This window comes from Benincasa hispida, chromosome 6, assembly GCF_027475165.1.
Source record: "Benincasa hispida cultivar pf3 chromosome 6, pf3_genome.v1.1, whole genome shotgun sequence".
NCBI classification, from domain to species: Eukaryota; Viridiplantae; Streptophyta; class Magnoliopsida; order Cucurbitales; family Cucurbitaceae; genus Benincasa; species Benincasa hispida.
In genome coordinates, this window is record NC_143483.1 from 38,994,666 (window position 1) to 39,066,754 (window position 72,089).

The window sequence follows — 72,089 nt, forward strand, 5'->3', positions numbered from 1 at the left end:
ATGCGAATCCTAATAAAAAATTAAGAGGAAATAAGCTTAATTTTTAAAAAATAAAAATAAAAAAAAATAATTACCCAACGAGGCATAAATGGTTATTAAACGGCCTGAGATTTCTTTTCGTGGGCTCTCAAGAAAATAGAGGAAGAGCCCATATTGATATGATGAATTGTCTAAAACATTAAAAAAAAAAAAAGTGATTTAATTTGGTAGAATTTGTTTTTACTTGAAAATCTGGAAGAAGAGACTCCCGAAATTCATCAACTCATGCCACCAAAGAGATGCAAGTTTGAGGACTAAAATGGTTCTTTTCAAATTTCAAATTTTTACCCTTTTTTAGGACCTTTTAAATTTATTATAAAACATTTGAGAACTAAATTGGTTATTTTCAAATTTTAGGGACCAAAAATATCTATTTTAGAGATTATAATTTTTCAGTTGAAGGTATAATGATTTAAAAAAATTGAGCTATGTTTGGGTTGATTAATAATAATTTGATTTTTTTAGTTAGTAAATTGCAAAGAATTATGTTAATATTTTTTACTTTTTTAATTATTCAATTTGCATGATCTAACAGAAACACATTATCGTTTGTCTTCTTTATAAGATAAATAAAAAAAAAATGGTTTTCAGGCACTGTGTAGTACAATTAGGCGTGTTTGGTTTAAAAACAGATTTGAATTATTATTGTTAATTTGATTAATTGAAAATAAAAGTTAATGAAAACAAATTAAATAATTTCTCTTTTAATCAAAATATTAGTTTATTTGAAACATTTGAAAAGAAAACATCAAAGGTGAGAAATTATAATAAATAATTAAGAAAATATATGGACCCAAGATAGGGTTTAAATTACCTATTTTAGGTTGTTTTCCTAGTCTAAAATGTATTGAAAAAAGAAGTTTTCTGGCCCATATGATTTTAAGTACTTTGAAAATATTTAGGATGAAAGATTTGGGGCCATAAGCTTGGTATTATTTATTTACTTTATATCATTTGTGAGGTGGAGGATTAAAATTGAATGTATCTTGATTAATGAACCATGCTCTAATTGACATTCCTATATAGATGAGTCATTGTAATAACTACATGTGTTTTGTAATAAAAACAAAAGCCTTAAAGTAGTGTTCTTTTTTAAAATTAAAATTTAATATTTTAATAATATTTAGCTTAAATTATACATAATACTCTCCAAATTTGAAGTTTGTTTCAATTTGTGCATGTGAAGAAATTGGTTCCAAAAAATATCATTCAATTTTAATATTGTTAAAATTTGTTTTATTCAAATAAATAATGAAAATTGACATGGCATTTACTTTGATATGTAAAAATTAGAAGGCAAACATGATAAATAATATCACCATATGTTTTTCAATTTTTTTTACATTACTTGTGACATCAATTTTCAAAGGTCTTTGTTATGAAACAATTCTTTAAAAAAAAAAAAAAAAAAAAAAAAAAATTAAATCCCCAAAAGTTTTTTTCTCATAAAGAAAAACATTCAGTCTATTAAATTAAACCGATTTTTCCTAGAAACCATCCTTTCAAAAAGAGAAAATCTTACTTCTTTTTAGTCTAAAAAAATCTTACTTGGCATAAGAAAAGTTACAGAAAAAAAAAAAATTGTCAACTAGAAAGACAAATATAGCTGTAGACTATCTTTTGAATCAACAGCTTCATTTCCTGATAAAAAAATTGTATTGTTTTACGCATAGGTCACATTATCAATCCGTAACTAAAGTTGTGTAGTTACATTAAAATTTTATTGATTAATCAATTATAATGAGCCACAATTGTAAATGTAATTGGATTTCTTTGATCATGTTTATTTAAACATTTTATAAACATATAATCTGATTCAATTGAGTGGTAAAGATAACAGTAACATAGACAGATTCATAATTCTTCTACTATAACAATAACAGTATATGTAATAAATGCTAGCGTAATAGTAATAGTAAAGATAGTGGATCCCACGTAATTTTCAAACACAATAAAATTGAGCACTCTCTATTCCTTTCCGTGTTATGTTTACAAATTTGGAGGCGGTCTCCACAATTCATAAGGATTACAAAATATAGGTAAACAACAACAAACATAATTAAATGGGACCTACTTTATAGATTAACATTGATCGATTATGTCACCTATGATAAAGTGGTCATAGAATTAAATTTTTTTTGGCATATTGGTATTTTTACGTTTTTACTACTCAGAATTCTTAGCAAAATACCTCAAACAGTTCATTTACTAAAGGAACTTTCATCAACAAAGTCAGCTTTATTAACACGAGATCCTCCTCATGAGCGAGATTAGTGAGATCCTCATGAGCGAGATCAAACTTTTCCTGGCAAACTGTCATTCTAGGGATACTAACCTTACCAGCGAGATTCAGCCCAATTTCTAGCGAGATTCAGCCTAATTTCTAGCGAGATTCAGCCCAATTTCTAGCGAGATTCCGTTCTAGAGTGAGATCCTCATCACAAAATTAGCAAAATTTTTTTCATTAGCGAGATCCTCAGCATAAAATTAGCGAGATTTCCTTTATTAGCGAGATCCTCTTTTCCATATAAGTTGTTTGCTTGTTCTTCCCAAACAGTTGTCTGCTTATACACAGCTTCTCTGTTACAACTTCAAAAATTCATAACTCAAAATCCAGCCATCTTTTGAAGAAACTTCCTTCTAAAAACATGTTTAGAATTGAGTTAGCAACATCACCTTAAAATTTCAGCTCAAAATTTCTCGTCGTTTAATCTGGAGATTCAAAACTTCATTATTGGACCCAATTCAAACAGTTGCCTGCTTGTTCAACAATTTTCAGTTCAAACTTCAAAATTATATAACTCGATTTCCAGACCTCATCTTAAAAAGTTTCATTCTACAAGGTTGAGTTAACAATATTTTCTCAAATTTTTAGCTCAAAACGCTTCGTAGCGTCCTGGAGCTTCAATTCTTCACTGATGGTCTAGATTCACCCGAGAAACGAACTCTTCGTCTTTATTTTGCCCCTCCGGCCTTATTCCGGCGAGTTTTCCTTCCAAGATTGATCCAATGAACTTGACCTTCATACTTATATTACCGCTCAAAATCCAGCGTGAACTCTCGTTGTGCCACCTGGCCCACTATTGGTGATGAAGGGCTAGGATTTAGCAAATTTCCTTTTGCTAACTTCTCTCACATTATTACTTCAGCACCATACCTCATTAGATGACATGGTCTCATTCATATGTTTATTATGCATTCCATCATCAAGCATGACCTTCCCTAGCCTAGCTGAATTTTGTCCTACCCTTACACTTAGCTACCTAATAGCCTATTCCTTCTTGCTTACATTTTCTACCCTTCCTAAGACATGGCTTCATTTAGCTCATTAGAAAACATCACATTACTTACTCTTACTTAAAGTAATTAGGGTCCGGGTTTTACAGCGAGTGCTTACGTGATCATGCAACGAACGCAACACGATCATGTAAAAAACTATACACGACCGCATAGCATTAGCTATACAATCGTTTAGCAAATGCTACACGATCGTGTAGTAAGCTCTACATGATCACATAATAAAAGCTATCCGATCGTTTAATTTTGTAAAATTTAAAGAAAGCCTTAAAACGAGAATTCTATCCCGAAACATCTATTAACAATTCATCCACAAATATTTATCACATAAACGCAATGTAGATAAAAAAAAACCACTAGTACTATAAACTAATTCAATGAAGAAACGTACACTTACAAACACAAAAAATAGAAGAAAAAAATCGTACCGTGGTCGAGGAAGAATTTCAATGAAGAAGATCAGCGAGGAAGAAGATCACGATGTCAAGAAGGAGAATGGGCGAGGAAGAAGATCACGACGTTCAATGAGGAAGAAGGAAAAACAGCGTTCAGCGAGGAAGAAGATCAATGCGTTCGATGAGAAAGAAAGAAGAACAGATTTCAGCGAGAGCAACAAATCAAATTTGAAGAAAAGAAAAATCGGCGAGGAAGAAAATCATGGTGTTGAGAAGGAGAATAAGCAAGGAAGAACATCAATACGGTATTTGTAATTTGAGAATGGTGAGCAGGAAAATCACAACATCGACGAGGAAGCAGAGTTCAGCGAGCGAGCGCGAATGAAATTTCAAGAAAAGAAAAATCGGCAAGGAAGAAAGGTATTTTTGGTAATTTTAAAAAAGGAAAACTGGAATTGTTTTTACTATAAATTGAAAATATTTCTGTTTTTTTTCTTATTTTTATGAATTCCCCATAGTTTTAAACTTTTATAATATACATATATGGGACAGTTGCAAATATAGATATTAGACCCGAAGTATTAGCAGATATAACATAATATAAAAAAATTACGAATATGGCTAAATTTAAATAATTTATCAGTAATAGACCATATTATTGATGAGTTTGATAGACCATATGACTGGTAGGAGTCTATCAAGGATAAAAATATATCGCTAATAGACTTGAGAGTCCATCCGATAGAAGTCTATCGCTGATACACTTGGTTACATTTGTAATTTTTCTGAAATGATGTTATACACTTGGTTATTATTCCTAAAAATGCTACCAATTGCAATTATCCATATAATCAATATTTTTTAAGTATAATAAAGGATTGTACATTTTGATTAGTTTCAACAATTTATTATTAAGATCTTCAATTTTATCCTGGCATGTCAGCATTTTATAAGCTATAATAATAAAAAGGAATTGGAGTCTTACTTTTAAATAACTTTGAAGTTTCACTTAAAATAATAATAATAATAATTTTGAAGTTAATGTGGCGTTACTTTTTGATGTTTATATCAAGAATTATATTTCTCAACTCATTATTACAATTATTTTAAAGACAAACTCATTTCAAATTAAACTTAGAAAAAAATCGATCAACAAACTGAATTGGTTTAGGTATATATTTTCTCAACTAAAAACGTGGAATTCATGGTTTCTCATTATTTTATTAACTATGTTTCTTTTTTTAATCTTCATTGCATTAATCATTAAGTTTTTTTCATATATAATTGCATTACTTACTTATAAAATATACTTTTTTTATTAAACAAAATAATGAAAGCATTTAAAATATATATTTTTAAATTCTTATAGAACCGTTAGATAGCACCTAAAATGTACTGTCTTACTCAGCCTTATTCAAGTTTGTTATGCGAATGTGTTTAAGCTATAGTTTGGTAGGTATCGAACATCGGAAAGGTACATTAGAGATTAGTTTGGATGAAAATGCTCAAATGGAACACTTAGAACCCAGAGGAAGCGTCAAAGCGGATATGAAATTAATGCCCATGAAGACCTAACCTCGTGGCACTACGTAACGTCCAAGGGCAATATGGCCTACGCATGAGACGCTGCAGAGTTTGCGTGTGCTGCATGCAACGTTGTTCACAGAAGTGATACAACACAACACCACCGCAGTGCCAGTCAGTTTTGGAAAGAAGTCTTTGCGGCAAGTATGGCCATCAAACCATGATGTCATTCTAAATGCCGCAACGCCGTGAAAAACATGGAAAGCATCGAATTTAGAAAGTGGACAACGTCCCAATGCCATGCAGAGCATTGCAGGTTCTCGATTGCCTAAAAATACGTCCTTTTGCATTTAGGTTTGTGTGTGTGGAGAGTTGGTGTATGACTTTTATAATTTTAGGGTCGGTTTTGTCCTCTCTTGACCAAAAACGATGAGGTTTTCTTTGTATTTTGATTTGTAATGAAAATTTTGGAATTCGGATTCAAAACTCGATGACCGACTAGGTCCCAATCGTCAGTTTAGAAGTTTGTTGGAAAATTATATTTATGGACTATATGAGATTTTGATGGAATGTTCATGGTTTCTTACTTTACATTGTCTTTTACTTCTCGCTCGAATTTCTAAGATGAACATACTAAAGTAGATTAAATTAACAACTTAAATAACATATACTTGTATGTTTGTTTGCTCACTGAATTTATAAGATGAACATACTAATGTAGATTAAATTAAAACTTAATTAACATATACTTATATGTTTGCTTGTTCATAAAATGCAATATGGAGTTATTTGTAATCGTGACACTAACATGCTTAATTTGAGTAGTAAATAGGTTGAGTTATAGTTATAGTTTGATCAGTGGCATTACCTAGATCATCAATAACGAATAGATAACAAAACCTAAGAAATAGAAAAATGTTTCGACCAAAAAGTATATTAGTATTAACACGGGTCGAATTTAGGGAACTGTGTGAGTTTCTTCGTTAAACTATTTACAATCTAGAGGTAGTTGAGGGAGGGGGTTGAGATCGATTCGTTTGCAAGAAAAGTAAATAACATAAAAGTGAGGAAAGCAAAAGAAGGTTGTGATAATCTATTAAAAAGACTTAGCTTGGGTTATTGCGAAATTTCTCTATTTATTATACTCGATAATCAAATTCTTATAATCTGATTTAAGTGTTTGTTTATATTTAATTGAATTAATTAAAAAACTAATTAATCTTCCTAATTAACTAATTAGTTCAAAATGAATTGATGAAAAGCATGTAAATTCAAACTGACTTCATTGCATCAAGATCTAGGACAAAGTTAAATTGAATATTTAATTTTCAACGCCTAATTAAATATTCAATGGATTTCGTTCTAGGTTGATTACAACAATGTTTATTGTTATTTTTTATTACAAGCTAACCTAACTTAATGAACAATTACATGTCAGTTATTATATGTCAATCTAAAGCGATAACCATACAATCGATAATCATCAGAGAATATGATCATAATCTATTGAATCAAAATTGAAATCAACAAATACAAATAAACCAAATTCAAACACACACAAGTACTATAAATAGGGAGAAAATCCTAAAATCCAAGCTAGAATTTGATATCTTAGTCCTTAATCTTCATGATGGACATCAAGGAATCATTTAAGTACATCCAAGAATAAAAATAAAAAAGAAAATAGAGAAAAAAGCTATGGAAACTCGGTTGGTGGTGGAATGATAAAAACCCTAAGCGGCTAACGATGTAAAAATTGAGTTGACGCAGCGGCACTATGGGAACCACCATGTTGTAGTGTCGGAGTGGTGCTGCGGCGATAAAGGGCAGACTCACGTGTTGATGTTCTAGACTGCCACGACGCCAAATGCTTTTAACGGGAAGCTTGCTCTTTTCCTGTCAACGCCGAGAAATTTGCCTAGCAGAGCTGCTAGGCCATGCATCGATGCGCCAAAACTATGGTTAACCCAAGCATGCCTTATCAAGTTATAGTAAAGTAAAACGATCAAGAGATCGAGTATTGTCCTTAAGGAATCTAATTGTTAGATTATTTTGACTATTCAAAAATCATATTAGTTTTATCTAAAGATTGAATTTGGGATGATATTTTAAATTTCTAAATAAAATAAAGCGTAAAAATAAAGTCGAAACTCAAGAGACAAAAATGTTTCAGGGTATTAAATTTCCTAATTATTTCCTTAAGTCATGCAAAAGATTCCTATGAATTATTATGTCAATGATATGCTTAAGTCTAGAAACTACTTTCAAGATTATTACCTTTCAATAATAATCTATTCTCGTGCAAGCATAATTGATAACTAATTACTTGAAACCAAATTAAGAAACATGACATTAAGAATAATTATGATCAACTTTCGTTAACAACCTAATTATTTGCACGAAAGGTTTAGCTAAGATTCAATATTATAGATCTGGTTAAACATGCAATCGTTCTTATTGACATTCAACCTAGCATACATCTATGATCAATCGATGTATAAATTAAATCCATATTTGATATTTCAAAACCCAAATTCTCTAAAAGCTATTTCATATCATAGCCTGATTTTAGTGTGAGATTGTTGTAGATTTAAAAATAACTATTGATAATTGTATTTAAAAAAAAAAAAAGTTGTAAACAAGTTAAATAAATTACGTTGGGTAAAGTTCGATCTTAAACAAGAAAAAGACAGGATATAATGTTTGGTTAATTAATAATAAAATTTTGTTATTTAGTTAGAATGGTTAAAGTAAGTTTAAATTATTTTGAATTTAGATATTTGATTTAAATTGAAAGTAATTTTATTTAATCAAAATTATTTCATAAAAGTTTAAGGAAAGCAATTTATAAAGAATTGAAATGATAAAAATTCTCTATATACGAGAGAATAGACAGGAAAAAAGAAAAAAAAAAAGGCATATATAGAAGGATCGAATTTTAAATTTGAAACCAAGAGAAGTTGACAAATCTTTAGTACAACTAAATTCAAAACTAGTATTTATCATGATTTTTCACCTAAATTAAAAAATGATTTTGGATCTCAACGAAAGCAACTCCAAACAAAGTATTACCCTATCGGGCTGCCAAAAAATTTAGAGAAATTGTATTGAGCTTGAGTTTAGAGATTTATAAGCATGTCTTCAACTTTTCAAATGTTACAAATATGTCAAAATTTTCAACTTTTTAATTTTTCCAAAAATAGAGAAATAAAATACATTTTAAATCTTTCGATATTTTTAATTTATGTTGGAATAACTATTTTGGGAAACCCTAAAAAATAACAAAAGCGATTTTTTTTCTAGCCAAAATTATTATCCTCCAAATAAGTTTAACTACCATAAGTAGTTATCTTTTAATGTAAGAAGTAGATAAAAATTTTTTGATTAAAAAAACTTCTAAACAACTTTTCAACAACAAAAAAAAAAAGTATTGTTTCTCTTCTAAACTCCAAAAAACTGAACTTAGAGCAGTTAATTAAAATTTAATATGTCTTATAAAAAAAAGATTTAATATGCCCCACCAAATTAAAATCTAGTAACAAATAAATGGTAATCTAAAAAATACAACGTATTTTCTTTATGATTTACAGAGTTTGTTCGGTGCTCATGGATTGAAAACATCCATATTTGTACTTTTCTAATGTCCATACTCAACTTTTCAAACGATCTATTGAGTTGCCCGCCTTCGACATAACATTGATTGCTATCCACGTCGTTCATCAATTGTCGGTTGCCGTTGCCGGTAAGTTTCTATGCGATTTTCTCTCTCTCCTCTCTATGTGACAACCCTTCCATTTACAATATAAAGTAGTCCTAATTAAAGAAAATGTATTTAATTACAAAATTATCACAAGTCTTTATTTACATAAATGTCATTCCATTTACAACATTTAGAATAACTAGTCATTTTTACTCGTGTATCATAGGTACATCAAGTATATTAAGTGTCTATTAATAGTCTATCAAGCGTGTATCAAAAGTGTATCAAGTGTACCAGGTGTATACTAGTAGTTTAAGTGTATCAAGGATATCAAGTGTATATCAATGATATATCAAGTATGTAATACGTGTATCAGTTAGCGTGTATTCGTACTTTTTTTCTTTTTTTTTTTACATTTAGTGGATTGGATTTGTTTTTTTTGTCATTTTTATAAAAGTAATAAATTTGAGTCATGAGTCTAATCTTTAAAACTTAATTAGCCTAATCTACAAGAAGCCTATGAATTTATCTATTTAGCATAAATTTTAAGAAAATAAAATATCCTTTGCAATTGAGAACAATATATTCATTTAATCTCATTCTTGTCTCTCTCACTAATTCTTATTTGCTTCTCACTTATTTTTTTACCCTAATTGATAATATATACATTAACCATTGAAACTATACTCATGTTAAACGAATATATATATTTGTTCTTTTTTTATTATACAATTATGGGGTAATAGATTTGAACATCAGATCACCGCAAAGAAAAAAGTACATGAGCTCTCCATGAAACAACATTTGTCATCTAACCCATTAAGGAGGTATTTGTTTCCAGGGTTGAATTTGGGATGGATTAGGCATCTTAAACCCAACTCTTATTTGGGATAAGGGTTTAGGAAGTCAAGACTTCCTACACTTTTTCCATGGGTTTGATTAAACATTATTTAAATTCATGGGTTACACTTTTTTTTCCTAATTTAATCTTGGAAGTTTGTCAACCAACTTCCGGACACCACTTCCGGCAACCTTCATCGGCCAACTTCAACGACCTTTCCAGAAAACTTCCGACCACTGACTCTAGCCAAACTTTGATCATCATAGGCCAACTTCGACCGCCACTTTTGACAACCACCACCAGCCACCTCTGGCAACCTTACCGGCGAACTTCTGACCACCAACTCTGGCCAAACTTCAGCCAACTATGCAAAACATTAATAAAAATACTTTTAGTATATAAAAAACCAAACAAACTTGTATATAAAAATACTTCTAAGAAAGAGTTGCCTAACACATGTGATTTTTTAAGGAATTTTTTTTGGGAGATTTTCGAAAATAGGAAAAGAAAGGGAGCTATTTACACAACATAGAAAAATTTTAATCTTCTTTGTTGTTCAGGTCTAGATACTCTCCAATCTGATCTAATTGAAGTGTCTTAATCGTTTTACCTAACAAGTTCTTAACTTTAGTCTTGTACACTTTTAACTTTTCAAGTACTTCGGATTTATGATGAATTAGGTAAACATAACCATACCTTGAATTATCCCATCTATGAAACTGATGAAATATTCATACACACCTTGTGCTTTATTATTCATTGGTCCATAAGGCCCGAATGCACAAGTTCTAAGGGTTATTTAGCTCTAAAACCTTTTCCAGAAAAAAGATACTTTATTCATTTTACCCTCGAGACAAGAATCACATGGAGGTAAAGAGTTTCTTCTAATTGATTTAGATGACCACTTTTAACCAATCTCTCAATCTTATTGAGATTAATGTGGCAAAGTCTTAAGTGCCCAAGATATGTACTTGAAGAATTTTTTGCCTTTATTCTTTGTTTCGACCATTTTAAACATCTTGGTATTTAAAATAGCTTTAGCTTTTGTTGTTTTAACATATATAGGTTATTTTCTAGTTTTGCAGAACAAATAGGAATACCTCTTTGCTAATGAACACTTCATTGAATTTAAAAGATACTTTGTACAATTGTTCTAACAAACAAGAGATAGATATGATATTTCGTTTCATTCTTAGAAAAAAAATACATTATCTAATATAATGAATCTATCTCCAAAAAGAAACTTTAAATCTCCTATTATTTTTTTTTTTGAGACAGCTTCTCTGATTCCAATCCTAAGAGTTATCTCACCTTCTGCAAGCATTTTCCAGGAACTAGTTTCCTCATAAGAAGAACAAATATGGTTAGTGGCCCTTGAATCTATTATCCAAGTGGAGTTATCATTTTCCACTAAACATATTTCAACAACCAGTAAATCGTATTTACCTTGTTTTTCCTTTTCAGTTTCTTTTTCGACTTTTTTCTCTACCAGGTATTTCAAGTAGTTTCTTTTCTAATGTTCATCTTTATTGCAGTGGAAGTATTTTCCTTTTCTGCAACTTGAACCTTACCTTTGCAGCCATTATTCCCTTTCCCCTTACCCTTCTTTTTCATTGGAATATTCTAATTCTTAAAAGAGGAAGAAGGGCCAGACTTCGTTTTAGAGGACGATCCTCTATAGAACTTTTTAGTGGTGGCAATATTTACCCCTACTTTATGTCCCTTATGTTTTAGGAGAGACTGATAAGTCTATAGCTCATTAAGAAGAGTAGTTAAGTTATATTCTATTTTGTTCATCATAGTATTTGTGTGGAACTGTAAAAAGCTCTCTGTAAGAGACTTTAGAATAAAATTGACTTGGCTCTTCTCATCAATGAAAACTTCATTTATGTCTAGCACGTTGAAATGGACAATCATGTCCGAGACATGTTCTCAAATAGAGGTCCCTTCTTTCATTCGGCAGTTATAAACTTATTTGATGGTATCATGTCTAAGAGAGAAGAACAGCTGTCTAAATATCCCTTGCAGGGATTCCATAATCTCTTTAGCAGTACCCTTACCATCATATTCTTAGCCAGTACTCAGATATGTTGGCCAAAATGTAGACTCGGGCTTTGTCATTTGCCTTTATCAATCTATCATATGCATCCCAAACATTTTGGTTTGTATTTGAGTCGGGGTTTGGAGGACATTCCTCAGTTAAAACAAACCTTAAATCATCAATAAGTAGTATTGTATTTATGTTTGATTTCTACGTTGCGTAATTGTCCCCATTAAGTTTTTCGGAAGCAAGTAATTGTACTATTGAGCTAGTCATGTTGGAAAAAATATATAAAAAAAAACTTATTTGTGAATTTCCATTAATCCATTCTTGTTTAGCTAAAGTAATAATGTACCCATCATTATTCTTATTGCAATGATACTTCAAAAGTTTAGAGTAACATCCACCTAGAGGTAGTTTGGACTGGTTGAGCCAACGACAGCAGAGCACGCATAGGCAGACAGGTCAAGAAGCCGAATCGTGCGGGTCAACTGGAGAAGGTGCGGGTGGAGCCATTGATGCGGGTGCAAGCATAGGCTGATGTGGAGTCAGGTTGGGTCGTGAGTCGCGGACTGGGTCTAGAACCTCCAATCACGTCTAAAGCAAAATTTCACCAAAAAACCAGTTATCCTCTTTCCGAAACCGTTCAATTACAACCTAAAATCAACTCTAACGACTCTAGCAAAAATACAAATTCTTTACCATACTTAAAGCCCATAAAGCACTGAGCAATTACAAAAAAATATTAAAAATTTGAAGGAAATAAAATATGCCAAAGACCAAAATTCATTTTGGCACACATGCATCCATCACATGAATAAATACCCACCAATTCAAAATTAACCAAAAATGACTACTTTAAACATGCTCTGATACCGATTGAAGGAGTTAACTATTAACAAATGAAAACAATTTAGATCTTAATTACTCTAATTTCGTTAATTAGAAAGAAATAAGAAAGAATTCTCATAAAACCAAATTAGGGTAAGAAGATACTACCTTTGTAGCCCAAAATCCACCTTGGTTATGATCAATTCTTTATCATGATATATGTTCGTAGACCACCATTCTAATTATTCTCCGGCATTAGAAAGGGAGGGTGGCATCTGATGAGCGATAAAAATTGGAGACAAAATGTATAAAGGTTTGAGAAAGAAATAGGGTTAGGGTTTTCAAATCTCAAGAAATTCCACTTTTGCTAATAGGATTAAACTTCATAGAACTATTCAATTTATAGGAAAATTAATGCAAATCATGCAAGGTTAATGAAAATTTGACACTCAAAATTCTATTAACCCTAAGTGGGATTAGTGTCTTCGAGTGGGATGAACACCTTGCAATAATATTTTAACTAAAAATCACAAATATTATATTTTTCCACTAAATCAGTCTTAGATTTTTTCACTAAATTTGTCAAATGGTCAAACTTTGACCCTCAAAGTCAATAATCAACATTTTGATTTTATCTCAATTTTGACCTAGTCAACAATTTTTACTTTTATCAAATCTTGACCTCTTTAATTTAAAAATTAATTTAAGGAATGAATTTTAATTTAAACAATTAATTAATTAATTAAATTAAATTAATATTAAAATACACTAATCTTGATCAATCCTAATTGACCATTTTTTAATCTATATTTAAAAATTCTGATATTCAAATCTTATTTAAATATCTTTTTATCTCTCTATATGTTTATTTCATAATTAAACATTAAGTTAAATATATCAGATATATTTAACACTCTAAAAATCGAATCTGAAAACTTCAAACTCGTTTGTAACACTATTATAAGGTTTAGTCCGATATGAGCGAGTAGGAGACCTTATGAACCTACAGATCATGAGCTCTAACGATTCGAGATTAACCAACTAAACTCTTTAACCTAGTTAACTAACATTCTTTAACTACCAGGACACTTCACTATAGCCCGGTAGTTGCATTCTCCTCACTGTACATATATTTCTGTCCATTCAATATAACCATCATTAGTAAGTCGACCCTTCATTGGTCATTCGTAATTATGGTTGGGTCAACTATCCATTTTGTCCTCGTAATTACCTCTTGTTCCTTAAGTCCTACCGATTCTCTAATAAACATTTGGTTTTTTACCCAACCACCAAACCAAGTCCTTCTTAGGTCAATGAGAGGGTGGAGCCCCTTGTTCAAGACCTGAAGTTAGCACTTAAGGGAACAACCTCTCTACTATCCATAGAAGTGGGTAGGAGTAAATTCCGTCTTGCCCCTTCTGTCCCCGCTATCTACCTGATTTTACCCCTGAAATAGGAGGCATATTGAGTCGCCACTGATGAGCCACCCTCACCCATGCAGATCTAAGGATAATCCTGAATAAACATGAGTTCATAGTTAGCTCAAGGTTAAGGTCAAGTTACCTAGGTCATCGTATTTGAAATAGTCAATCTTAAACATTAAACGGTGTTATAAAGTAAAAGTGACTTGTTTCTTGGTTCGGTCTTATAAAAAATATTTGTATAGGATGCCCCCACTCGCCCATATGCACGATTCAGGATCACATCGTTTGTACTAAATACAAAGTGGGCACCATCCAATAGTGTCTCCAGAATAAGGTACCCAGTCTTATTCGTATACCATAGACCGTTTAGGTTATTTACTTGAACTTGATCCACTTTATGTCTCTATATAAAGTCCAAGTATTCATGTTATAGCTATGGATCTTAGTTTATTGGATCTAGGATTTCCTAAAACAAAATATGCAATTCACATATTCAATAATAGTTTTATTGAATAAACCGTAGTAACATCTTGATAAGTAATAGAATATGTTTAAATTTACAAATCATGAGTTTTAGGACATAAAACCCAACAGTTTCGTACTTTTTTATGGATATCGTTATCGACCAAAAACATCGACAACGTGGTCTTACCGATAAAATTTAGCGATAACCCAAAAAACGATACTTGAGTCCAAATCTGAAAATCGTTCAAAAATATTTTAAACATACGGTGGGTCCCACCTAATTTCCAAAAGTAATCTGATAGATCCTCTTTTAGTCCTTAATCAAATTACAAGATTTGGTTACAGATTACATGGTAGGACCCATATTTTATCAAAATTATAAATTACTGATAAACATCAACAAACATAATCAAATGAGACCCACTTTATAAGTTACGATTAATGAATTATGTTACCAATGCGATAAACGTGGCCTTAATAACAATGACTACGTTTTTATTTGGTCAAATTTGAGGTGGGGATATGCTACTTAATTTATTGGAAAAAGTTTTAAAAGGTTGTTATTAAGGAAGTCATAAAAAGAGGTTAGGTAGTTAAATTTGTGACGACTAATTGATTGAAAGCTAGGTGTACTCACGAATTAGGGAAAAAATGAGTTTGCTTATATTTCCTCGGAAAAAAAAAAAAAGTTTACTTATAGCTCCAAATTGAGGTTCACCCTACATTTTTGGTCCATAATGTGTGTTTCCATGAAGGGCTTTGATTGACTAGTATTTTTTTAAAGTCATTACCATTTAAATACTCTTGACAAAAAAAAAAAAAAAAAAAACGGTTTAATATGTTAGACGTATTTAAATAATAATATGTATATTTAAAGTATGGACTGTGTATGTAAATTAATATTTTATCACATTGGTTTATTTGATTAGATTGGGCCAAATTATGTGATCTACTTAATTAAGGTCTTGGAGTCCTAATTGAGTATGAACTTAATAGGTTTGTCTATTCCTAGTTAATTAGGGTTTAATAGGAACATTAATTGAACTAGTATAAAGATTTTAGGATTATGGTCTCCAATATACCAAAACAATAAGCACTCGGTCTTTATTGGATCTCATCTAGAGAGAGATCCCACTAAAGGCATTCGAAATTTTTATTGACGAAGATAATAGTGATCATCTTAAAGTTATTGTCATCTTGAAGCTATCATCAATCTCAATGGAATCTGGAATGTTACTTATTCTTGGCAACTTAGCATGAATGATCCTAAGGTAAATCTATTTAATATAGATCTAAAGTATTTATGCTAACTTTAAAAAACATACAATCATGTGTTTAGTTACAATTTCTCCAAAGCGATTTTATATAAAAGTTCGTTCGGTTTTCTATATACTAAAAGTATGTTTCTATTAATGTCAAATTACTCTAAGGACGAAAATTAAACACTATGAACTAATAATTTTAAAACACTTTCATTGACCAAGTTTTTTTTAAGCATATGATTAATAATCAATTTTTTTTGTTTTATCTTTTTAAGCATATGATCGATCTAATTAGTCTTTAGAACCAATTGTAAGGAGTTGATCGTGGGAGATAATCGATGCAGTTGATCGCTAGAGTTGGTCGGCGAAGGTGGTCATTGCTGGAATTAGTTATTGGAGGACGTTGTCAAAGTTGGCCGTTGGGGTTGATCGACGGAGGTGGTTGCCATATTTGGTCAACTACGGTGGTTGTTGGAGCAGGTTGTAGGTGGTGGTCGCTCGAGTTGGTCATCAAAGGTGGTCGCAAGAGTTGTTCTCTAAAGGTGGTTAATGAGTGTAAGTGCACGCATCAAATATAATATAGTAAAACGCCATTGAGAGACCTAGTATTGTCCTTCGGGAGAAAATTAACAGATTTATTTAGTTATTCTAGAATTGTGTGTCAATTTTATCTAATGATTGGAAACTAGATGAATGGTGTGATTTTTTAGATTAAAAGAAAACTAGAAATCAAAGATTAAAGTTTTGGATAATAAAATTGTCTTAGGATGTTGATTTATTTACTTCCTTAAGTCATGCAAAGGTTCTATAAAATATAGCATTATTGATTTTTATGTCTATAAACTAAACTCCAGATTATTATCTTTCAACAATAATTTTTTCTCATAAAAACTTAAGTGATTATCAATCTCTTGAAAAAAAATTAAGAAACATGACATTAAGCTGAGCAAAGTCATAAACAACTTTCATTATTAACTTAACTATTTTCATGAGAGATTAACGATGATTTGATGTTATAAGTCACATTAAATATGTAATCTACCAAATTGAACACTCAATCTAACATGTATTGATGGCCAATCATATAAACAATAATACAGTAACATTGAAAAACATACAACTCCACAATATCCATAAAAATACTAATAACTTCATTAATATTAATTCAAATTCATAAATAAGATCATCAACATCCTAAAATAAACGAGTCTACTCATGCATAGTTATCAAACACATTTTGTTGTACAATTTGGCAAACATAAAAAGTAAAGAAAGTGAGAAGAATAATGAAAGACTATTGTTGAATAATGAAAGACTATTGTTGAAGTGGCTCTCTGTTGTCATTGAAGACCTCCGAACAATTTTCCGCACTCTCTCAACTCTTTTCTCCAACAAAACTCGCTCTAGGGCTCCAAAATTTCATGATTAAGGCTACAGCAAAATCCTAGGTCTTACAGAGAAAACTTGCCAAAAATACAAAATCTGCTAATTTAGAAAAACTGGTGCAGTGGCATCGTGCAACGTTGCATCACTCGCGCATATCTTCACGCCATTACAATGTTGTCTTCAACGCTGCAACACCATCGTCTAACGTTGCAGCACTCTCACATTGTGTACTCTCGAGTTAAAGCGCGCCTCACACAACGCCCTCTTTTAGGGTAAAATGACCTTCTTTTCCTCCCTACTTTGGAGATTTAGCAACTTCTCGACTTTATTAGAAAAAATTGGTCCGGTTTTACTCTTTTGACATCTAAATCTCGTTCTCCTACTCAAATCTTGAAACTTTACTAGCAAACAACATCAAATCTAACAAATTAGAATAAAAAGAACTCTAAATAAAAGACAAAGAAAACACTTTTCAAGTCAATTTTACCATTCCAAACTTAGATTTTTTCTAGTTTCCAACAAAAATAGAGCAAGTGGTAAGGAAATTCTAAATAAGCTTGATAAATATTGAAGCATCGATATTAAGAATAAGAGATCCATAAGTAGAAATATTTTAGTACATAAGACACTTCAAGGCCAAATCTTTTTATCCCCACATGTGTATATGCAAGTCATATTTGATTCAAAACTTAGAAGCTTTAATTAGACTTCAAAGAGCTTTTTTAGTTTTTCCCCTACTTAGGCTCATACACGAATCAATAACCATTTATATATTCAAGAAAGTAATATATCAATTAAGGTGTCTTAAAATAAAAATAAAAACTTTATGAATCTCTAAATTGCATTATTCTCTTACTTAAGGGCATTAGTGCGCCTTTAGGGGCATTTTCGTTACTTTTGCTCCTTTTGAAGCCCGAATTGATCTATTATACTTCCAAATAAGCTTGTTTTATTCTGGAATTGTCGCTAAGGGTCAAATCTACCTAAATTGTGCTCAATGCCTCTACCTAAATTGTGCTTTTGGTCATCAAACTATATCGATTGGGCTTTTAGTTTTGCCATTTCTTTTAATTTTCAGCAGGTAAAATATTCTTTTTTTTTTTTTTATTTCTCTCTTCAATATCTGGTTCTTCCAATATCCCCAAAATAAAGGGTAAATGCTCTCTATTTATAGAGTTTCAAGGGCTCTAGGTAGGCTTATGTCTAATGGAACTTGAACTTTGGGTCAAAGTTGGGTCTGGCCTAATCTTTTATTTTGGCCCATTTTCTACCATGGACTTGAACTAGATTGAAGTTGGGAGCCAACCAATTTACCTGGGCTCAATCCAATTTACAATCTATGCTAAATTGGACTAATGACGAATGATCGATCTTGTGCTTAGTCATTGACGAATTTGATTAAGTCCATTGTGATTAAATAAGAAGACACATGACATTTTTAACTTTCCATTTGTTTGTCTCTAAATTTTAATTTAGGGACATATATTAAATTTTCAATTTTATTAAGATGAGAGTTTTGCTGAGATGACGTGATGAAATTTGATTGACCAAAATTTCTCTTCTATCAATGTGAAAAATTAAAATAAAGAAAATGTAAATAAAAATTTGTAAATTAAGGAATTTAAGAATATATGCAAAATGAGGAAAGAGAAGAGAGAAGAGGAAGGGAAATAGGAGTGATGTGAGATAGGGTGTTCAAATGATTCGAGAGAATTTGAACAATCCCGACTACCCAACCCAATATTAGACAATTGGGTTGGATTTTTCAAATAACCAAAAAATTTGTCCAATTCTCGAGTTAGGTTTTTTTTTTTTTCAACCTAAACCAAACTGAATTTCTATTAAATTTATATACATATAACTTCAGATGGGGTGAAGGTGATATCATACTTTTGATGGATTAGAAAACATTTTTTTGCCTTTAAATATCTAAGAATTGGTCTTGAAAATTTTAGAAAAACACTTCACAATACTTTCAAGAATGTTCTCTCTTTAAAACTTAAATATTTTTTAGTACAATTAAAAGATAGGGATATTTCAACTACAAACTTCGTGATTCTAACACATTCGTATGTCAATTGACTGGTGTTTGGTTTAATTAGAATTTAAATACTTAGATACTCAACCAAACATTATAAAAAGCAATTAGGAATTTAGGATTATAAATAGGAAAGAAAAGTATTTTTTACTTCAAAAGTAATAATCTCAAATCCACTTAAGTTAGATGTGGATCTACCAAACACCAAATCAATTGTTTTTTTTTTTTTAAGGAAAAAAAAAATCAAAGACCAAATCTTTGTCAAAAGACTAGTTGCAATATTGGAATTATTTGACAGAGGTGGGGGAAAATGGATAAAGATTAGCCGAATGTTTTGAATTTGGTGGCTCACGTTCTGCAAATTGTTATTTGTTCTCAATTTCTAGTGCAGCTTTCAACATAGTCAACTCATCATTCACAATGACGCCCATTTGCATAATCATAAAAGTAAAAACAAAATATCAAAATAACGATAATTAGGATAAATTACACTTTCAAATTTGAAATTTGTATGAAATTAGTCCTAGGTTTGAAATTTGAAAAATGAAGTTTCCACCATTTGAAAAATGCTCGATCCTCTTTTAAAGGTCGTTTAGTAGTAGTAGAATTGATAAAGATTTTTGATACCCTTATTTGGTGTAAGGTTTGATTGGACACGAGAGTAATGCATTTCCAGATATTTTCGTCTCTAATGGATAAAGCGTATTTTATGCCATTACAAAAGAGTGGATTTCTCTTTTCCCACTCATTCAATTACCTTTTATTTTGAATATAATTAATTAATTCAAAATAATTGATATTAATTTACCATAAATTATGACCGTTGGAAAAGAAATTTCGTCCAATCATAAAATGCCACGTGTCATTTATTTGGTCATTTGATCACAATAATGGGCTCATCACCTTCAAAAATGATAAAGCATAGACAAGTTAAATTTGGCTAACGATGACGCATTGGGTTTGAAATCATAAATTGGATTGGATCGAGTATTTAAAATTGCATGGGTCCAAAATTCGACTCAATTCAAGCCTACGGTGGAGAATTTGGGCCAAAGAAAAGTTATTGGATCCAAACCCAACTTTGGCTCAGATCTATATAGTAGTTGATCTCAGGCCCAAAAGTCCAAAGGCAAATGAGACCCAAGCTCACCTAAAACCCATAAAAGTCCTTTATAAATAGAGGCATTGCCCTTTCATTTAGAGGAGGGGGGATGAAGATTGAAAAGTCTGAAGAACAAAAGCTCTGAAGATTGAAGTTTTGTAGAACTTCAAAAGAACTGAAGCTCCAAAGTTCTCAAACCTGAAAGACCAAAGCTCCAAGCACTCAAGTTTTGAAGACTAAAGCTCCTAAGCCCTAAAGATCTAAAGACCGAACGCTGGAAAGACTAAGGCTCCAAGTTTCTAAAGACTTCAGAACTAAACTTGCAAGAAGATTTAGAAGATTTAAACTTATTGTAAAGTTTGAGATAAAGAATCAAAGGAATATACTAGAGATTGTACCTTTATATACCACAAATCAATACAAATACAAAGTTCGAATTTAGTGAACTAAATTTCTCTGGAAAACCTGTTGAACAATGAAAAATTATGATAGATAACAAAATTAATTAGGTAGTTTACAAACATGTATTTGAAATTTGTGATTTTGCAGATATAGTAGAATACTCTAACTCAGATGATTATTATTATTATTTTGATTTTATCCTTTTTAACACGTCTCTCACTTTTGCTTGATTGCGAGCATCTCTTTCATCTCAAGGGTTGGCTTAGATTTCACTTGATCTGTTCGGCATGTCGAAACTCATCGATTCTAATACCGTTTTTTACTCCTCTAGTGGAGCAAGTTCCATAGGTGAGTCAATGTGATTGAAGAAGAAAATGATCCGGATTAATCGAGTCGACGTCGTTTTTGCCAATTTTTTTTCTTTTACTGAATTATTCCATCACAATCGATGGCTACAATTGGAAACTCTCTCTCAACCTCTTTCAAGGTTGACATATTTCTTGTACCTTTTTTTTCCATTTTTGATGAAGATCTCGATTCTGATTGATTGATGATGTCGAATTAAATACTCCTTCTGTTATAATCTCATATCTTTCATATGAAAAGTGACATTTAATCGATAACTTGTGTCTTAAATCATAACAACCAACTAATTTTACTGCAACCAATAAGATGCCTTTAATCATGCATTTATTGCATTCTTTTTTTCTTTTCTCTTTCTGCCAACCCCTTTCTCTCATTTTGACACCACCTCCCATGACGTGATCATTCACAATAGGAACATTTTGGTCATCAAACTATTTCGATTCTACTGTTAATTTTGCCATTTCTACCAACATTAAATTCTTGGGTTATAGGTTTAATTTCCATTTTATATTTTGCCATTACTGCAAGTGATCATTGTCACTTTTAAGGTTGTAATAGGAACCTTTATGAATCACATTTGAAATAGAACTTTGCTCTAGAGAGCTCCTTTCAATTGTAAGAGAAAAATGAAAAATTGATAAAATCAAAGTGAAAGAGACAAAAAAAAAAAAAAAAAAAAAGAAAAGAAAAAGAAAAAAAATCAGAACTATGAATGTTACCGTATGATCATGACCAAAAAGATGGGTACAATTTGATACATCCAAGTATTTTCCTATTTTAAAAGATAATCACAAAATACTTGGAATCAAACAAACAATCACAAACTAATTACTATCACAAAGCAATTTGAAAGTATTTTGTATTAAAGAACTAAAAGATGGCAATCATATATAAATCACAAACTACTTAGTATCGAATAGTAACGTGAGTTATAACTAATTTTATGTTGATTTTATTATGCTTTTTGAATAATATATTAGTGGTATGATATATTTATATTTAATATATCATAAATTGATATACATACATATCGATGTGAGTTATAACTAATTTTAGTATCATATACTAATTAGACAACAATCGGCATCAGATAACAATCAATATGAAATAATAATTAGACAACAACCAAAAAGTAAAAAAAAAAAATTATCATTATCAATCAGATAAAACTTAGTATTAAATAACAATCAGATAACAATCATTATCAAATGGCAATCGATATCATTAATAATCATCATCAAATAGTAACTAGACAACAATCAAATAACAATCGATTTTTATTGATAATGTATCATATAGAAATCAGGCAACAATCATACAAAAATTGTATCATTGACAACTAAGTATCAAACAATAATCAAATAACAATTAGATAGCAATCAATATCATTAGCAATCAGTATCAGATAGTAATAAAAAAAATCAATATCAATTAGTATAATTGACAACTAGTATCAGATAGCAATCAGTATTAATATTGACAATCAGATAACAATCAATATCAAATCGCAATCAAACAACCATCAGTATCATTAACAGTCAGTATCATATATTAATCAAATAATAATCCGTTTGAAATAGCAATCGATAAAATTGACAATTAGATGATAATTAGATAACAATCATATGCAATAAAATATTAAATTATGAGGATATTTTGGTCATCCGACTATTTCAATTGGATAAAGACCCTTTTTTTAGACAAATTATTTAATCCCTTCTCCCAATTGTTTTATGAAAAGCTCCTAAAAGTGTCAATGGAGTTCATCTACATTTTTAATAAAAAAAATATAGTTTTTTCTTTCCATTGTACATGATATAATTTTACAAATATAGTGTTGCGGCTCATGGTTTCTCAATCTTCTAAAGAAATCATGGTTTTGGATTGGAAGGAAGTTTATTGGGTTTGTGATTTCTTCAACAAAGATATATCATACGTCTTGTTTTAATTCTATTGTCTCATATTATTTCCTTTCTTCTCCTTTTTTTTTTTTTATGGTTGTTTATGATTAAATCTTAACGTTTATCTATGCTTATGATTAATTTATGTTTTTGTTTTTTAACTTCTCACCTAAAGCAATATAAATACAATGTAAATATTTTAATTTTCGCATAGCTTATCACACTAACTTTTAACTTTCATTTCCAACATATAGGTTGATTTTTAGTATAGGATGCTTGTTTGGTTTAGTTGACGATTTTTTAATACATATAATTTGCATTATTTAAATGATTCAATCTGAGTAAAATGTATCTGTGGGGCTTAATATGGGTAGAAGGTATTTGATAGCTATTTTGAATATAAGATATTTGCTTATTTCGTGCATAAATTTTGAGTTATTAATTATAATTAAATATTCTTGATGATTAATGTTAATTTTTGACTGAAAATCAAAATCCATTTTTCTACTTTTCAATCATTAATTTCTAATATTTGGTTATTTGTGTCCATTATTAAAATTTAAATAATATCAAAATCAACCATTCGACCATTTTCACAAAGAAAATATGTTCGGCCATTTTTCAGAAATATCATTTTATTTTGGCCATTTGTCCAAATATCCCAACTTTAAATTATTGGATTATGGCTTAATTTTCATTTTATGTTTTGTTATTAGTGCAAGTGGCCCATAAATTATTTAACTTGAATTACTCAATAATAATCCATTAAAATATATAATTCAATTTTACAAATTAAGTCAAAACTCATTAAATGAATGCAATTATTTATTTTACTGAATTTGTTAATTAATTAGTAATCAATATTTTAAATATATTTAATTAGTTAAATCAATTTAGTACAAGAATTCGTTTTTCAATTATCATAATTAATTACTTATGGATTATTTATAGGGGCAATTGTAATTTTAATTAAAAAAATTGAAAATTGGACGCGTGTCTTATAAGGTGTTGCTTTTTTGCAAACATGTCAGAAAACTTCGATTTGAAAAATTTATTGCCATCTGATTTCTATGTGATTGTTACGTGATTACTATATGATTTCTATGTGATTGCTATGTGATTGTTATGTGATTATTACACCTGCAATTACAAAAAAGTTGAAGTCATGACTTTGGTTTCTTGAAATGTATTTGTCATACAATGCAATTTTCCTTATTTATAAGAAAAATTATTTCAAGTGGTAAAATTGTTGAAAATATTTACAAGATAGAGCAAAATTTTAGAACTATCAATGATAGACACTGATTGACTTTTATCAGTGTCTATCAATGTCACCGATAGACACTGATAGAGTCTATCAGTCTCTATCATTGATAGTTCTAAAATTTTGCTATATTTGTAAATATTTTGATTTATTTTTCTATATTTGAAAACAATCCTATTTATAATCAGTTAATTAGTTATTGTGATTAATTTTCATGACTTCATCCATTATTAACAAATCATATTTATAAAACTTTTTTATATTCTTTATTAATATTATTTATTAACACTTCTATATAATATATTGTTTATTAAAATATATTTTCTATATTATTTAACTAAAATTAAAATTACCAACATTGAACTTAATTAATTAAAAATGATTAAGTATAAACTATCATTAATGTGGTTTTTATTGAATATATTGATTGGTTAATTTTAATTATAAATTCCTCAATTTCAAATATTTATAATTAAAGTTATTGTTTATTTTTAATGAATTATTTTTTATGAATACATTGAAAAGATATCCACTATTTAATCAATTGATCTATTAAAATTATTTAGGATTGTCATGCTTAATTTTATAAATTGTATAGAAAACATATTTTTTGTTCATAAAATTTTGATTGCATTTTTCGTGTACAATCAAAATATTCATCTTTGATTTTCAGATATCTTATTTTCAAGCATGTATAAAACGTTAAACCAAATAACTCTTTTAAGTATCGGAGTAGGAGGGTGAAGGGAAATGGATATTTTTTAATTGTTATTATTATCGATTTTCTGTTTTAAAAACTATATGTTAACTATGTAATAGATTTCGTTAGCAAATATGGTCAATTTGAGCATGTCCTAGACATTGGAGAATTGGTTAATTGATTTTGAAATCTAGAAGCTAATTTGAAATGTAATATACCTTGTAAAAATAATTAAAAAATGTTAAAATGAGCATAAATCAACTAGTATCAAGTATGTATAATAACTTTGAGGTTCGAGATTTGATTCTCCTCTCCTTATGTTGCAAAAAAAAAAAAAAAATAATAATAATAATAAATAATCAACCTGTTGAAACCTAGCCATTAGAGTCACATTTCTGGGCTAATATTCCATTTAATAGCGTAGAGAGACTCATCGAATTGCAAATCCCATCGTTAGCTAAACCAACCTCTTCAAACCAAGCTAATTTGAAGTTGAGTTTGTGCCCACACCCACCTTTTTCTAAAATATCAATGTGGTCTCGAGGAGGTTTGGAACCCTCATCACAAATTTCATGTGAGATATCCACCGAAGGATACCAAGAATGGTCGTGGATCCCCCTGTAGTCGTTAGCTCGTTGTTGATAGATCCAATCGGGTGTTCATAATCTACCTATTCTTGAATTAAGTTTGTATATGTTAGTTTCTTCCTCACCCTCAAAATTTACCTTATGATATACATCCAAATAATAAATTTTAACAAAAAGAAGAAAAAAAAGGAATGTAATATGTGTGTAGTGTTGAGGATCTCACATCGAAAAATTTAATGGATCTTACACTCTTTATAAAATAAATGGATTACTTCTCTCATTTCTAATTGATTTTAAGATAAAATCTCATGTAATGTAATATTTAGAACTAACTAATCTAATGCATAATTAATTAATTATTTATTTATTTTACAAAGTTAATGGATTGCAATATATAAAAAAGAAGACTTCACAACTTGAAATTAAGACACAAATAAACCACAACTTAACAAGCTAAATGACAAGCCAACAAAACAACTGACCACACAATGTAGGAAAAAAAGTCTTTACAAGGAAAGCTACCAAATCAGAAATCTTCTCAGTAGAAGCCCCATGCCAATTTGAATAATAGAAGAAAATATTAGACCATAATCTAATTGACTATCTGGTGAGGATATTAGGTAGTCTCATGGACATAAAAATTATGCTCTTTCTAAATATGATAAATAATTGCACACCATACAACTGTCAGTATCTTATGCCCATTCGATTGTCTACATTAAAACGAAAAATCAAATCAAGTTCAATATTGAAAAATTGATCATTCCAAAGGAATAGCCTACAAGTCAAATACAATCTCACTGACAGAATATGAGATAGAAAGCCAAATATAAAAAGACAAAACAAGGAACACACAAAAATTGGTAACCGAGTTCGGTGTAACAATACCTACGTTTAGGAAGTAGAAAGTGATATGGTGAAAAGAACTTTACTAATAGAGTTAAGCGATTACAAAAGAATACTTATCTGATAGTGCACACTACCTAGACTCACAAAAAGCTTACTCTTAATGAAGAGTTTAGGCTCCTCCTAAACTTGAGACTCCTTCTCATGAAGTTTCGCAATTCTTTTCGTCTCATGTTTGAGACAACTTTTAAACATATTTGCTTAAGTTCCCTTAAGAAATATTTTTTCTCACTGATTACTGTATAATTCAACAACAAGAATAAATGTTTAGTAAACAACTGTAGTAGCATACACTTGCAGAAGATTATATACAAACTCGAGCAACTTTTCTACAACGAGCACACACAAAAACTCTCGTTTTCTTTTCACTCTTTTACAAGTTTTCCTAAAAAATGAGTCAAGCATAGACGCATATAAAGATGAATATATATAAGTGAAACAATCCTACAAGATCGAAAATCCTTGCGACAACCAACAACAAAAAGCGTCTACTGGAAAACTACACCATAAAAAAAGGGGGGGAAAATTCTCCAGAAAAACAACAACTTGGATGAGTAAACGACCATTGACAAGAGTAAAGATAAAGGGTGTTAAGAAAATGAAGCCCAACCAAGGCCCATTTGCTTTGTACAAACATGGAACAACGTTTGATTTTGAAATAGATAAAAAGTAAAGTAGAAAAGACTCAGTTTATAAGTCTTTTTGGGATTGAGATCAGATCGATAGAAAGTGAAGATCAAAGTACAGTTACTCTTGAAGAATAAGTACAAGAGTCTGAGGAACCAGTTCCAGAACCTAAGGAACCAGTTGTTGTACCTAAAGAACCAGTTGTTGAGCCTGATGAAGCTTAGGGAACACCACCTATAGTAGTTAAAAGGTCTAGTAGGACTATCAGACCACCACATAGGTATCTTCTTCTTTAAATTATATATTATTGAATGGCAGAAGTGAACCCGAATGCTATGATAAAGCAGTTCAACTGGAAGATTCTGTCAAGTAGGAGTTGGCCATGAATGACGAGATAGATTCACTTATGACGAATCAGACATGGCAAATGATTGAGTTACCAAGAGGTAAGAAAGTTTTGCAAAATAAATCGATTTATTGAATGAAGCAAGAACTCGATGGTAGCAAAAGATACAAAGTAAGTCTTGTAGTCAAAAGCTTTCAATAGAAAGAAAGTATTTACTTTAATGAGATATTTTCTCCTGTAGTTAAACTAATTAATATTAGAACTATGTTATCGATAGTGGCAGAAGAGAAGAACAAATTGATGTATAGACAACATTTCTTTGTGGTGATTTGGAGGTAGAATTTTACATGGTACGACAATTGGGATTCATAAAACAAAGACAGAAAAAATGGTCTGTAAACTTCAAAGAAGCCTGTATGGTCTCAAATAGGCTCCCAGACAGTGGTATAAAAAGTTTGATAGCTTAATGAACAACAATGGATTTCAAAGGTATCAAACATATCATTGTTGCTACAAAAGATCTCAGGATAACTCTTACATTATTTTACTGATATATGTTGATGACATGTTGATAGCAGGTGCAAACAAACAGGAAATTCTGAAGATAAAAGTTGAGTTATCTAAAGAATTTGATATGAAAGATTTGGGAGCTGCTAAAAAAATCTTGGGGATGAAGATCTAGAGCAAAGATAGTACGTTGACAACATCACAAGAAGAATATGTGAAAAAGTTGTTGAATCGATTTCACATGGAAAATGCAAAACCTGTGAGTACTCTTTTAGTTTGTGATTTTAAATTATCTAAGGAGCACTCACCCACTATTGAGCAAGAAAGATATCACATGGCTAGAGTATCTGCTTCAACTATAGGTAGCCTGATCTATGCTATGGTTTGCATAAGACTAGACATTTGCACATGCAGTGGGAGTTGTTAGTAGATACATGAGCAATCCAAGGAAGCAACATTGAGAAGCTGTAAAGTGGATTTTTCGATATTTGAGAGGGACATGCAACTGATTATGCTCTACACTTTAAGAAGTTAGATTTTAAACTGCAGGGTTATATTGATGTAGATATGACAGGTGACACAAATAGTAGAAAAAGTATTACCGGTATGTTTTTAGTTTGGGTAATATTGCTATTAGTTGGATTTCTAGATTGAAGAAGATAGTAGCTCTTTCTACCATAGAAGCTGAGTATGTTGCAATCACTGAGGCAAATAAGGAGATGATATAGCTTCAGCCCTTTTTAGAAGAACTTGGCTTGAAATTAGGAAAGGGGACATTACATTGTGACAATCAAAATGCTATTCATTTAGCAAAGAATCCAGTGTTTCATTCGAGAACAAAACACATACAAGTGAAGTACCATTTTATTTGATCGGTTTTGGAAGATGAAGCATTGGTACTTGAAAAGATTTCAGGAAGTAAGAATCCACTAAATATGTTTACCAAATCTGTTTCTGTTAATAAACTGAAGTTGTGTGCAACTTCAGTTGGACTTCTCCACGAGTAAAAAGGGAAGTTGTTGCTTGTTTGGTCTCCAAAGGGGAGATTGTTAAGAAAAATGAAGTCCAACCAAAGTCCATTTGCTTGTTTTATACTTAACTCTTAAGTAAGTCTCTCATGGGCTAATTTGGAGGTTAGTAATAATGAAGAATAAAATTTGGGCGGTGGAAAATTTCTTTAAAAAGGCATGATTAGAACAAACAAACATAGTGAGTACCGAGAGCTTCATTTGTTTGTCTAATTCAAGGTCGAAAAAAATAAAAATTGCCACGAGTGATTTTTCTTTGGTTCTTTACTGTGAGCATTTTTCTTTCATTGAAGAGTTTTGTGAGCATTTATAAAGAGTGATTTGTGAGCATTTTTTTCTTGAGAAAAAGTTAGAAAAATCATTTTTCATCGTAGTAAACTTTTGTACCATTCTTTCTGATTATTTTAGTGAAACCTACATCGATAGTAGAGAACTGGACGTCATCCATACTGGGTGAACCAGTATAAATCGGGTGTCATCTCTCTTCTCTTAAACTTGATTTATTATTGTTCTTGTTGCTTGAAAGCTTAGGTTGGTTTATCTATTATTTTAAGCTATCGAGTTACAAATTATTTATTTCGCATAATCTGGAACTCGAATTTCATCTGGGATTGTTGAATAATTTATATTGTCTGAATTTGGTTGATTAATTTAGATTGATTTATTATTATCTCCTATCAAAGGGCACAACAAAATACATGACTAAAGACAAAATGACTAGCCAATACAACTATAGTAACATTAAAAAATCCTACAAGATCAGCCTCTCCACAAGAGCACATCCCTCATATAATTTGGTAAAGAGGTAATAAAAAAATAAATAATCTCGAGACTCAACCCCACTACACATAACAAATATAGAGATGTTCATTTTTCGTACGACCCACCCCTCCCCTAAGACTGAAAACTTCTTTGGTTTGACTTGTCGATTTTGAACATATAAACAATGAGATACTCATGAGAGAATTTTAGTTCCTATATAAACTCTTCCAAACGATTATTGTATCTTTAGAGTGAAATATGAATTAACTCAATCCAATAGAAACACGTCTTCTCTATGGATAACACTATTAGCTTGTCTCAATCTAGAATTTAGATGTTCTAATGTGTTTTGTTAGAATTTAGATGTTCTAAGGTAGAAAAAGTTTATTGATTTACTTCCCTCCCACTTGACTATTGAATGGAAGACTACAGCACATAAATTTTCGTGGAGTTGGTTCATAGTTGACCAAGAAAAGAAGGTTCTATCTCACCAAATACACGTATATTTTCCTCAAAATCATGTTTGGACTCAATTAAGGTCTTGGTAAAATTGGTAACATAAATGATGGGTTTATTTTACTTAGTGAAAAAAATCAAGGCCTAACATGCACGTTAGGTTAATTGTTAAAGGATCTATTTGGTTGAATTCTGTTTTATATTTTCAGATTTAGGGAGTTCAACGAATAATGTTTGGCAAGCGATCTGAATTTTGTATCTGAAAACTATTATCAAATTCTATAGTCCAAATAATGCAAATTCTGACAACAACATTTTTATGTTTTCATTGTATCTAGATTTTAAATTTTATATTTTAAAATGCGTAATTATATTAAACAAAATAAAAACATTTGAAAATGCAGTATGTCATATTGTAAATTCATTTTTTTTTTTAAAAAAAAGATATGTATAATTTAATGTATTATAAATTAAATAATATTACAAAATAATAATTATTTAAAATTTTTAACAAAAATCATATTCATAAATAAATTAATAATTTTTTATTGTCAACTAAATATTCGTAGGTAACATCTACTTTCATGATTTAGAAATATAGTAGCAAACACATTTTAAACAATTTATAATCCAATTTTTTAATTTGCTGTCAAACACATATTTGAAAACATATACAAAATACAACTCTTTTTTCAATAATCCTTTATTTAATTTTCAAATTGTCTACTAAACAAGCCCTAAATAAACTTCAACAGTCGATTAATGACTTCACACAAACTGAAAGTGACTAGTGATGACACACAGTGAGGAAAAATTAAAAAAGGAATTCATATTCCATATGGTAGTGTTTTTCAGTCTTTTAGAGGTTGATTCATAGTCTGATTGAGTTGAAATTTTGACAGCATATTCTTGACACGAGGATCTTCAATTTGAACCGTGGAGATTTCTTTTGGAACTTCTTAAATAGGTAGTTGTTTGTCACGTTAAATGAGACATTTCTAATTTTTAATTTCTCTATTGTTGTCGTTTGTTGGTAAGATTATTAATATATTTATTGTGTATGCCTCTAGTTGTGACTAGAGAGAATTCGTTATATTTATTACTGATTATAATGGAGTTTTGGACTTTGGTCTGTAATTTTTTACTCTTGACATTAAGGGGGTTTTTTCTACATTGAAATAGCTTGTGTCCTTGTTTGATAATTATTATTGTTTCTAGTTAACTAACTTTCTATTAGATTCATAGAAGATAGGATAATTGATTCTTAACAAAGTGGTATCAAAGCCTTGGTTATTAATTTTGATTGTTTTGTGTATGATTACTAGTTCAGGTAGGATAGTTACTATTAATGGGTAAAATTATGTTTAGAAAAGAAAGATGTAAGATATTGTATATGTGAATGATTTGTATCTTCTAGTTTTTCGCAAGAGAAGCCTGATGATAAAACTAATAAGGAATGAGAAATATGTCATAGGAAAGTGAGTGGAATTATGTGACTTTGGGTAGAAGAAAATTTTCTAAACCATATTGGTGTACAAACTCATGCACGGACAAAATGGAACAAGTTTAAGTAGTTATATATCCCAAAAACTACTAATAATAAAATATTTCTAATTAAACAGATGATGACATTGAAGTATGAAGATGGAACACCTTCACTTGAATACATTTCAAAGTATTGTTAATTAGTTATCTAAAATGAATATCAAGTTCGAAGATGTGATTCATGGGTTATGACTCCTAGGTACATTGTCGGATTCATGGTAGACATTTTAAATTTTTTTTTATCGAACTAAACTCCAAACAAATGGAGTACTAATTAATATGAACTTTGTAAAAAGTAGTGTATTGAACGAAGAGATGAGAAAAAAGTTGGAAGATTTTTCTTCACAATCAGATGATCTTACTACTAAAAGTATGAGAAAGAATAAGAGTAAAGGTCCGATAGATAAAGATAAGGAAAGAGGGTTTATCCCAACAGTAAATGGTTAGAAAATTACTTAGCTATAATGCATATATTTGTGTTTAAAAATAATAATTGAAAAAGCACATTATGGAAGAAAATCAAAATCATATAAAAGAAAAATGATATCCAGCCCATAGACAATTTCGGTCAATATGGAGAAATTTATTCGTTTGACCTAATTACTCCTTCCCCATGACTTAATTAAGTCTTCGAGGAGTTTCAAGAATAACTAATTTTCTATACAAAATTTTAAAACTAAAAAGAAGGGAAGGGATTTTATTTTATTTTGACAGGGTAAAACTCTACGCGTGTTTGAAATGAATTAAAAAAATATATTTTTCCCAAATTCATTTTTATTTAAACACGGGATAAAAACTCTTTAAAATAAAGATATACATATGTTTCACAACTCTTTTTCAAAATTATTTTTATGTAAAAGTATTTTTATTAACTTCAAATTACTATAAAAGATTTTGTCGATAGCAGTGGTGTCCTACAGTGGTCGTCGAAAATGGTAGTCGGAGGTTGACCAGTAATGATCGCCAGAAGTGATAGACAGAGGTTGGTCAGCGACGATCATAGAGGTGGTAGTTAGAGTTTCTCATACAAATTGGAGAGAGATTAACCATCAAACACTCAAATTTCATTTCTCTAAAAGTTGGTTTCAAGTGTTTATCCTAAACCAACTTATTTTATAAATTCATTTTTTCAAATCGTAAACCAAACACATGAATTTTTTTATTCAAAATAACTTATCTTTTAAATCAATCACTTGAAAAGGAATTTCGAACCCATCCTTAATATTCAATTAAAATATAGAGGTAACAATGATATATGAATAACTACATTATACCATTTAATCATACATATCGTTGAAAATAATGATCTGACTAGTTATTTTTTTAGAATGGTTTCTTTGTTTGCATGTATGTTTTGCTTTTAGTTTTCGCACATATGGTTAAATTTTGCTTTTGGTTTCATCCCAAAAGTCTCATACAAATGGAAATAATTGTTTTTACGTATATACTTATGATCATTTTTTTATCTAATCGGTGTGGGACCAAACTTCCAACAATGGGACAACGATATGAAGAAAACGAACATATACTACCGAACTTCACCATCATTTGTTTTATTTAATTACGTGTGACACCCAACTAAAATTTTCTGATACTTTTCTCATCGTCCTACTCCCAACCGTCCTTCTTCTTACTCAAAATTGTCAACATTTCCTAATTCTTCAAACTTTGGTAATAAATTTTTCAACTAACATGTGCAACAATGTTCTTTATTCTCTTCTCAAACAGACGTGTCTATTGGTGCATTTACAAATTTGTAAAAACACATTAAATTACATAAACTCCATCCCCGACATTTTTTTCTTTAACAACTTTTCAACGGTCAACGACCAATTTTAATATTATATATTTTTCAAGTCTTGTGTAAGTTAAATGGTTCCACCTTTGATTTTGTATTAGCCATCGTCAACCCTTCGTATGCCATATTTTTAGTATATATGAAATAATCCACAAAAATTTTCAAATTGGCAAGTTGTGTTTTGTGTAAAGTTGACCCATTGACCATGTCTAGCTTTGTATATATAAAAAGAAATAATGTTACCATCATTTTAACATACTCTCTAGCCTCTCTCTTTCTCTAAGAATTGGAAGGATTCATCAATGGCTTCCCTTTTCCTACTCATACTTACTCTATTTACTTTTCATATTCAAATTGGAGTTCTCTCCTCACAAACTATACCAAATCAAGGTATTTCTTGCTTTTATCTCTTATCGGGTCGAACTATAAAATTTTTTAGGAAGAGACAAAATTTTAGACCTTATTTGATAATTATTTAGTTTTTTATTTTTTATTTTTGAAAATTAAGCTTATAAATGCTACTCTCATGATCTAGAAGTTTCTTTATTTTGTTATTTCATTTTGACCACTATTTTTAAAATTCAAGCCAAGATCTTAAAACTAAAAAAATAACAAAGTTTTTTTTTTTTTTTAGAATTTATTTTCATCTTTGGAATTTGACTAAGAATTCAAATGTTTTTTTTAAAAAGGGTGGAATTGATGGTAAGAAAATTTAGAGAAAACATACCGATATAAATTTCAAATACCAAAAACTAAAAATGAAATTGTTATCAAACTAAGTCTTAGATTCTAACTTTCATGTTTATAAATATACATTATAAAATTTGAGATAGTCATTTAAAAATGGTTGTGTTAATCAAGTTTATTCTTTTTTTTTTTTAATTTCAAATTTAATCGATAATATTTGATATTTAAAATTTTTCAATTTTGTGTGTCGAACTGATTCTGAATTTTGAATTTAATGTCTAGTAATGGATGCACTAAATACAAAATTAAAAGTTGATCATATACTAGACATAAAAGTTTGAATATGTTTAAGATTTAATAGACATCAAATGGAAAATAGAGAATGTATTACTCACGAACTGAATGTTAAGGATTACTGAGATACTTTTAAAAGTTTAGTCAAATAGATACAAATTTACAAGGGACTAAAAATGCAATTTGACTTTATATATTTTTATAATCTAATATATATCTAAATAAAAATTGACAACTGCCCCTATCCTTTTTTTTTTCTGGGCTTGTATTAGTATTTTCTCTTTAACTAATAATCCCCCAATCTCTTCTTTTAGATGACAGTTTCATGAAGTTTGTACAAAACGCCAATGCTTTAACAACAACAGAAAAATACGACTATATAATAATAGGAGGAGGCACAGCTGGTTGCCCATTAGCTGCAACATTATCATCAAATTTCTCCGTCCTTGTTCTTGAAAGAGGAAGTGACCCAAATGCCTTCCCCTTAGTCCTATCCCAAGAAGGCATGGCCAACACTCTCACCGACGATGACGACGGCAGTAACCCATTCCAACGATTCGTTTCTGAAGACGGTGTCGAGAACATTAGAGGCCGAGTCCTCGGTGGAGGTAGCATGATCAATGTCGGGTTCTACTCAAGAGCTCAACCGGAGTTCTTCCAAAACTCTGGTGTCCAATGGGACATGAAGTTGGTAGAGGAGGCATACCGGTGGATCGAAGACACGATTGTTTCTCAACCAGAGTTGGGCCCTTGGCAATCGGCTTTCAGGGAAGCACTTGTGGAAGCTGGAGTTGGCCCTGATAATGGATATGATTTGAGTCATGTTGTTGGAACAAGAATTGGAGGTTCTATCTTTGATTCTAGAGGAAGGAGACATGGAGCTGTGGAGCTTCTCAACAAGGCTAATCCTAAAAATCTTAAAGTTGCAACCCAAGCCACAGTCAAAAGAATTATCTTCTCTCAATCTAATGGTGGGCATAGAAACACATCACTTTTATATCTCTCTTTCATGTTTGAATATTTCAGGAAGGGAAATAGGTTGCACCTAACCTATGATAAAAAAAAGTTTAAACAAATTTGCTACATGATACATTGTCATTGGATGCTGCCTGAGTTGCTCAAGAGATGGGGCAATGTTGCACCAAAGTTTTTCTCTTTCATAAAAATGCTCTCTTGTTTACTCCTATAATTAGGTTAGCTTAAATATATATTGATTTTATCACCAAATTTAGAAATTTTATTAAATAGTTCCTCATGAATAGTATAGTTGTCATATGTCATTTTAACTTATTATATCTTTCGACCTTGTCTTAAATTCCTTACCTAAAATCAATCTACACGTTATACCATATAAACCACAATATTTTTCCTCTTAATCAATTATTTCTTTGTATCTTCTAGGTTTAACAGCAACTGGGGTCTTATATTCCGATTCAAAAGGCAAAGTTCACAAAGCAACCATCTCTAAAAATGGAGAAATCATTCTAAGTGCCGGCGCTATTGGGAGCCCTCAACTTCTTCTCTCAAGTGGGATTGGCCCAAGATCTCATCTTTCATCCTTGAAACTACATGTCGTTCTTGATAATCCACATGTCGGTCAATCTATGGCCGACAACCCCCGCTTCGGTGCTGCCATCGTCCTTCCATTTCTCACCCCACCGACGTCGGTACAAGTCGTCGGAACTTTAAAACCTAACATCCACATTGAATCTCTCTCAACTATTTTACCCTTTTCAATCTCCCCACCTTTCGCACTTCTTCCTCCTCGCTCCTCTGCCGTTAATCTCAGCGTCGCCATTTTTGCTGGAAAATTCTCTACCGTGTCCTCCACCGGAAGTCTCCGGCTGGACGGCGGAAAAAACCCAATTGTACGATTTAATTACTTATCACATCCAGATGATCTTGAGCGGTGTGTTGAAGGGGTTAGAAAAGTTGGAGAATTGGTTAATACCCAAGTTATGGAGAGGATAAAGACGAGGGATTTAGAGGGTAAAATGGGGTTTAAGTTTCTGGGGACTTCGTTGCCGGAAAACATGTCGGATTATTGTTTGGTTGGAGAGTTCTGTCGGAAAACCGTGACGACATTTTGGCATTACCATGGAGGATGTTTGGTCGGAAAAGTAGTCGACGGTAATTATAAAGTCATCGGAATTAAAAACCTTCGTGTTGTTGATGGTTCTATTTTTTCTCTCTCGCCGGGAACCAATCCTATGGCCACCGTGATGATGTTGGGCAGGTGGGTCTCCTTTTTATGACTAGGGTTTTTGTTTTAATTTTTGGCAATGTCTTCTCACTAAAGTTAGGAAATTTTAAAAAAAAAAAAAAAAAAACCAACAATTTCATATTTTTATTTGATTGCATAAATATAGGTGCACAAAGATAGCTGCACCAGCATTCAAGTTTTTTTTTTTTTTTTTTTTTTTTTTTTTTCAATTTTCATTTACTCTTTTCAATGGTTTCAAAATAGCATTTTTTTTCTTTAACATTGAATTGTTTTTAATCAAATATGATTTAAGTTTAAAATATAAATACAAACATTAACTTAGTGTAAAAGACATCTATTACATTAGTTATGACTTATGAGGGGGTAGATTTGAAAATTTTTAAATTATATAAAAGTCAAATGGGTCCTTAGTGATTTTCATTTAAAAGTAAGAATCAGATGATTGATGCTCCACTAGTCAAAGACATGATTACCTCAGCTAGATCTAAGAGACAAACTGATCTAAAAGTGATTTTCAAACCATCTCATTTTTTTAAAAATATATATATATAAGAATCAAATACTTGATGGCTATTTGAATTAGGAAATAAAGTACGTGTGAATAAGTTTGGCAAAATTTGACCAGTTAATGTTATTGGCTACTGTCCTCAATGAAGAAGTTTACTTGAATCTCCACTTCTCACATATTGAATTAAAAGAATGTAAATAATTTAACTTTAGGGTAATTGTTTTCAAAGATAAAATTAAAAAAACAAAATATCATAGTCTATCAATGATAGACAGCGATAGATCGTGATAGACATCTATCACGGTCTACCGACATATATTAGTGTCAGTAATAAATGTATATCACAGTCTATCATTGATAGATAGCGATATTTTTATTATATTTATAAATAAGTTTACTCATTTTTTTTTTTTACTTGTAAAGAGTCTCAACTCTAAACTTTGAAAAATAAAATCATGCTAAAATCAATATTGATTTGGGTAGTAGTATCTCTATAAGGTTCTTTTGGCCATTAAAATATCGATTCAAATGTGACTGAATTGAAAGTTTTATTTATGTATTTGTTTGAGAAAGGTATTGAAATCTTTTATTATAAGATAATGAAAGAGTTTCTTTTGGTTATTAAAATTTTAAAGTTTCTAACTTTTAATTTCTACCTATCTATATTTCTTATTATGTACTTGATATTATTATTTATTTATTTTACGTATTGATTATATTTTGAAAATGTTTTTGCAGGTATGTTGGCCTTAAGATGATGGAAGAAAGATTGGGTCAAAGATCCAAACCATTTGGCTACTGAGGATGAAACTTAACAATCCTTCTTACATTTATTTTTCAAATTGTGATAGAATTTTTGACATTTGTTGAAAAGTAATCAGAGGTATAATTATTGAATGATTGTTTCTATTTCTCAAATCTTAAATTTTGACAAATATATGGATTTCATAACCATGCTCTTTTTTATTGAACCATTCCTATTATTGTGTACTTGGAACAAAAATTTTGATTTCTTTGTTTCATAATTTTTATGATATTTTTGGGAGCTTAGTCTGACAATTATGTTGCATGCATATGTTTGCAACTCAAACAACCCTATAATAAGTGGACAAAAATATGTTGATAATTAAATGTCTTTCACTTTCTTGAAGTTAAAACCTAACTAGTGAATTGGTAATGTTTGCATAATGTTGAATATATATATATATATATATATATATATATATATATATATATATATATATATATATTTGTCAGTTAAACGATGGTGAGGATAAGAGATCGAATGGATTGACTTTTGAAATTGGTAATTAGTTTTTGTCCCTATTATATTCGAATGACATATAACATGTAAAATCCACTTGTTTCCAAAGGCTTTAATTTATCAGAGTTTCGTAGTTGGTTGTTTCAAAACATTCAGTTCAGTTGTGAAAGCTCATGTATGTAAATTGAAAAAGGCAATTTATGGCTTGAATCAAGCTCCACGTGCGTGAAACAAGTATAAACTATTCAAGTATAAACTGAAAACTAAGGAGAGGAGTGGTGGCTAGTCTCCTGCTTGAGTGAGGGGAGGAAAGAAAAAGTGGTTGTACTTTTTAACTTTTGTATAAACTATTTAATACAAAACATTTTGTTACGAAATCGATAATTAAAGAATACACAAAAGCGTAAAAGAATCAACACACAGATATACGTGGTTCATTAACGATATGTTAGCTACGCCCATAAGCAGAAGGAGAACAGTATTATTAGAGAAAATATTTTCAGAATACACCAACGGCACTTCTAGGGTTAGAGAGTTAGTGCACTATTTTAAATCCTAGGGTCATAATCGTAAATAACTACAAATAAATAATTAAACAAATTCAACCATTCCAAAATATTTCTTCGCAGGCCTTTATTGTTGTAATATATATATACTTTGTCTTTAGGTCATGGAAATTAAAATTACCCTATGAAAATATTCACAAGTAGTTGGAAATAGATTCTTGAATATCACATACTAAACTCATGCATCAACAGGTACTGTCATCTCATTTTCAAAAAGAGATTTTGAATGGAAGTACCTTTGATGGGTTTATTTCACATTTTGTATGAAAGCCCATTTATGAGGCCCATATGGCCTATTAATAAGTTCAGTTATTTGTGAAATAACCTTCTGCAGCCGTTGACGAATATTACGCAGATGGAGAAGAGAGAAAATTAGAAAATAGAGAAAATAAAGTCAATCCGTAGTTTTCCCGTTTTTCGACCGAAGAATCTAAGAGAGACATTACTGTTCAGATTTTGATCAAAAAGTTCGACATTCCATGATATCGGAGAGTCTGCATTCGGGGGATGGCCAGTATCGATGGGAGTGTAGGTGTTGGAAACGGCAGGGCCCTCAGAACGACAAACTGTAAACCATCAAGGCACGACGATCAAGCGAAGAGCAAAACCTGTAAAACATAAACTTGTTATAGGTTGAGTCGCAGAGCTCGCTATCTTTTAAGACGTTTCGCGGCTCTGCCCAAGTGTGCAAGCAGGTCTGAAAATTGCCACGTTGTCCCCAGGATAAAACAACCAAATGAAAACTGATCGGAAATGCATTGTTACCGAACGAAACGTACACCCTTTCTAAAGTCACTGCTCGGAAAGCTAAGATGGAGGAGGAGAGGAACATGAAGTGGGAAATTAAGAAATGAATTCTATATGTCGAACTGCTGAAGGCCTCGCCTTTTATAGGCCTTCAGCGTGGAACGGTAGGGAGCGAGAAAAGCGCTCTGTCACAGAACGTGCGCAGACGATACAGATGGATGGATGAAATGGAATGGGATGGGCGGACGAACAGACCGTTTTCCCCTTTTTTTCGGTAATAATAATAATAAATAAATAAATAAATAAAATAAAATAATTTTTTTTATTAAAAATAATCATCACACCCACGCACGCGCCACGCCCAACCGGACGAATGGCGGCGGCGCACGTGGGACGTCTACTGAATCCACATTGGTCTATCTCTTTACTCCCTCCAAAACATGGATACACAAGGTTAGAGTACATAAAGAAGACTTCCAACACTAAATTTTCCAATGTGGGATTCTCTAACCAAAAAAGTTGGTTCTCTCTAGTTTTGAAAATTAAATTTTCACCCAACAATTCTCCACTTGGAAATTTAAACAAAGAAGGAAAGAGAGGAAAGATTTTCATCGAGCAGTTTCAATCTATATAACACTGTGCATAAGCAAAGGTGTCTTACGACTTGAACCTTTACATAGTGTAGATGATTCAGAATATACTAGAGTAACCCTTGGTTTTGAACTTTATCTCTAACAGCATCTCACACAGAGTGTTATTAGGGTGTAGTACGAAAGCCCGTGCTTTTAAGGCCTAGCACGTGAATCCCGGTTTAGTGAATGCTCTAGAGAGTTTGCCTAAAAACTCCATAGGAAGCGACCCTCACTTCCACATTCACACGGGTGAGTCTATCAAGGGTACTCCTATAGCTGGGTACCCCACTTATCATCAAGTATAGATCTCATTAAGAATTGAGTTCAACATTTCTTGTGCTTCAGGATATCATGCTCAGACTTTAAGTCATAGGAATGGAACTCTATCTTTGGTTTAGCATGATTCACTATATATCACTCGTGATCAGTTATTACCCGTTGAACCTATTTCTTAGGATCTTCAGTCTACAGGTTGGGTTTTCCTCACTGTGATTCATCTTTCGATAGATATGAGTCTCATCCTTTCTGAGGTTCTGAAAATCTTTTCTCTGGCCAGTCCTTTCGTCAAAGGATTTGTCAAATTTTCATCAGTTCGTATGTGATCCATTCTAACTGCACCAGTAGTGAGAAACTCTCTAATGGTACTATACTTACGACATATTTGACGTCTCTTTCCGTTATAGTAACGGTTCTGAACTTTTGCGATTACCGCAGTACTATCGCAATGGATCAATATGGCTGGTACCAGCTTTCCCATAAGGGAATCTCTGATAGCAGACTTCTAAGCCAGCCTGCTTCTTCACTAGTTGTCGTTAGTGCTATCATTTCTGACTCCATTGTAGACTGGGCTAAAATAGTCTATTTCTTGGACTTCCAAGAGACAGCTCCACCAGTTATATTAAAGATATAGCCACTTGTAGCCTTTGAATCATCCGAAAGAGAGTTCAATCAGCATCGCTGAACCCTTCTAGGACAACGGGAAACTTTTGATAATGTAATACTAGGTTTTGGGTTTTTAATGGGAAACTTTTGATAATGTAACCCTTCTAGGACAATCAACATCAATTTTATGCCTAAGATTACATTAGCTTCTTCTAAGTCTTTCATATCAAAGTCCGCACTCAATATTGATTTTACATCATTTATGACATGCGAGTTCGACCCAAAGATCAATAAATCATCTACATATAGACACAAGATAGTGCAGAGGTTATTATCAAAATCTTTCATTAACCTTGAAACCTTTAGATAGGATAAGGTTGTCAATTTTTTTTTGTCATTGCTTAGGAGCTTGTTTTAGTCCATAGAGAGATTTGTCTAATTTACACACCTTATTTTCTTGACCATAGACAACAAAACCCTCAGGTTGTTCCATGTAAATCTCTTCTTTAAGTTCACCATTTAGAAAAGCATTTTTTACATCCATCTGATGTACTATGAGGTTATAAAGGGCAGCGAGAGAGAACAGAACACGGATAGAGGTAAATCTAGTGACAGGGGAGAAGGTGTCAAAGAAATCTACGTTTTCTCTCTGTCTAAAGTCCTTCGCTACTAACCTGGCTTTAAATTTGTCAAAAATCCCATCAGGTCTAAGTTTCCTCCTTAAGATCCATTTGTATGCTATTGCCTTACATCCTGAGGGTAGATCTACTAAGTGCCAAGTCCTATTTGATTCAAGTGAGTCCATCTCATCATTTATGGTTTCTTGCCATAGGTTGGCATCTACTAAGGACATAGTAGCTCTTAGATCTTTAGGGTCTTCTTCTACATTGTAGGTCAGGAAGTCATTTCTGAAATCTTTGGTGGTTCTAGCTCTTTTGCTTCTTCTAGATTCTAGGTCAGTTTCCTCTCTAGGGTTAGGATTTCTAACTAGGGTTATACCACTTGATCCAGAGTCCCACTATTCCTTGATTTAAAAGGAAACCTATCTTCAAAGAAGTCGGCATCATTTGACTCAATGATCACTTGGTTCACTAGATCATATAACCTATAGGCTTTACTATTTAAGGCATAACCTATAAAGATACACTCGTAAGCTCTACTTGCCAACTTTTTCCTTTTTGGCTCATGAAATCTTACAAAGGCTAGACAACCCCATGTTCTAAGGTAGGACAAGTTTGATTTCTTATTCTTGAATATTTCATAAGGTGAAGTTTTATTTTTAGATTTCGGGATTCTATTTAGGACATAACACACGGTAAGGATGATTTCACCCCACCAATAAGACGTGACTGCTGAACTAAGTAAAATAGCAACTACTAGCTCAACTAAAGTTATAGTTTTCCTTTTGGCTTTTCCGTTCATTTCAGGAGAATAAGGTGCGGTCTTTTCATGTATTATTCCATGTGAGTTAAAAAATTCATTAAAACTGTCTGAGTCGTACTTGGTTCCCCTATCACTACGAAGTCTTTTAACTTTTCTATTAAAAATATTAATCTAGAGGCTCAGAAGAATTCATAGAATTCCTATTAATTTGAACATTCGACCGGACGACGCGGTGGCGGCGCGTGTGTGGGACATCCACCAAACCCACATTGGTCTATCTCTATACTCCCTCCAAAACATGAGTACCCCTTGGGGCCCAAACCCAAAACACAAGGTTGGAGTACATAAAGGAGACTTCCAATACCAAATTTTCTAATGTGGGATTCTCCAACCAAAAAACTTGGTTTCCTCTAGTTTTGAAAGTTAATTTTTCACCCAACAGTAAGAAAACTCCTACAGAAATAGGGTCTCGAAATTTCCGATAACAAGATAGGGTCAATTCATGGTTTGGTCGAGTTGATATTTTGACAGTGTGTTCTTAACGTGTGAATCTTCAAGTGAGATCTTTTAAATTTATTCTTCTCTATTATCGTCGTTCACCACCGAGAAATATTAGTCTTAAGATATTGATTGTGTATGTCTCTAGTTTTGACTCGACAGAACGTGTTGTACCCGTTATTGATTATAGTGGAGATTTTGACTTCGGTTTGTAGGTTTTTTTACTCACATTGAAAACATTTTTTCACGTTAAAGTTGCTTTTGCTCTATCCTTAATAATTATTATTGTTACTAGATAACTAATTTCCTATTAGATTCACGTAAGAAAGAATAATTGATATAAAAGAGTATTTAGCTCAACAACCTTGAAAATATCTAATGATGCTCTTGACTCCCTCCCAACCAACAACGTCAACAATATTTGGTCTAGTATATATACTATTACATTACATCATACCACCCAACCACTATAGCATATACCTTATGTTCTTCTCTATATTTGATAGCACACTAGTTCGCTATTCTTAAGAATTAATTTAGGTCAGTCTTGAGGCATATTTTTATTCTCTCATGTTTATATTTGGTTATTTCATAGATTTTAAGCATTTGGAGCCAAATGGGAGGTTTTAGCGAAATAATGAGCTAATTGGTCAATGGAACACTAATTAAAGAGTCATATCAAAAGATCTAAATGCGTGAAGCAAAAAAAAGAAAAATGGACCAAAATGGTAGGGATGTAGTCATGTACATGAGTTAGATTGGGTTGAGTTGTGGTATCTTTTTGGACAAACTCGAAAATTTAGGTTGGTCAAGTTGGCAACTCAAATGATCCAAACATGATCTTCAACCCAACCCAACCCAACCCAACTCTCAAAATTTGAGTTCAGTTGGGTTATCGGGTTATTATTATCTTTTTCTTCTTAATTTAAAATACTTAGGTTTATCTACAATACATATCTAATAATTAAAATATCATAAAATTAAATTCTTACATACCAAATATCTATAATATTTATTAGAAATTTTATAAAAAAAAAAGACGTTCTTAAAAGAAAAAACATAAAGAACACAAATTCATCAATTCTAAAAGATATATATAAATCGGGTTGGGTTGGGTCAACCCAACTTTTTTTTTATTCAACCTAGACCCAATCCAATCCAAGAATAATTAAAAAAAAATCAACACAATTCAACCCAAAAACAAAACTAACTCAATCCAACCTTTATAGTTTAAATTGGATAGTCCGTATTGTTTGGATTGTTGGACTATTTGAACACCCCTACAAAACCGAATGGTATAGCTTCCACTACAAAAAAAATTGACCTTTTTCAAAGGTCAAAACCTTCGAAAAAAATTTAATAGACTTTCGATACATTTTTTTTCAAAGGCTATCTCAACCTTTGAAAAGTGTCGAAATAGATCCTATCGAAAAAACCTTTTCAAAGATTTACCAACTTTCGAAAAATATTATTTTTCAAAGGTTGATTAACTTTCGAAAATTATTATTTTTCAAAGGTTATATATCTTCGATAACTGTCAAATTATTTATCGATAATTATTTATTATCAAGTAGTCTTTTTCGAAAGTTTTCATTATTTTTAAAGATTTATCATGTTATTTTCAAAATTTTAAAACCTTCATAAAAACTTATTTTTCAACAATTATATATCCTTCGAAAATTCTCTTACAAAACCTTTTAGCACATTTATTGACAAATCTCGGATGATTTTTTTTTTTTACTAATTCATCTACATGTAGTAGCATGAATTACAAAATATAAAAATATAATAGAAAAAATAAATAATGACATGATGGAAGTAAACTTATATGTCATAAAAGTATACCAAAAGGCTATCGAAATTCTATAACATCAAACTACAATTGATCAACTAGAAACAAATTTTTTACGCATCTCTGCCATCTTTTTTTGAATTGTATCCTCAAAACGATTTTCTAATTCGCTTATTTAACGCCTAAGTGCTTCTACCTCAACCTCTCTTTGTTGTTCAAATTCTTTTCTTTGTCGTTCAGGTTCTTGAAGTCGTTGTTCGGGCTCATTAAGATGATGCTCAAGATCGTATATAGTAGACGACGATTTAAACAATTTAGAAGGATTAACACCTACTCCATAACCACGAACACGCCCATGTTTCTTCAGTCCAAATACTCATACGAAAATCTAATTCTTGTTCATGTCAAGTGTACCATCAATCACTTAAGAAGCATATGATTTAAGTTCCGACTACAAATACAAATTCACATATTATAATTCAAAACTAACACATATAAATTCAAACGTTTAGAACAAACAAACACATGTCTTTGTTAGAACCATAATATTTGATAGATTGAAATCTATACAACAAACAAACACATGTCTTTGAAACCCATTTCAGATTCACCAAATTCTAGGAATTTCATTTTCATTTCTTTCCTTTTATTGATCCAAATTGCATCGAAAATCTATGGAATGTTAGATTTTGTTGAAGAGCATAAGAAAAATTGAAACCAAAAAATAAAATAACGAGCAATTTCCCTAAGAAGTAATGAAAGAAAAGGGAAAGAAGTAAAACAAATAAGATCTTGGAGAAGTTTTAAACCTCTATAATATAGAAAGATATTGGACTGCATCAGTTTGATCCAATTCCTAATCTTGAACTCTAAAATTACACTATAGTCTAAACTAACTATAATTTTTGTTTAGTCTACAAGTTGAAAACTTGAAAACTACTAGTTTATTCATACTTCACAATGTTATATCCTAGGACAATGATATGAGTTTTCTATAAATAAGACTTTGCTTGAACAAGATATGTTCTATAGCTCATCAAAAAATAGTCTAAGAATTCTGAGAGGATAGGTAGAGACTTCTTTAAATCAATCATTTCTAGAACAGAGCAACATAAATGATAAATTAATGACCTTTACTCAAACTCTAACCAAACATCATATCTATCCATTATTTTGTACTTACCATTTTCTCCTGTGTAGTTTTATTCACAACCAATTCATTATTGCTCAAGTTTGTTAGCTCTCAAATTCTAATTCAACTCGGTTCTTCGTTAGTGACTCGAACCTATTTAAGTGAAAATATTATATATTAGATAATTTGACTAAATTAAAAGAAGTTTATGTAATTTTTCTTCTAATTACCTATTTTTTCAACTCTTTGTTGTATACTTTGTGAACCACATGTGTGATATACATTCAATTTAGAACGGTTCTTTTGGTTTCTTTCACACATCTCCTATATTTCAAAAGTAGAGTATGAGAATCAATAAAAAAATAACAATAAGTACAATTTCTTTTTATGTACAAGAAAAAGATATTTGAATACAACTTGATATTCAGTTGACTTCCACAACTTTGAAAGATATTCTACATCTTCTCTTGTAATTTCTGGTGGAATATTTACTAAAGTTTCTGCAATTGTATCCTATTTGTACAACCATTTTTTCTTGAAACCGTCTCTCCAATTATTATAAGATCGGTGAATTTGAAGCAATACTGAAGCCTCATGACCTTCAACTTTAAATCGTTCCTGCAAAAAAAAAAAAAAGGGGTAGGTGTAATCTAATTATGTAGGAAGTAAATCAAAAGAAAAAAATTATTATTTTTTCACATACCAATGTAAGATAAAATAGTTTGCTTTTTGTTGTATCAATATCTCTCCAACTTTTACTTGTAAAGGAGTAAAATTGACTTGTCTAGCTAAGATAGTGCATTGGCTTTTAAAGATATCAGCATCATCTCCAACTGGTCGTTTCTTCCTCCATGATACTTTAAATCTAAACCCATGAGGTAGTTTAACTAGTTTGAGATTACGTGTGGGACCACGTACTTTTCTTACTCTAAAAGAAGATTCTAAAGTAAAAAGAAACAAAAGAAAGTAAGTTACTAACAAATAAAAAACAAATAATATATTATAAAAAAACATGTTACCTTTATTAAGAAATTTTTTATGACTAATAGTTGATCTAATTTCTCCCATAAACGATGATGAAGCTTCTAAACCAACTTTAGATTTTGTTGAAGATTGTTGATCTTCAACTATTTGATTAGATGTAGATGCAACCGTAGTATTCTCGTGACTATCTATACTATTATTGTTGTTGAATCTGCTTCTTACTTCTTTCATCCTTTAGACAAATAATGAACTTGTTGGAAAAAACAAGTTAGATAAATAACATAATAAAAATTGAGTATTAGTTTAAGAAATAAGAGATCATATATTATAAAGCTAAAAAGAGATTACCTAATATAAACGATAGACAAAAAAATTAAGAATTAAATTGCCCTATTTATGTCTTCTTCGTCATCTTCTTCTTGACAATCTTCATCTATAATCAAAGGGATATTGTAATAATCTCTTGGATCAACTTTCAATACAAAATACCAAACCAGGTTTCTTCCATCTTCAAGGTAAAAAACTTGTTCAAATTGGCATGCTAATACAAATGGCTTATTTGTAGCCAATGTGTACATTATATTCAAGAATATTACTTGTTCACTTGTTCAAGTATATCACTTCCAGACAAATTCTTAGGAGGTAGGTTTTCTTCAATAATCCCATCAAACAACTCTTGTTGTAGTCTCCATTCATGTTCTATGGGTAAAAAACGATGATGACCCATGTAGCACATCTTTCCACTATTTTTAAAATAAAGTGATCGAATATCAAAATTACATGAAGGACAAGCTAAAGTACCTCTTGTATTCCAACCAGATAAGTTTTCATATGCTGGAAAATCATTAACTGTCCATAATAATGCAACACACATGTTAAAATTTTTTTTTTAGTGAAGCATCATAAGTTTCAACCCTTACATCCCATAAGAACTTCAGTTCATCAATTAACGGTTGTAAAAAGATGTCAATATCATTACCAGGGCCTTTAGGTCCAGGAATGAGTAATGATAACATGAAATAAGACTCTTTCATACACATCCATGGTGACAAATTATATGGGATAAGAATGACCAGACACTATAAGATAGATTCATATTTCCAAATGGATTAAATCCATCACTAGCCAATCCAAGTCGAATATTTTGAGGCTCTGAAGCAAATAAATTATATGATTCATCAAGTGTTTTCCAAGCAATAGTGTCAGTAGGATGCCTAAGAACTCCATCATCTACTCGTCCATTCAAATGCCAAGTCATACTTGATGCAGTCTTTCTTGACATGTATAATCTTTTTAATCTTGGAGATAGAGGAAAATATCGCAAAACTTTTTGTGAAATCTTCTTTCTTTTATTTATTTCATTTGGCTTCCACCTAGATTCTCCACAAACTAAACATTCATCAGCTTTCACATTTTCCTTCCAATATAGTTGGTAATTATTAGAGCATGCATCTATCTTCGAGTAATGAAGCCCTAAATTTGAAGGATTTTCCTTGTCTCATAGTAATTATTAGGTAGATCAATATCTTTTGGAAATGCATCTTTTAATAACTAAAGTAGTAAAGTAAATGATTTATTACTCCAACTTCCAAAAGACTTTAGATGAAACAACTTCATAATGAAAGACAACTTAGAATATTTTTTACACCCAGGATAATGCTCTGTTTTTGCATTATTCAATAATCTATAAAACTGAGAAGCATTCTCATTAGGTTCTTCATCATAACCATGCTTATTTGATTCTCCTTTACGAATCCAGTTATCCGTGTTAAAAGCACCAAAATGATCCTCTAGTATTTCAAAAACATCTTCATCATCAGTGTCATTATCATTTTCTCTTACTTCATAAGTAAAACTTTCTTCACCATGCATTGTCCATCTAGTGTAACTTGGAACTATTCCAAACATTAACAAATCTGCTTCAACATCATCTCGAGTCTAAAGTACTGCATTATTGTATCTTTTACATGGACAAGATATTTGACTAGTCGTTGCATGCATAAATGCAAAATCCAAAAAACTTCTAACTCCGTTTCTACATTCTTACAATAATCGATTTCCAATTTGCATCCAACTTCTATCCATGTTATACACTTCTTTCTAAAAAGTGTGAGATTACCTGAACCAAATTATTACTTTAATCTAATTTACAATTCAATGAATAAAAGGGAGAGAATGACAATAAAAGAAAAGTAAATAATGTATTTAAAAGCAGTTTAAAGATCATCATAATACAAATAGAGAATCATTAATTATATTCTCTTTTTTTACACTTTGGGTTGATATTGGCAAAAGAGTGTTACTCTGCATTATACACTTTTATGCACTTCAAAATATGAAATAGTAAGAGAATAAAAATGGGGAAGATGGAGATTCAAGAAGTATTTTTACCTAAAAAAAGCATCCATATTTAGCTAGATATTACTTTAAACTAATTATTACATCTAACAACATCAAATTATTACTTTGAACTAATTTACAATTCAAAAAATAAAGGGAGAGAATGACAATAAAAGAAAAGTAAATAATATATTTAAAAGTAGTTTAAATAATATAAGTATTCATTATGATTCTTCATTTTGTTTTTAGTTTGAAAAATTCAGAAACCTACTTGTTTAAAGGTATGTGCTCAATGGTCCACTGGTTGGTATTGTTTCACAAAAGTCATTGTTTGAAACATCCTTGAAACAAATGAGACACAATTCATCATAAACCAATCACATGATATGGCACAAAACTTCAACCAGGGATGTATATCACCTAAATGAACTAATACACAACGGTGAAATTATACAAAGACTTACACAAGTTTAAGACTTGAATTCCAGTAAGTTCTCTCAAGATTGGTCCATTTAATCAATTATCATTAAGTGTCTGCAAAATAGAATAAGAGTTCAGAAAAAAGATTGTGAAAAGAAAGGGTCATAGGAGAAAGCATTCATTAAGATTTTACTTCCATCCAGAAACAAAAAGATGATAGCCATTGATTTCACAATCCTAACATGTCACACCCTGCCTCATCATTTAGTTCCTGCATCTATTGCTTAACTCCAACGGCTCATTGTATAGCTCAATCGTTTAGTAAACGATATCGCTCTCAACGATCTCGCGAATAGCCTATCGTTTAGCTACTGTACCCATCGTTTACCTCTATCGTTTAGCGCTGACGCCTTATCGTCTAAAAAATCCGCCTATTGCTTAACGTCATCGCCCAGCACCTGCGTCTATCGCTCAACGCCCATCGCTTAGTATTCAGCCTATCGTGTAGTACGTCTATGTAAACCCCGAACTCTAGGTTTCCTAGATAAGCATGTTTAGCCAAAGGAATGTTATATTACATACTTATTAAGTAGAAATTCATGTTTATTTATAGGAATTATGAAGGAAGGGAAGAAAAAACATATTAAATGAGGAAACTCATTTATTGGTGTGGCTAGAGGCACTAACAGTGGGGTGACGTGGCAACCTAATCTTTGAACTCGGGAGGTGGCAGGAAGATTAAAAGAAAGAGAAACTTCAAAAGCTTGGTTTTGGCAATTGACATGAGCAAATTTAGTGAAATCATTGCCATTTGAAAGTTGGGAGAATCTAGTTTTCGAGGTTGTCTTGTTGGAGAAAGATTGTGAGAGGAGAAGAACAAGAAGTGAAGAAATTACAGAAGAGGTGGAATCTCAGATTAATCAGGACTTGAGTTGAAGATTGGAAGCTCCAGGAAAAACTATAAGAAATTTTCAGTTGAAATTTTATGGTAAAAAAGTGAACTCAATTATAAATACATTTGTAGAAGGAAGTTTCTTCAAAAGAGGTCTAGATTTTGAGTTATGAATTTTTGAAGTTGTAACAGAGAATCTGTGCATAAGCAGATAGCTGCTTGGGAAGAACAAGCAAACAGCTCACCGTGGAGAGCTATAGCGAGATAAGAAGAATGAGGATCTCACTTATGAAGGAAATCTCGCTAATTTTGTGTTGAAGATCTCACTAAAGAAGGAAATCTCGCTGGAAATTGGGCAGAATCTCGTTAGTATGGTGAGAATCACTAGAATGAAGTTTTGCTAAGGAATGCTTGATCTCGCTCATCAAGATCTCGTTCATGAGGGTGAATTCACTCATAATGGTTATCTCGCTAGTAATGTTGTTTTTTTTAGGAAAGTTCCATTAGTAAACGAACTATTTGAGGTATTTTGCTAAGAAGTTTAAGGAATTTAACTGGGAATTATCTTCTTTTAGGCCAAGAAGAGCTAGGAGAGGCATATAAATCGTTAAAAGCCCCGACGAGTTGTGAGTGACTAAACTGTTTGACTAAAATATTTACAGTGTTTTAAAAAAAAGCACGTTTTAAAGAAGATTATTCTCATGCCAGCTAGTTTTACAAAGTAATTTCCAAGCAAACCATGAGTTATGTTTTAAACGCATGCATGTGTGGAAGGTTTGTTGAAAAGCTATCTATATGTGTTAAATATACCTAGCATGTGTTAACATCTTTAAAGCCATGTTTTTATATGTGTTATACTTTACATGCTTTAAAGAGAAAGTCATTTATGACTAGTTTTACTTAAAACACGATACCGAAGACATTTGAAAAGGTATCCGCCCAACTTGATACCGAAGGATATTTGAGAAGGTACCTGACCAACTGGATACCGGAGGACATTTGAGAAGGTATCTTAGCAGCTCGATACTGAAGGACAAATTTTGAGAAGGTATATGAGCAGAAGTACCTAAGGTATGACGGTACTTAGTATGGCCACGTGCACGTAGGTAGTTCTGAATGAGATACCGAAGTATGGGTCTCCTAGGCCATGTACCACCAAAGAGAGGCCGAAGTATGGGTCTCTTGGTCGGTAATAGACGTTGGGAGCTAAAGCGTTGTAGGCTTGTTCTCAACTAAGAAATAATTATGTTTAATGACGTTTAAGAATGGTTTAAAGCTATATTTATAGATAGTTGCTTGAGATACTCATTAGTATATTTACGTGTTTATAGTGATGTTATGCATGATGTAATATGAATCTCTATAGTCACTCACTGGGCTACTAGCTCACATATTTTCTTTGTTTTCCTTTTTCAGGTAGCGGTCAGATTCCTCAGGGTTGATCCTGTTGCTGCTTGCCATTAAAAGACTCGGCTTATTAAGAAGACTTAGGTTGATGATCTATTTATGTACACATGTTTTGAGAGGGACTAGGGCTTTGTAGAGTTGTTTGGGCCCATCTATGGATATTGTTTTTTTTTTCCTTTAGATGTTATGTCATGACTGTATGCATGTGTTTATATAATATTTTGTAGAACCTTAAGGAGGCTTACTATATGCATACATTATTAATGTTTAACAGGTTGGCATTTAGATTAGAAGGCTAAGGTGGTGAGTGCTGGCAACAGGGCTAGTAACTACCACGGTCATATTCTCTTTCAGATTAAGAGGGTAATCTGGGAGGGGGTGTGACAAGTTAGTATCAGAGCATAAGATTTTGGGAATGAGAGGGGAAATTCATGTATAAGTCTAAGTCCCTAAGTGTGGTCTCTAACATCTGTACATTGTAATAGGTGAATGTCGAGGCAAAGTGGCAGACAAAGTAAGCAGACAGGTGGCAGGAATACTGACCCTACCAATAGGGGCCTGGAGGTTAGAAAGAACCCACCAGGTGGGAAAAAGAGGGTGAATGATCCAGTGGGTCAAGAAACGACGTCTGAGGGAGTGTCTAGTACTCCCCAAGAAAGGGTAGATTCTCAGCTAGAAGATGTAGTTTTTGAATGGATAGTGCAAAGGTTAGTAGCTAGTGTGGGCTCAGTATGAGCCGACCCAGAGAAGAAATATGGTATTGAGAGGTTTAAAGCCCTAGAGGCTGTGACATTTTTAGGTACGACAGACCCAGCTGAAGCCGAGTTATGGCTGGATGTAGTTGAAAAATGTTTCAATATTATGAGTTGTTCAGAGGACAGGAAAGTAGGGCTAGCCACCTTTCTATTACAGAAAGAAGCAGAGAAATGATGGAAAGTGATATCCGCCAGACGAGCCAGTACAGATGCGAAGTTATGGCCTGAGTTCAGGAAGGCCTTTGAAGATAAGTACTACCCCAGCTCGTTTCGAGATGCGAAAAGGGATGAGTTTCTCAAACTAATGCAGGGACTGATGTCGGTGGTAGAGTATGAGTATAAATTTACAGAGTTATCGCAATATGCCCTACCGATTATTGCTGAGGAAAGAGATAGGTGTAGGAAGTTTGAACAAAGTTTAAGGAAAGAAATTAGAACTCCGGTGACGTCTACGACTAAATGGCTAGATTTAAATAGTTAGTAGAAACAAAAACACAAGTCGAGCGGAGTTTGGCAGATGAGCAAGTGCCAAGGGGCAGTGAGGTAGTAGTAGGGCCTAGAGATAGGGGATCCCAACCTCCAGTTGCAACTCAGACTAGTGGAAGCCAATTCAGGGGAACAAGTTGGCAGGGATTCAAGAAAAGGAAATCAAGACCCCCGGCCAGTGCAGTTAGCCGACCAGAGATGCCACGAGCTGGTGAGTCGATAGCCAGCACATTCAGGAAACCGACGTGCCCTAGTTGTGGTAAGAGGCATCCTAGAGTATGCTATAATGACAGAGGTGTATGTTTCCAATGTGAACAGATAGGGCATTTCAAGAGAAATTATCTCCAGGTGAACAGGGACGTCCTAATAGCACAACAGCCAACCTCCCAGATAGTTAACCAACCAAAGGGCGCTGGAAATCATGGTGAAGGGTCAAGTGGTGCCAAGCAGAAGAATGCCGTAGGTCGACCTCAGTAATAGGGGCCAGTGTATGTCGTGACACACTAGGAGGCCGTGGAGTCTTCAGATGTTGTGACTGGTAATGTCATATTATGTGGACAGTCTGGTTATGTTTTATTTGACCCTGGTACCACACATTCATTTATATCTAGCATGTTTGCATCTAGTATAGATAGGTTGGTTGAGCTTATGCTTGAAAAGTTATATATATCCACCCCTTTGGGAGATATGATAATAGTAGATAAATGTTATAATCATTGTGAGATACTGATTAATGGTCAGGACTTTTATGTTGATTTACTTCTCTTGGAGCTGTTGGAGTTTGATGCTATCTTAGGGATGGATTTTCTAAATAAGTATCATGCTTCAGTGGATTGTTATAAGAAGGAGGTAGTGCTCAGAAAATCAAATGGCCAGGATACAGTACTAGCAAGATTCAAAAGATTAACTGCAGGGAATCTGATATCAGCAGTGAAAGCTAGGAAGCTGCTGAGCAAGGGATGTAAAACCTATCTGGCTCATGTAGTGGTTGCTCAAGGGAAAGAGCTAAACCCAGAAGATGTCTCCGTGGTAAATGAGTTTTGGAATGTATTTCCTTAAGAATTATCAGGATTGCCACCCGACAGAGAGGTGGAGTTCACTATTGACTTAATTCCAGGAACAACTCCTATATTGCAGGCACCATATAGAATGGCGCCAACTGAGTTAAAAGAATTAAAGGTTCAGTTGCAAGAGTTAATTGACAAGGGATACATTCGACCTAGTATATCGCCTTGGGGAGCTCCGGTGTTATTTGTAAGGAAGAAAGATGAGACACTTAGATTGTGTATCGACTATAGGCAGCTGAATAAGGTAACAATTAAGAATAAATATCCATTATCGCGTATTGATGATTTGTTTGATCAACTAAGAGGAGCCACGGTTTTTTCGAAAATAGACCTGAGATCGGGTTATCATCAATTGAAGGTGAAGGAAGCTGACATTCCTAAAACCGCATTTAGAAAAAAATATGGACATTATGAATTTCTAGTAATGCCATTCGGACTGACAACTGCCCCTGCAGCATTCATGAATCTTATGAACAGGATGTTCCATCCCTACTTGGACCAGTTCATGACAGTATTCATTGATGATATATTAGTATATTCTGGCAGTAGGGAGGATCATATAACTCATCTAAGGATAGTATTGAAGACGTTGCGAGATAGGCAGTTGTATGCTAAGTTCAGTAAATGTGATTTTTGGTTACACCAAGTTGTATTTCTCGGGTATGTTGTTTCAGCAGATGGTATCAGTGTAGATGCCCAGAAGACGGAAGCAATAGTTAATTGGGAACGACCCATGAATGTTTAAGAGATACACAGTTTCCTAAGTTTGGCAGGTTATTACCAGAGGTTTGTGGAGGGTTTCTCTAAGATAGCCCTTCCATTGACGAACCTGACCAAGAAAGGCGTAAGGTTTGAATGCTCGTCGGAGTGTGAGCATAGTTTTCAAGAGTTGAAACAGAGACTAGTATCAGCACCAGTACTTACCTTGCCTGTTTCGAGTAAGGAATTTGAGATTTATTGTGACGCATCCCGACAAGGATTGGGATGTGTGTTGATGCAAGATGGGAAGGTGATTGCATATGCCTCTCGTCAACTTAAGAAGCACGAGAGCATTTATCCTACGCATGATCTAGAGCTGGCAGCAGTTGTTTTAGCTCTGAAGTTGTTAAGACATTATCTATTTGGAGAGCGCTGCAGAATATTCACAGATCATAAAAGCTTAAAATATATCTTTGATCAAAAGGAGTTAAATCTAAGACAAAGAAGATGGATTGAATTGATCAAAGATTACGACTGTTCCATCGAATACCACCCTGGTAAGGCTAATGTTGTAGTAAATGCACTAAGTAAGAAATTCTTGGGACCCAAGGCGATTATTGGTTCAATAAGAGGAAAGCTATTACAAGAGTTCAGGAATTCTAGAACCGCCTTATCAGTGGGACCGTCAGGAGGAGCGAAAGCTACATTCTAGGGAAGGTCTACCCTAGTAGAAGACCTTAAGTAGGATCAGTTGAAAGACCCTGACCTTCGAAAGATTGTTGATGATGTAAGTAAGGGAATTAGAGTTGACTTTCAACTGAGAGTAGATAATGTACTAGAGAAGGAGGGAAGAATGTGTGTGCCTAGTAAGCTACAGCTTAAGCAAGCCATTATGGAAGAAGCACATAGTTCTGTTTATGCTATGCGTCCAGGGAGCACCAAGATGTATAGAACTTTGAAGAGATCTTACTGGTGGCCTGGGATGAAGAGAGACATAGCAGAATATGTGGATCGATGTATAGTCTGTCAACAAGTGAAACTTGAGAGACAAAGATCAGCAGGATTACTTAATCCACTCCAGTGCCTGAGTGAAAGTGGGAGCATGTGACAATGGACTTTCTATTTAGATTGCCTAGGATGCCCTCAGGATACGATGGCATTTGAGTAATAGTCGATAGACAACTAAGACGGCCAAGTTTATACCAGTAAAAGTTACATTCACACTAGACCGTCTAGCTAAGATTTATGTGGATAGGATAATCAGTCAATATGGAGCCCCAGTGTTGATAATATCAGACTGAGACTCGAGATTTACTTCAAAATTCTGGCCTAGTTTACAAAAGGCTATGGCCATTAAACTGCATTTTAGTATGGCTTTTCATCCACAAACAGATGGGTAGTCGGAAAGAACTATACAGACACTGGAAGATATTTTGAGGGCTTGTGTACTACAATTCAAAGGAAGTTAGGATATGTAATTGCCATTGATTGAATTTGCATATAACAACAGCTACCATTCTAGTATCGGAATGGCTCTTTATGAAGTGTTGTACGGTCAACCTTGCAGAACCCCAGTATGCTGAAATGAAGTCGGAGAACGAAAATTAGTGGGTCTAAAATTAGTTCAACAAACAACAGAGAATGTGAAGCTTATCGAGGATAATCTTAAGGCGGCTCGCGATAGACAGAAGAGCTACGCTGATAAGCGAAGAAGAGAACTAGAATTTGAAGTCGGAGATCGGGTATTTCTTTGGCTGTCCCCATGGAAAGAAATTCTTCAGTTTTGGAGAAAAAGGGAAGTTAAGTCCACGATACATTGGACCATATGAAATTGTGGAACGAGTTGGTCCAACAACATATAGGTTGCAGTTGCCGATGGAGCTAGCTCGTATTCACGACATATTTCATGTGTCAATGTTTAGAAGATACATGCCTGATCCTATGCACATACTAGCAGCAGAACCAGTACACCTCAAAGAAGATTTATCTTACGAGGAAGAGGCCATCGAGATTTTAGATAGAAAAGACTAGGTACTCAGAAATAAGACGATTCCTTTGGTGAAAGCACTATGGCATAATCATGGAATCGAGGGAGCAACCTGGGAACCTGAAGAGCAAATGAGGAAGAGATATCCTCAACTTTTCAAATGACATATCAGGTTAATTTCGAGGATGAAATTTCTTTTAAGGGGGAGATTGTAAACCCCGAACTCTAGGTATCCTAGATAAGGATGTTTAGCCAAAGAAATATTACATTACATATTTATTAAGTAGAAATTCATGTTTATTTATAGGAATTATGAAGGAAAGGAAGGAAAAACATATTAAATGAGGAAACTCATTTATTGGTTTGGCTGGAGGCATTAACTGTAGGGTGACGTGGCAACCTAATCTTTGAACTCGGGAGACGGTAGGAAGATTAAAAAGAAGAGAAATTTCAAAAGCTTGGTTTCGGCAATTGACATGAGCAAATTTAGTGAAATCAGTGCCATTTGAAAGCTGGAAGAATCTAGTTTTCGAGATCATCTTGCCAGAGAAAGATTGTGGGAGGAAAAGAACAAGAAATGAAGAAATTGTAGAGGAGGCAGAATCTCGGATTAATTAAGACCCGAGTTGAAGATTGGAAGCTCTAGGCCAAACAATAAAGAATTTTCGGCTGAAATTTTAAGGTAAGAAAGGTAATCAATTCTAAACACATTTGTAGAAGGAAATTGCTTTAAAAGAGGTATGGATTTTGAGTTATGAATTTTTGAAGTTATAACAGAGAATCTGTGCATAAGCAGACAACTGCTTGGGAAGAACAAGCAAACAGCTCACCGTGGAGAGCTATAGTGAGATAAGGAGAGTGAATATCTCACTTATGAAGGAAATCTTGCTAATTTTTTGTTGAAGATCTCGCTCAAGAAGGAAATCTCGCTAGAAATTGGGCAGTATCTCGCTGGTATGGTGAGTATTGCTAGAATGAAGTTTTGCTAAGGAATGCTTGATCTCGCTCATGAGGGTGAATTCACTCATAAGGATTATCTCGCTAGTAATGTTGTTTTGTTGAGGAAAGTTCCATTAGTAAATGAATTATTTGAGGTATTTTGCTAAGAAGTTTAAGGAATTTTACCGAAAATTATCTCCTTTTAGGCCAAAAAGAGTTATAAGAGGCGTATAAACCGTTAAGAGCCCCCAACGAGCTGTGAGTGACTAAACTGTTTGATTAAAATATTTACAATGTCTTAAACAAAGCACGTTTTAAAGAATATTATTCTCATCCTAGCTAGTTTTACAAAGTAATTTTCAAGAAAACTATGAGTTATGTTTTAAATGCATGCATGTGTGGAAGGTTAGTTGAAAAGCTATCTATTTGTGTTAAATATACCCAGCATGTGTTAGTATCTTTAAAGCCATGTTTTTATATGTGTTATACTTTACATACTTTAAAGAGAAAGTCATTTATGACTAGTTTTACTTAAAACGCGATACCGAAGGACATTTGAGAAAGTATTCACCCAACTTGATACCAAAGGATATTTGAGAAGGTATCAAACCAACTTGGTGCTGAAGAACATTTGAGAAGTTACCTGACCAACTGGATACCAAAGGACATTTGAGAAGGTATCTTAGCAGCTCAATACTGAAGGACAAGTTTCGAGAAAGTATCTGAGCAGAAGTACCTAAGGTATGATGGTATTTGTATGGCCACGTGCACGTAGGTAGTTCTGAATGAGAGACCGTATGGGTCTCCTAGGCCATGCACCACCAAAGGGAGGCCGAAGTATGGGTCTCTTAGTCGGTAATAGACGTTGGGAACTAAAGCGTTGTAGGCTCGTTCTCAACTAAGGAATAATGATTTTTAATGATGTCTAAGAATGGTTTAAAGCTATATTTAGAGACAGTTGCTTGAGATACTCATTAGTATATTTACATGTTTATAGTGATGTAATGCATGATGTAATATGATTCTATAGTCACTCACTGGGCTATTAGCTCACAGATTTTCTGTGTTTTCCTTTTTTAGGTAGCGGCCAGATTCCTCAGGGTTGATCCTGCTGCTGCTTGCTACTGAAAGACTTGGATTATTAAGAAGACTTAGGTTGATGATCTGTTTATGTACACATGTTTTGAGAGGGACTAGGGTTTTGTTAGAGTTGTTTGGGCCCATCTGTGGATATTTTTTTTTCCTTTAGATGTTATGTTATGACTATATGCATATGTTTATATAATATTTTGTAGAACCTTAAGGACGCATACTATATGCATACATTATTAATGTTTAACAGGTTGGCATTCAGATTAGAAGGCTAAAATGGTGAGTGTTGGCAGTAGGGCTAGTAACTATTGTGGTCATATCCTCTTTCAGATTAAGAGGGTAATCTAGGAGGGGGTGTGACAATCTGCTCATCGTTTAATGTAGCATGGCTATCGTCCAGCTTCTACACTTATCATCTAATGCTTTCATTGATCTTGCAGTACTTTGCCTATCGTATAGCCCGATCATTTAGCGCGTCACTCCTCATCGTTTAATGTCGTGCGCATCTTTGCGATCGTCTAACGCATCCGCCTATCGCTTAACGTCATCACCCAACGCCTGCATCTATCGCCCAATACCCATCGTTTAGTATTTCACCTATGGTGTAGCGCGTCTGCTCATCGTTTAGCACAACACAGCTATCGTCCAGCTGCTATGCTTATCGTCTAGCGCTTTCACTGATCATGCAGTACTTTGCTTATCGTATAGCCCGATCGTCTAGCACGTCACTCTTCATCGTTTTAACATCGCAAGCATTTTCACGATTATCTAGTGCATCGCTTAGCTCCGCGCATTGCTATACGATCGCCTACCTCATCCTTTAGGTCCACGCATTGCTACACGATCGTCCAGCGCCTACCTACACGATCGCCTACCTCATCGTGTAGCGCCGGTAACTTACTAGACGATCGTCTACCTCATCGTGTAGCTCTGCTCATTTGTTACACGATCGTCTGCCTAGCGCCTTGCGCTCAAAATTTCGCTTTCTCTGCTTTCGTTCACGCATACCCAACGCATGAGCAACTCTCATAAACTAGATGCGATTTAAACAAATTTTATGTAACATGAATAAAACTAAGAATGGTTGATAATGTAAGAGCTGCTTGCGAACCTGAAAGTGATGGAATGGCTCGGCGGAGCTACTTGCGAACCTAAAAGCGGAGATTGGAGCTTGAGCCTGAAAGTGATGTAATGGCTCGGCGGAGCTAGAATAGAGCAATCGAAATGAAGCTTAGAAGCGGAACGTTCCGATGATGGAGGAAAAGTCGATCGTATATATTCGAGGAAAAGTGAACCTAAAACCTGAAAGTGAAAACGTTTCAGGTTAACGAACAATGGAACGTATAGATTTGAGGAAAAGGCGATCATATAGATTCGAGGAAAAGGAAAATGATGGAGGAAACCTGAAAGTGAATGAATAGCGCGAAGATTCGAGGAAAAGGTGAAACAAACAGAGCAGAGGAGACGATAAAGGAGATGATGGATGAGACAACGGAAGAAGAACCATGAAATCAATTGCAGCAATATGAAAAACCAAAAACAATGTGCCTTTTTCATCAACCAAAAACAATGAAGAACCATGAAATCAATCGTAGCAACATGAAGAACCAAAAACAATGGCGAAGTCCGGATCTGAGTTTTTTTTGTTTATTCACAAACTCGAGAGATTACCTGGAGAAGATGGCAAACTGAATGTACAAAAATTAACCCTAGAGGTTTTTTGTTTTTGTTTTTTTTTTTCTAAATTATTACAAATGCATATTTTCTCAAAGGCTTCTACTAACCATTGATAGAAGTAAGTATTTCCAAAGGTATTTTAACGACCTTTGATAAATGTTAATATATATTTTTTATTAAAATAAATCTCATCTTTAATAATTTTATTAAGAATAAATTTTTTCAAAGGTTTTCCAAACAATCGTTGGGAGTACCTACTTCACCCGATAATTTTCTTTATCATTGGGAGAGGTTCAATTGAAAAAAGAATTAGAGTGATTTTTATTCAAGTTATCCCGATGGTTGCTCAAACGACCGTCGAGAATACCTACTTCGTCTGATGGTTTTCTTGACCGTCGGGAGAACTTTGATGGTAAAAGATATTTGAAAGATCGTAATTAAATTTCTCCCGACGATAGTAAAAAATAATCGTTGGGCGTAGCTACTTAGCCTGATGATTATTAGCACCGTCAGAAGAAGTTTGACGGTAAGAAGATTCAAGAATTTTTAATTAGAGCTATCCCGACGGTTGTCCAGTTCACCGTCGAGATAACTGACTTAGCGTGATGGTTTTTACATCGTTGGGGAAAGTTCGATTAAAACTCTTGAACTTCCCCTCATTTTCCTCACCGTCTGTTTCCTTCTTTTTGTCTAACCCTCGTTTTCTCTCCTCCCCTCACACTATCGACTGCCGTCGTTCACCGTCATTTGCCATTTGCTACAGGTATCTCTCTTTTCTTTCATTCTTTCCCACTTCTTTGGATATTTTCATGTTCCCCCCTCCCCTTTTTTCTGTTTTTATATGCTTTACTAAAATTATGGTGGTTAATTTTAATACGAAAACCCTAGTAAGATTGTTTGAATATATGAACTTGTCATTCTCAAACATTAAAATTTTTCTCATGTTTTGAGACAAAAATCTTAGCTAAATAACACAAGGTGAAGAATCATTTTGTGAAAGTTGTTTCATAGGTAACCTTGCTTTTGAAATACTGCTCTGTTGTAGGCTGCAGATTACTTTGTAAAAGAAAAAAAAATTATACACGGTTAGGAATCAGCTATCTAAATGCAAAATGTTAAAAAGAATGTGATTTTATTTAAAATATATATTGAGCATAAAAAGAAATAAATGTTTAAAGATTTAGTTACTCTGAACATATATTTCAGGTAGTAGTCACTAGGTGACATGGAATTGAATTAAAAGAATCCCAAGTAGCAAAAAGGAATATATTTGTGTTAGGATGTGGTGTGGTAATTAAAGGTTTGATTTAGGAAATGAGTGGCTTTATGGTTATATTAGTATTATAACATAATTAGGAAGTGTAGATTTTGTAGTATAAGATTGTTTGGTTAGAGATGTTAGTGTAGTAGTAAGAGAAAAAAAAAGTTGGTTGGAAGGAGAAATGGTTGTAGTTGTGCGATTGTGGGGAAGTTGAAATGAGTGGTTTTAGGATTATATTAGTATTATCATGTTTTGAGACTTTTTTTAAAGGTATTGAATTACAATAATGGGAAGAGAATTTCATAGTTCGAGGTTAAGATATAATCAATATACAAGTGGTACACTATTAAACTATTTTACAAACGAGAATATATAAAAATAGAAACCAAACAGGTGTAGTTATTCAAATTTGACGACTTTTTTATTTTCTTAAAAAAAAAAAATAGAAAAAGAAAATGTGGAGATTATCACACAAGTGAAAATGAAAAAATAGAAACAAAAACATTATCAAACAATCCCTAAACTTTCATTATAATAACGAGTTAGTCTCTAAACTTTACTTTATAATTTTTAGTCTAATAATGAGATTTATTATTATTTCTTTTATGTAGATTAATACATTGATTATGAATACTAGTCACTACTTAGAAAACAAATATACTTAATTTTGATGAGACATGTCATGGATAGATTCTTAATTGTATTAAATTAAATTGATACTTCTTTTTAATGAAATATTTCTCATGTAGAGATTAAATTTTTACATACTAAAGTTTAATAACAACAATGTTACAAATTTGAAAGTATAAGAGGTAATTTGTTTCAATTTAAAGTTTATAAATTAAAGTTAGAGTACCCCTCCACCTACTATAAAATCTACATTACTTGACACTTGTAGTTTTTAATTACTTGACGTTTCTTTAGAAAAAAACGTCAAGTAATGACCTTTTATAAAAGAAAATGTCAAGTAAAATGGTTAAAAAAGCGGAGATTGACGGAATATTTCGGATATTTTCACGTGAACCGTTACTTAACACGTTTTTCATGTCAAGTAATATAAGGTCTTGCTTGACTCGTTTTTTGTGTCAAGTATAAGAAACTCTTACTTGACATATTTTTCGTGTCAAGTAAAACATAAAAAATAATATTTTTTTAATCTTTATTTTTTGTTTCCCTCTCACTTCATTTTCATTTTTCTCTCAAATTTAGTTTCTCTCCTATCAAAATTATCAAATAAAATATAAAAATAATTAACTTTTAGTAAGAAAAAACCCAAGATACCCTACCCCAAAACCCTCTCTTAGCAGCACCACCGGATCGCGCCCAGCCTCCATCGTACAGACGCCCAGCCTCAGGCCAGACCTCCGTGCACGCTGGATCGTAGCCGCATCGGTCAGTCCTCCACCGTACAGATGCCCAGCCTCGTGCCAGTCCTCCACCGGTTAGTCCTCCATCTCAAACCATATTTATTAACTCCATTTCAAGGTCTGTCCAAATTATACAATGAAATTCATCTTTTATTCTTTACAATCTCGTTTCCCCATTTCTTCTCTATCACTATTCAAACCCCAAGTTTTCTTGCGTGGTTGGGTGAATAGCTTCTCTGATTGATTTTCCAGCTCTAACGGCTATAACGATTCCGACCCTATTATCAACGCCACCCAATTAATCATGGTATCTCTCTTCTTTCTTTATCTTCTCCTATTGACCTGATGGTGGATCGGTTTCTAAGATAATGACAAATGAATATGGAATCATGAGTGCATATGTATAAACTTGACTGATGTTAATTTTATCTGAATTATTATGTTTTTGTCTCCTCTATCGGGTAATTTGTTACCATATTGATTATAGATTATGAGTTAAATTCATAGATTCATTCCCAAGTTTTCTTTGTGAAAAGACTAGAGAGAGTTGTGTTGTGGAATTTTTTCCCCATATTACATCTTTGTATTTATCTGGATATGTTGGTTCTGTGAAATGATGCTGAATTTTTTTGCGCTCTCAACTTTTTAAATCATTTGAAGGCGAGCATATTCGAAACATATTTGTGTATCACTTGTGTCATGTTTTCTTTTTCTTCAGTGTACTTTTTTTACCTTTCGAATTAGCCCTACCTAATTAGAACTGGTGTATTTACTACTGCTTTGTCGATGAAGTCTTTAATTTTGAAAAAGGAGAGGAGTATATATTACATAATTTTTTTAAATTGTCTTATTCAGTTTGAGAACTTCCTATTATATAGCCTCTTTACTTCTATATATTTGGACAGGCTGCAAAAAATCTTGCCAATTTAATTGTTATGGGCTCTAGGATACTTACGAGGGCCTTTATTCAAGCCTACCATCAAGCTCTTGCAAGTAAGTACCCTTTTTTCCTTTCCAAACGAAAGTTGGCCAATTTGTCCTCAATATCTCGGTTATTGGTGTAAAGTTCTTTGGCTGCCTTGATGGAAACTTTCCATATGGAACAAAAGAAACTTTCACCTTATCTTTGAACTATTAGAAGCTATAATGTAAATGTGAGCTTGAGATGTACAAGCGTTTTGCCAATATGAACAAAATTTTGAACACGGTCTTCTTAGATCTTTGGCAAATGGTCAAAAGAATTTGTCATTTTTCGTAGCCTATGACATTTGGATAAGTCCTTTGCAAATGAAAACTGTCTTATATTGCACATATTTTATAATTATTAGTCTTTCGTTGACTAAAAGATGTAAAACTTTGGGAAAAAAGGCTTTTTGATCCCCAAGTTCTTACTAACAGTGAGTGTATTTGGTCCATGAATTTTCTAAACGTACTTTTTTATTCTTAAGTTTTGAGAAATAGGTTTAAAAGGTCTTTGGGTTAGATTTTTGGTTTGCTAAAGTAACAAAATAAAATTTTATTATACTTTAATGTTGACATGGAAAGTTAAAATTTAAAAAACAATAAAATTAATTAGTATTGGTCTAATTATTGAGTCATTTTCAATTTTTGATTTTCAATTCAAAGATTTCAAGGGATTGGAGCCATTGTCCAGCAAATTTAACGATGTTTGGACGTTTTGATAGGTATTGAGGCTTTGAAACTCTTTTGAAATTGTTACATAGTTGTTGGAGTTTGCGTTTTGTAACCATTATTATTGAAATTTTCGTAGGTTGGATTACTTTGTTGTAGTTTTGAAGTGGCATTTGAATCAAGCCATACTTTAGGTAATTTATTTAGAGTTAATTGGTTATTTTGGTGAATGAAATTTTGAAGAATTTTTTTATTGTTTGTAGATAAGATTGGACTTTCAATATTATCTATTTTTTGTGAAAGTTAGTGAAAGTTGGGGGAAAGGGTATCTGTATTCTTTTATTTTAAATTTTAGCATATACTTGATTTGTTGATAATCTTCTTCCTCTTTATTATATTTTTCTCAAATCTTTCCCATCTTCCTTTGTTTTGCAGCGAAAGGTAATTGTTCCTCCTAAGGTATGATATGGTAAAAAAAGAATGAATGAAATCCTAGTAAGTCCTTGACTTTAAGTTGTAGATATCTTTTAAGTTTCGAGTATGATATCTTTCCAGTGCATAATGTAAGCCAATCATGCACATTTTTCCTTGTGCGTGACTTTTTGTCATTGTTGTATCTTAATACTTATTTTTATATTTAGAAATTTGATGTTATTGCCATTTATTATATTTTGCAGGTTGACTTGCTTAAACATGGCTTGCCTAACCCTTAGTTCTCGATATTTATACTTCAAAGCTCAATGTATAGATTAAATAATGTACTTTGTTGAGAGGTTACTTATTAAATAATTTGTCACTTGTGTTTGTTGAAAGTTGAGTTTTGTATACAAAAGCAATAGTTGAGATTTTATTTTGTGCATGTACATGTGAAAGAGAAATATTGTTGTAATATGTGAGTGTTCATATGAAAGGTCATAGTTGAACATATGGAATTGAGTGAATATATTGAGTTGATAGATCTTAAATGTATAATATTTATTTAGTTGATGTAATTGTATTGTTGGAATACAAGGCAAAAAATGAGAATATCGATTGGGCATTCAATTTGAAAAAAAAAGACATATACTTGACACATAAAAAACATCAAAAGTTATCATATATAGTACGTAATTAATGTCAAAAATCAATAAACTGGACATACCACAAATGTCAAGCGTATTATCTTTCTTGACACGAAAATTGTATCAAGAAACATTTGTCTTGACATTTTTTCGGAGTCAAGTTATCACACTATACTTGATAGTTTAATACTCGATACTTTTATAAGCGTCAAGTATACCCTCTACTTGACATTGGAAAAACGTCAAGTAATCCAATTTCTGTAGTAGAGCTATCTCTACTCTCGAAAAATCATCTTTATAATTTTCATCTTTATCTCTCACCTTTTGTCTTGTACATTCAATTATTAATGAGGTACAAACTAAGCCTCTCAAATCCAATATGGTGACAGAAGAAATTTTTGTATTTAAGTATCCGATTGAGAAATTGTGTTGCAGCAATCGTCACACAAATGTTTTTTTTTTAATCTATATTAGGCATATATATATAAGGGACCCAATCGTTACTATGAGAAACATCCACATCGTGTAAGAATTCATTAATACTTTTTACTTATACAGTTACATATGAGAAATACAATTTCTAATAAAGTATTCATTAACCTAAAAGGAAATAAATCTATGTTAGAAAATTTTATGAGGATAGAATCTTAAATTCTAGTTATATACATATAAATATAATATTCTTCTATTTTAAAAACTGAGAATCTTAAGAAAAATTATAAAAAAAAATTAAAAATAATAAACAGAAATGAAGTAGTTTAAGGTTAAAAAACAAACGAACAAACACTACAAACATTTTTACTTGTTTCGATATTTTTTCCCTGACGCATTTATTTTCGTTGGCAAAGACATATTTATCTCAACGAAAATTTACTGTGTCAGTCAAAATAGAGCAACATGCACATTTTTTTAAAAAGTTTATGCCGACGAAAATTTGAACTTACCCCGACAAAAATATGTGTGGGATAAAGTTATTAAAAAGCCCACTTTTCTTCCCCCTATTCTTCCTTTCTCTGTTACTTTCTCTTTCCACCTACATTTTTTTTTTACACAAATGGCCACCGCTCCAATGCCCAACGCTAATACACGCTACCCCACACACTACCGCCGCACGCATTGGTTGCTTCTTCTTCTCTTTGCCTTTTCTAATAAATGTTATTCATGGGTTGTGTTTGTGTTATTATTCTAATAAGGGGTTTTGTTTCAGATGGGAATTAGGATATTCATTTGTTTATGAATGAAATTGTTCTTCTATCTTTGGTTTGTATATGGATGGATATAATAAAGGATGGATTATTTGTGTATTTTGGTTTTAATTTTGTACATGAGATTCATTTATTAATAATAAAATTTAATCTTTCCTTTTTATGGATATAATATGCTTTAAGTTTTAAAATGGAATTGCTAAAGATGTTTAAAGCAAATTAACTAAATTTTACACTTTTTACTTGGTAGTGTTAAATCATTGATTGACTCAAAAAACTTAAGTTGATAGGTAAAGCTAAATTTAATATCATATCATCTAAAAAAAACTCTTGTAAAGATTCGTTTTGTTTGATTGATTAAAAAGATTATCAGGAAAAATGAAAACTTTGAGAAAAAAAAGTTAGAAAATAGAAAACATTTGACCCTTTTGCTTCATTTATTTAGTTTTTATCGATAAAGGTTCATAATCGTAAATGTTTTACCCTTTTTCCTTACTAATGTTCTCATCACATGCTTGATGCAGACTGATCCTTTTGTAATACGAGAAGGAACACTAGAAATGTAGTGATTTCTCTCTTGTTCTCATCATAAAGGCCAAAACTTAGAGATAGTGGAATATCTCCTTCATATAGCCAAAACTTAGACATGCTTTATTCATTTTGTTCAATGATGAATAAGGATTGGATTAAGCTTAGAGATAGATTCTCAAGAGAGTAAATTGACGGAGTTGCACAATTCATGGAAGTGGCAAAGTGTCATGTAAATGGAAAGGGGAAAATGAGATGCCCGTGTAAAAATTGTTAGAATTCAATGTCTCAGACATTATATAGAGTAGAACGACATTTATTCGCTAATAGAATATCCCTTTCATATAGTCAATGGATTTATCATAGAGAACCGAAAATTTAGCTCAATTTCAAAGAGTCACGACTCCTTTAGCTTCTTCAGCAGATGATGGATTAAGGGAAGAACCTACTGCACACAATGATGATGATGAGTTGTTCAATCTTTTAAATGATTTGTAAGGACCGATGAGAGAATAGGCATATGATGAAGATGAAGAAGACTTTCGAGATGAAATGCCTAAGAACATCGAATAAAGGGATACTTCAAACATTTTTTAGGAGTTGATGGACGAAACACGTAACCCCTTGTACCCTAGTTGTACAAAATTTTACTCATTGAACTTCTTGGTGAGATTGATGCATATTAAGGTTGTCAATAATTGGAGTAACATTGATATGTTACTAGAATTATTGAAAGATGCATTTCCAACTGGTGCATGTATACCTAGTTCTTTTTATGAAGCCAAGAGAAAATTACGTGACCTAAGATTAGGATATGATTCTATTCATGCTTGCAAGTACGACTGCATTTTATTTTGGAAAAGATATTCTAATTGTCAAAGTTGTCCAGTATGTGGTGAGTCTCGATACAAAATAAAGGATGACAAGAATAAGAAGATCCCAAACAAAATTTTACATCATTTTCCATTAATACCAACGTTGAAGTGATTGTTTTCATCAAAACATATTGCTTCTGAGATGCTATGGCATAAGGATAAACGAGTCGAAACCAATGGTGTGTTATGATATCCAACTGATGCTGAAGGGTAGAAATGTTTTGATAGAGAGTTTCCTGAATTTTTTTCAGACACAAGGAATGTTCGGTTAGCCTTAGCTTCAGATGGATTTAATCCATTTGGGAATATAAGTACTGCATATAGCATGTGGCTCGTGATGCTTGTTCCTTACAATTTTCCACCATTGAAGTGCATGAAGGAATCTAATTTTTATCATGTCTTTACTTATTCTAGGACTAAAGTCTTCTGAAAAAGAAATTGATGTCTATTTACAACCACTAATTAAAGACCTGAAAGAGTTATGAATAATGGTGCGCGCACTTACAATTGCATGAGTGGGGGGTACTTTCAGTTAGGTGCATGTTTGTTGTGGACCATTAATGACTTTCCTGCATACGGGGACTTGTAAGGATGGAGTACCAAAGGTTATCAAGCATGACGTCCCATTTGTAAACAAGATAGATCGTCATTTAAGATAAGAGGAAAAATATCTTTCATGGGTTATCGAGGTTATCTTTTAGATATCCACAACTGGCGTAAGAGTAAGCAACATGATGGTAAATTGGAGCGTAGAACTCTAGTTGTAATGAATGGAGATTAGATCCTAGAATAAGTCAATGCATTGAACTTTCCAATACTAAGTAAGCATGTACACATAATGGGGAAAGGGTAGAACTCAAAGTTTGTAACTATACTTTGAATTTTGTGTTGTCAACTCTAGTTGTAAATATATATATAATTTGGTGATGTGTTAATCCCTTTATATGAAGAGTTCTAATTGCATAGAATCTTAGTTTAAATGCAAGAACAATACAAATATTTATAATTGTATATCAGGTGATACAGGAGCGAGGAAATAGGTTACAGATCTCAGTTGGGCAGTGGGTGTCATAAGAGGATTAACATATGCTATCTTCACATCTCTTTCTAGGTTAAGTGTGTTAGGTTTTATGCCCTAAACTCATAGATAGTAAACGTTATTAATTGATTGTCATCAATAAAGAATTATAGATGTTAATTCAATAGATGTTATTGTTTGTGTTGTTTGTCTATTTTTTTCTTAATAACCCTAAATCCAATAAACTAACATCCAAGGTTTCCTTATGAGTCTTGAACTGTATATGGAGACATACAGAGATCAATGTTCAAGATACAGTTTGAAGGGCCTATAGTATAGGGATAAGGTTGGATACCTTAACCTGGTAACACTATGGATATAACCTACTTTGTTTTGATATAAACACAATGATCCAACGCGTTCGTGTAGTTGATATGCGAGTGAGGGTATTCTATGCAATGAGTTTGCATAAGACTGGACCGCGAAATAGTAACCACTAGATGTAACACCGTTAACTAGTTAGGTTCCTATTTCAATAGGATCACCTAGGCAACTTAGTCTTAATCCTGAGTATATTATGAACTCATATTCATGAAGGATTGTCCTTTGATTTGTATGGGTGAGGGTGGCCAGTTCGCCGAGCCAATCTGTCTACCATTTTGGGGACAAGATCGAGTGAGGAGTTGGGAATATAATAATACAAGATGGAGTTCACTCATTCTTGCCTTAAGGGTAAGTAGATGAGTATTCCCTTAAGTGATGTCTCCGATAATTGAACAAGTTGTTCATTAGAGGAGTACTAGTCCTTGAGGAATCAAAGGTAACCTAAGGGTAAAACAATAATTTGACCTAGTTGGAGTGACGAACACTCATGAAGAACTAACTTGCAGTTATTGGTCATATCCGTGGACACAAAAATATATTTGTAGTGAGAAGAGTGCAGTTGTAGGTCTTTAGTTGATTGTATCCATAGTTAACGAATATTAATTAACTTGGTTAATGAGTTTAGTCAATTAATTTCATATTGTTGGAGCTTCTAATCTATAGGTCCACCAAGTCTATTTGTTAGCTTACTAGAGGATATTTAAGAAGGGTGATTTGAATTGTTCAAATTAATTTGAGAAAATCATATATTAATGTGATTAATACATAATTGATTATGAATATGATCTATAATTCAAATTAAATTGAAAAGTAATATTTGAATAAGATTCAATTATTTAATTCAAGTGAATTAGATTCACAAAGAATTAATTAGTTGAGAGGTATTGCACATATACATACGATGTTTATGATAATTAAATATATACACATTAAATTAGATTTTATGTATAAATAGTTAATTAATTAATGTGTAAATTCAATTAAATAAGTTTTATTTAATTAATTGTAGAAAAAGGAAATAGGAGAAAAGATTAGGAAAAGGATTTGGCTCTTCTCTATATAAGGACCTCCCTGTGACCCCCTTTGGGAGACACGGAGGCTGACAATACACAACATACAGGTGTTATTGTACAAAATTTTCCCGAAGTCACAAAGAGAATCTTTTTTACTCAACAAAACCCTTTTCTCCTCCCCCTCTCCCAATAGTTGGATAGCACCTATCCTTTTATTGGAATCCTAGAGAATAACGAGGTTACTCTCGTGGTAGTGTTCAAGATTGTTCAAGAAATCGTTCATGATCAAGATCGTTGGATGAGCCGTTCGTTAGAACTTCGAGAGGATTGTTCATAAAGCTTAGGAATCTACAAAAGTAAGAATGGTTCTAATATTTTCCTAAAGCATGCTAGCTTACATATTTATGTTTTGTTTTAGTATAATGAATTTGTTTATGTAAAAATCAAATTGCGAGATGCAATGCATTCTCACACCAATGCATCTTCTACGAGATTCAGTCCTTTCAATTGGTATCAGAATCAATTTCTTTCATCCACATTCTTCGTATTTTTTGAAACAAAATTAATTTAGAGGTCGGTTTAATATTTTGTTGGAATGTTTGAATGTCGGTTTGCAAGATTGGATATTTTTTATTTTGGCACGTAGATTACTTTTAATTTAATTAAATTGTAAGAACCTGTTGTATTTTTTGGGCAATTTAATTCTTGATTCGAGTCTGTAAGTCCGTGTCGATTGAGATCGGGAAGAAACGACAGTGTTCGAGGTAAGTTCGGAGCCGAAACGATGTGAACAACAACATTCTGCCACTTAGCATTACGACGTAGCTATCATAGCGTTGCAACGGTGAAAA

General features: G+C 32.4%; 2 protein-coding genes and 1 long non-coding RNA gene across 3 annotated transcripts; all 3 read left to right on the forward strand.

Moving 5' to 3' along the window:
• The first annotated feature begins 33,791 nt into the window (after positions 1-33,791).
• LOC120080282 ((R)-mandelonitrile lyase 1-like) lies at positions 33,792-38,227 on the forward strand. Its single transcript, XM_039034909.2, has 4 exons — positions 33,792-33,930; positions 34,836-35,492; positions 35,923-36,757; positions 37,992-38,227. The coding sequence occupies exons 1-4, from the start codon at positions 33,843-33,845 to the stop codon at positions 38,053-38,055; spliced, it is 1,644 nt and encodes a 547-aa protein (XP_038890837.1). The 5' UTR covers positions 33,792-33,842; the 3' UTR covers positions 38,056-38,227.
• A 14,454-nt stretch (positions 38,228-52,681) lies between these two features.
• Positions 52,682-55,911, forward strand: LOC150035645 (uncharacterized). Its single transcript, XM_090314383.1, has 9 exons — positions 52,682-52,899; positions 53,143-53,345; positions 53,465-53,709; positions 53,752-53,892; positions 54,175-54,462; positions 54,571-54,687; positions 54,859-55,180; positions 55,274-55,416; positions 55,510-55,911. Exons 1-9 carry the CDS (start codon positions 52,682-52,684, stop codon positions 55,909-55,911), a joined length of 2,079 nt encoding a protein of 692 aa, XP_090170509.1.
• A 7,472-nt stretch (positions 55,912-63,383) lies between these two features.
• Positions 63,384-65,348, forward strand: LOC150035646 (uncharacterized). Its single transcript, XR_016530305.1, has 3 exons — positions 63,384-63,596; positions 63,775-63,829; positions 64,428-65,348. It is a non-coding gene; the product is annotated as an uncharacterized LOC150035646 (long non-coding RNA).
• Positions 65,349-72,089: the final 6,741 nt, after the last annotated feature.

Bases quoted from the DNA above. Each gene is read 5' to 3' on its own strand.
- LOC120080282 (XM_039034909.2), top strand. From the start codon at position 33,843: ATGGCTTCCCTTTTCCTACTCATACTTACTCTATTTACTTTTCATATT. The intron at 35,493-35,922 runs GTGGGCATAGAA...TGTATCTTCTAG, and splicing joins TATCTTCTCTCAATCTAATG to GTTTAACAGCAACTGGGGTC. The intron at 36,758-37,991 runs GTGGGTCTCCTT...ATGTTTTTGCAG, and splicing joins ACCGTGATGATGTTGGGCAG to GTATGTTGGCCTTAAGATGA.
- LOC150035645 (XM_090314383.1), top strand. From the start codon at position 52,682: ATGTCGAGGCAAAGTGGCAGACAAAGTAAGCAGACAGGTGGCAGGAAT. The intron at 53,893-54,174 runs GTAGGTCGACCT...ATTAATGGTCAG, and splicing joins GTGCCAAGCAGAAGAATGCC to GACTTTTATGTTGATTTACT. The intron at 55,417-55,509 runs GTACTTACCTTG...CAAGATGGGAAG, and splicing joins AGAGACTAGTATCAGCACCA to GTGATTGCATATGCCTCTCG.